This window comes from Spinacia oleracea, chromosome 6 (assembly GCF_020520425.1).
Source record: "Spinacia oleracea cultivar Varoflay chromosome 6, BTI_SOV_V1, whole genome shotgun sequence".
NCBI classification, from domain to species: Eukaryota; Viridiplantae; Streptophyta; class Magnoliopsida; order Caryophyllales; family Amaranthaceae; genus Spinacia; species Spinacia oleracea.
In genome coordinates, this window is record NC_079492.1 from 118,931,388 (window position 1) to 118,997,321 (window position 65,934).

Consider the following 65,934-nt stretch of genomic DNA (forward strand, 5'->3'; position numbering starts at 1 on the left):
CACTTAAGGTCAGTGTTGAGTACCCTTAGAGACAATCAGTTGTATGCCAAATTCTCGAAGTGTGAATTCTGGCTAGAAAGAGTTGCGTTCTTAGGACATTTTGTATCTAAGGAAGGAGTTGCAGTGGACCCTGCAAAGATAAAAGCTGTCAGTGAGTGGCCTACACCAAAGAGTGTCACCGATATTCGAAGTTTTCTTGGTTTAGCGGGTTATTATAGACGCTTTGTGCAAGACTTTTCTAGAATCGCCAAACCAATGACAACCTTGATGAAGAAAGAAGCGAAGTTTGAATGGTATAACCAGTGTGAGGAAGCGTTCCAAGCCTTAAAGACGCGATTGACAACCGCGCCAGTATTAACTTTGCCAGATGAAAGCGGTACTTATGATGTGTATAGTGATGCCTCTAAGAATGGTTTAGGGTGTGTGTTGATGCAGAACGGGAAAGTGATTGCGTATGCATCGAGGCAGTTGAAGCCATATGAATCCAATTACCCTACCCATTATTTAGAGTTAGCCGCCATAGTGTTTGCATTGAAGATTTGGAGACACTATCTGTATGGTGTGAAATGTAGGATATTTACGGACCATAAGAGTTTGAAGTACATTTTCACACAGAAGGACTTAGATATGCGCCAACGAAGGTGGTTGGAATTGGTCAAGGAATATGATCTGGATATTCAGTACCATGAGGGAAAAGGCAATGTAGTTGCAGATGCCTTGAGTAGGAAATCAAGTCATGGTGTGAATACGTTAGTAGTTGCTAACGAGCTGTGTAAGGACATGCAGCGATTGAATCTAGAAATAGTGAGTGGAGAATGCCTTGAGGGTATGATGAATGCCTTAACCATCCAGTCGTCAGTATTTGATGAAATCAGGGAGAATCAGGCTGGTGATGTTAAGCTAGAGCGGATCAAGGAGAAGATTTCGCAAGGAAAGGAGGTTGATTTTAAGATCCACAAAGATGGAAGTTTGAGGTATAAAGGACGATGGTGCGTACCTCAAAAGTGTGATGAACTAAAGGAGAAGTTGGTGAGAGAAGGTCACAATACGCCATATTCTGTTCACCCGGGAGGTGACAAGCTGTATAAGGATCTGAAAAAGGTCTATTGGTGGCCAAGGATGAAGAACGAAGTGGCTGAATTCGTGGCAAGGTGTTTGACTTGTCAGAGGGTTAAAATTAAGCATAGGAGACCTCAGGGAAAGGTCCAACCTTTAGAAATTCCGAGTTGGAAGTGGGACTGTATCTCAATGGACTTTGTCACTTGTTTACCCAAGTCGAAAAGTGGAAATGACACCATTTGGGTAGTGGTCGATAGGTTGACTAAGTCAGCAGTGTTCAAACCAATGAAAGAAACCTGGAAAATGGAACAACTTGCCAAAGCTTACATCAAACATGTAGTGAGATTACATGGAGTTCCTAAGGACATCGTATCAGATAGAGATTCTAGGTTCCTTTCGAATTTCTGGAAAAGTGTGCAGAAGAACTTTGGTACCACATTGAAAATGAGTACAGCATTCCACCCAGCCACGGATGGAAAAACCGAAAGGACTATTCAAACCCTAGAAGATATGCTAAGGGCTTGTGTAATTGATTTCCAAGGAGGATGGGAAGATAGCCTAGATCTAATTGAGTTTTCATACAACAATAGCTATCATGCCAGTATTGGAATGACACCATTCGAAGCCCTGTATGGACGAAAATGTAGAAGTCCACTATGTTGGAGTGACATTAGTGAAACCGTTGTACTAGGTCCCCAATTGATAGAGGACACTATGAATCAAGTTAGGACTATTCAATCCAAAATCCAAGCCGCGCAAGATCGCCAAAAGAGCTACGCAGATTTAAAGCGTAGGGATGAAGAGTTCCAAGTAGGTGACAAAGTGTTGTTAAAGGTTTCACCAATGAAAGGAGTGATGAGATTTGGGAAGAAGGGAAAGCTTAGCCCAAAATATATAGGCCCATATGAGATCTTAGAACAGATAGGGAAGGTAGCGTATAGACTAGCCTTGCCCATGGATTTGCATAGAGTGCATAATGTGCTTCATGTGTCCCAATTGAGGAAGTATGTCCCGGATAAGTCTCATTGTAATACCTCGTATTTTTATAATATTTATAAATATATTTTATTATATTTATAAAGCATTTTACGATTTATTATCGTTTAAATAATATTTAAATGCATTTATTTAATGTATTTTAATTAATTAGAATATTTATTATTTTAATTAATTACGAAACGAATTTAATTCTTGAGTCGGGAAATTAAATGAGTTGCAAATGATTTTTAAAGGCTTCGGGTTTTAAATGAAAAGTCCAATTCGTTTTATTAAACGAGCCCAATCAAAAATATTTAATTCAAGTCCTAAGCTAGCCCAATTCATTTAATTCCTAAGCCCAACTCAAATATCCTAAGCCTAGCCCATCAAGGGATTATGGAGCCTATAAATAGACTCCCCCATCATTAAATGAACCCCTAAAATTTCATAAAGCCCCTTTTTGCTTTGCTTGCCCCTCACTCCATCTCTCCTCTCTCTTTTGCTCGGCACCCGCACGCCCTCAAGGCCTCGTGCCCTCGTGCTGCACCCGCACGCCCGCACGGCCTCGTGCCCTCGTGCCTGCCCTCGACCACACACTCGCCCTCGCCTCTCCTCTCTTGCCCGCAGCCATCGAGCCTCGTGCGCTGCTGCTGTCCCTTGCTCATGCACTTGTGCACACCTGCTGCCTCTCTCTCCCGCTCGTGCCCTCGCGCACAGCACTGCACCGCTCGCCCTCTCTCTCTCGCTCGTGCCCTCGCGTACAGCGCTGCCCGCTCGCCCTGTAGCTCTCCTTTGCGCCCCCTCTCCCCGCTCGCGCTCGTCGCCCTTGCTGCGCACACACACGTTCGTGTGTGTGTGAGTGTGTGTTCGTATTCGATTTCTTTTTCGCCCAATCACATTAATTCGTGGTTGTTCCGTGCTATAGGCCGGATTGGTATAATTCTCTTCTTCCTTACCTATTCTATTTAAATTCCGTATTTTAAATTATTATATTAATATTGTTTTGAGTAATTAAAGTGCTGGGAACCGGTTATGAATACCGTGGTTTGAGGATTTGTGTGTTGTGATTCATTAGGTTTGTTTTAATTATTAAAGGATGAATTTTCAGATTTGTTTATTTAATAAAGCATTGATTTTTATGATATTAAACTAGTGTTATTGGGATTTTCAAGTTAGGGTTTTAACCTAGACCTAATGAGTCAATTGATTAGCATAATTAGGTGATGATTTTAATTATGATAATCAATTATATTTTCAGATTTGAATAAAGGTTTAAAGTGTCGATTTTTATTGATTTTAAAGGCGGAAAAAGTATGTTTTCGTACTAGGGATTGATTTTGCAAATTGAGACGATTTTATTATTGAAAAACGATTGAATTCTAAAGTCTAAAGGAGGTTTTAATTTTTATAAAGTTGCTGGAAATTTAATGAACATGGAAATAATTTAAGTTTCATTATTTTGATGATAGGGGGTGATTTCTAGTTGAGTGCTCGTTATTGCAAAGTGGCCCCTACGCTTAGGTATTCAAGGTACGTACAAGTCTAGGGAGACCACACCTTGTTGTCAATGACATTACATGATTGTTGATGATGTGAATTACATTATGTGGAATCATGTTTATTTTGGTGAACGAGCATGTGTTTTGTGATGTTGGATTTATTGGATTAATTGTTGAACAAGCATGTTGAAATTATTATGAGTATGGATTTCATTGTCAATCATGTTGTTCAATATTTATGCATGTATGGTTTATTTCACATGCAAGGGATGGATTAATTATTTGTATGCTATTGTACGGGATGTCTAGCATACTTTGAGCCATTTATTTGTACCTCGTCGTACTATTTATTTTACCACATGTGAAGGGTTAGCTCACGTAAGCCACCGCACATGTAGGGTTCAGTTGGGAATATTATGTATGAAATTAATTAGGATTTGTCATGCAAGGGCACAAACCTCATGTTAATATGCATGATGTGGAGTCTCACTTTGGTGAGGAAGAACATGGTAGTAATTTCACAAGTGTCTTGCTTGGTTGATCACAAGTCTTAAAGCATTAAAATAAGATTGTTTTGATTGTTGTTTATTAATGGTGTGTATGCATGTTGTCGAGTCTTGAGTTCGCCTTTAATAAAATATTAATAAACGTAAAGTGCAACCGGAACAAGCTTCAAAACTCTTGGAACGTATATACCTTGAGTATGAACAATGGGGGGAGTCTTGCCGGAAAGCTCGTACTCCTACTAATGATACAAGACGTTGTTTCATTTATATTATGCGCAGGAATTCCGTCGGTATGGCCCGACACTCGGTATGGCCCGATTTTATTATTATATTTGGTGTATGGTTGACTCCCATCACCTTTTCCCTTTGTGGATTATTCTTTTGGCCCGTTCGAAGCTTATTCTAATTAAATTGTGAGTCAAGAGTCGAGTCAAGAGTCGAGTCTTGTGTCTCATGATTGTTTGTTAAGTATTATATGGCTTTTGCATGTTGATTAGTACTTAGTGAGTGATGCATGTTTTAGTTTCATTTACTCTATGCTTGTAAGTACTCAGCTTTTGCTGACTACGTGCTTTGTGTGTTTCTGGTCATGGCCTTTGCCTTAATGACCCTATGATGATCCATCATTTGCACTTGCATTGTTGGGGAGTAGATTAATATAGAAGGTTGGTAGATCAAGTACGATCGAAATCATGTGGCTTGGGATGATTGAGAGAGTTGCATGCTTTCGTTCTTTGAAACTATTTTATTTAATATTTTAATTACGTTTGAAGTGTTTGAATTATTTATATTTTGGGTTTTGGGCCATTATGGTTCCAATTTGTAGGAGGCCTCAATATTTCATTAATTATGGTTTTTAAAAGTTAGTTGACATTTAATTTCGCTGCGTAATTCTGGTAATAGCCTTAACCGTTATCACGGTGGCGGTAATACTTTAGTAATTCCTTTATTTTAAGTTGGAAAATGATTTTATAAAAGCAAGGAATTATTAGGGTGTTACACTCATGTACTGCAACCGGAGACCATAGAGTTAGACCAAAGTTTGACCTTCGAGTAAAGACCTGTCAAGATACTTGATAGCAAAGTGCGTAGCACTTGAACTAAGGATGTTAAGATCGTAAAAGTGTTGTGGTCTAACCAAGAGTCTGAGGAAGCTACCTGGGAACGGAGGAGGAAATGAGAAAGAAATATCCCGAGCTTTTCCCGAGGTTAGTTGAGTTACGGGGCCGTAAGTCGTTTTCTTTCAGGGGGTAGAGCGCGGTAGAATTTCGGGCTTTTTTTACCTTATTTACCCAATTTACCCTTAAGGATAGGCTTGAATCGTTGTTTCCAGTGAAGTTTCACTGTTTATTGTCATGTTGAATTACTTAAAGAGTACAACAACTAAAACTTTTTGCAAATAAAACGCACTAAAGTATCAAAATAGTCTCAAGTTTAGTTTTAAAATTGTGATTTCGTGCCCAAGTTTCGGGACGAAACTTCTTTTAAGGAGGGTAGACTGTAATACCTCGTATTTTTCTATTATTATAAATATATTTTTATTGTATTTATAAAGAATTTCGTTGTATTTTTACAAATTAATTTCATTTAATGAGAATTAAATGCACTTTTATTTTTAATTAATTTAAATATTAATTATTTCAAAAACCGTATTTTTATTAAATAAGTTCAAGGAATTTATTTAATCGGGAATTGTTGGGTCGTATTTCAAAAACGAATTTAATAAAATTAAAGCCCGGTCGTTTTGTTTTAATTAAACCCAACAAAGCTTGCAAGGAAATTAATGAACTAAGCCCGAAAGCAAGCCCAACTCAAAATTACCCTAACCTAGCCCACAAGGGAGAGAAAACCTATAAATAGACCCTCTCATTAAACCCTCACAAAATTTTCAGCACTCCCTCTCTCTCCTCACTTTCTCTCTCCTTGCGGCACCCTTCCCTCTCCTCTCGTCCGACCCCTTTGCTTGCAGCGCAAGGCACGCTGCCGTGCCGTGTGTACGTGCTCTCCCAGCATCACGCGACGTGCCTCGTCCCCCAGCCCGCAGTGCCCCGTGTTGCTGCTGCCTTGTCCCTCACCCAGCACTTCGCGTGCCCCCCTCTCTCTCGTCGCCTCGCCCTACAGCGCAGCGCCCTCGCTGCTGCTGTGTGTTGCGTGCGCGTCGTCCCGCGCAGCATCCACGCGAGCTCGTGCCCGCTCGTCGCTGTGTTGCGCGCCCAGCGCTTGCCTGACCCTCTCGCCCTCGTCGAGTGCTCGTGCGCACTACTGCTGCGGTGCGTGCGTGTGTTGTGTTGTTGCGTTGATTGTTCGACGCACACGCACACAACACAATTAATTGTTGTGTGCATGTGTGTTGTTGAATTGGGACAATCAAATTATGTTTTCAAAAATATTAATTTTCAGTTTTAAATTGATTTAATTATTGTGGTTGAGTTAATTATTGGATTGTTTAGATTAATTAAAACGGTTATGAACACCGTATTGGGTTAGCATTGTGTTTTAAATTAAAGAGATTGGTTTTGATGATTTAAATTATGATTTTCAGATTTTATATGTTATAAAGTGTGGATTTTTGAAGTCAAAACATGTTTTCGGATTAAACTATTGTTAGGGTTTTGGTTCCAAATTGATTAAGCAATTGATTTACATAATTTAATGTCAATTTAAATTATGGGAATCAATCAAAATTTTCAGAATGTTTATGAGCTTTAAAAAGTTGGTTTTTGAGGGTTTTAAAGCGAAAAAGTCAATGTTTTTATACTAGGACTTGAGTTGACTATTTGAGACTATTAAATTACCAATTAATGAATGAATTTTAATTAAACTAAGGGTTTTGGTTTCTTAAATAGTTGCTGGAAATTTAGTAAACATGGATAATAATTTAGTTCTCCTATTTTGTTTTATAGGAGTTGATTTCTAGTGAGTCGTGATTCGCACAGTGGCCCCCGTACTTAGGTATTCCAGGTACGTACAAGAGTAGGGGGACCACCCATCCCTTGAGGACTTTGTGAAGTGAATTGAATGCGAATCATGTGAACTTACATGTTATTATGAATTCATGTTTGATGATTGAAATGAATATGTTATTATGAATTCATGTTTAATGTTGAGAACGAGCATGTTATTTTATTGTTGAATCTATGTGAACGAGCATGTGATGAATTGAGTTATGCTTTTTTATATTCTATTGAACTATCATGTTATAGACTTTTATAATCGTTGAATTATGTCAAGCATGTTGTTCAAGTTGGTTTGCATGTATGAGTATTGCGCATGCAAGTTGTTATTATTATTATGCTATAGTACAGGATGTCTAGCATAATTATTGAGCCAGTCGAATATTGCCAGTGAGCAATATATATTCTACCAAAGGGGTAGAATATGTTAGAGAGTCTATGTGAATTGAATTAAGGACAATTCGTGCTAAGGGCACACCCCGCTTGTTAATAGGCAATGTCGGGTTATCTCAAACAGTGTTTTTGAGAAGGAACAATGTGAGTAATTTCACTTGAGTCTTGTTTGATCACAAGTCCTAAAGAATTAAAATAATGAAGTGTCATTGTTGAATTGTTTAATTGTTCAATTGTGAGTATGTTGTGTCTTGAGTCGCCTTGAACATAATATACTAATTAACGTAAAGTGTAACCCAAAGAGCTTCAAAACTCTTGGAACGTATATACCTTGAGTATGAACAATGGGGAGAGTCTTGCCGGAAAACTTGTACTCCTAGAATGATACAAGACGTTGTTTCATTCTCTTTTATGCCGTTGTGCATTGGAATTCCTGTCGGTATGGCCCGACTGTCGGTAGTAGCCCGACTTATTTTGGTGTATGGTTGGCTCCCATCACCCTTTCTTTCCTTTTGAGGATACTTTACTTTACCCGTTCGAAGCTACTTTTTATTAATCTGTGAGTCAAGAGTCGTGTCTCGTGCCGAGTCTTGTCTCCATGTTACTTGTTTATTTTATGGATTTTGCATGTGGATTATTTAATTGTCGAGTGAAGCATGTTAGGATAGAATGTTATTCTAGCTTGTCCGTACTCAGCTTTTGCTGACTTCGTGCTTCATGTCTTCTGGTCATGGCCTTCGCCTTAATGACCCTATGATGATCAATCAATTGCATTTGCGTTGTTGGGGAGTAGATTTTCAATAAAGCAGGTTTGTAGAGATAACTTGCGGGAGAAGTTATCATGGGATTCGAGTTGAGAGTTTTATGCTTCCGTAATTTATAAACTCTATTTCTATTTATAGTCATGACTAATACTACTATTTTCAGTTAATGGATTTCAAACGGTTTGTTTTAGTTTGGGCCTCAACGGTTCCAACTTGATTTAATGACCATTAACTATTTATTTAATGTGTTTTGAAAGTTAGTTATTTCCGCTGCGTAATTCTGGTAAATAGCCTTAGCCGTTATCACGGTGGCGGTAATATCTTGGTAATTCCTGTGTTATAAGTTGGAAAATGTTTTATAAAAAGCAAGGGCTTATTAGGGTGTTACAACACCTATCCCGAACAGCCCCGTAGTTTCCGTATTTTTGTTTTAGTTTTCTAAAAAACAAAAAACAAAAAACGATACCAAATGGGCATATAGAATTTCGATTTCCAATGCAAACATAAATTGCATTTAGATTCAATAAAAAAAATATGGTCACTTCCTATACCCACATTTAAACAAAAAACAATACCAAATTGTTTGTTGGTTCAGTGGTGATTGGGGCTAAACTTGATAGGGAGAACCCGTGTTTGATCCCCACAACAAAAATTGGGAGGGGACTGGAACCTATACACCCAGAACTCGCCCCAAATTCGGATTAACCTAAGGGTAAACCGGGTGCTAACACCAAAAAAAAAAAACAAATAAATATTTATAATTTTTTTATTTCTAAAAAGAATTTATTATACAACTCAGCTTAAAAAACAAAAAACAAAAAAACACATGTAAAGTTTTGGAAGAAAAATACAATTGTGCTTTAATTGTGCTTTAGTATAATATATAGATTTATTTTCCTTTGTATGTGGTGGTATAATAAACGAGAAGATATTCATGGAACGGAGGGAGTAATATTTAGAGATTTTTCCAAATTTAGTATTGATATATGCGAAGTACATATGTAAATCTGACTATTTTTCGAGATACCTCTATTTAAAATTACTCTTAATAGAAAGTTACGGATGCATTTCTATTCAATAAGGAAAGTCTGAGGTATTTGACTTATTTTATTTCTTTCATGTGAAATACCTATTACCATTAAAAGGATTTGTATCTTTAATGATAACCTAATAACAATGGTTAAAAATTCCGTCGTAAAATTCTTTTGCGACGGGGCTAACAACCAAACAAAGATGGGAATAACAGTCGCAAAATGTCTTTTACGACGGGTTAACTACGAGATTTTTCATTAATGACGACCCCATTTTATGACGGGTTCGCGACAGAAAATTACGTCGTTAATAAATAATTACTGGCTTTTAGCGACGGGATTTCCTATCGTTAATGGTACAATTTCTTATAGTGTACGTACCCTTAATGACTTTGGTATTCCCTCAATGACCAAACTTTAGGGTTTGTGTTTTGAGTTTAATAACTCTCCATAAATCCGTGTAAGATAACTAACATGAAGAGAACGAAGAGGTATTTATATGTTTCACAAGAAAAGAAAATAATTAATAAATTAACTTCAAATCCTACCAGTTTACAATGGCATCTAGCCCGATGAGCCGGTCAACTAGTCCCAATACTAAAACCTCCGAATGCATAACTATCTCAACATAGACAAACAACTTTATTAATGCGGAGAATAATAATACGTACCAAATTTAATGAATACGGAGTACTCCGGACTTCACAATAGGCATTGAAACAACCAAGCAAGACTTGGCCTAGTGGTAAAGTTTTGGCCTCGTAATCTCAAGGTTATGAGATCAAATCCCACTAGGGGCTCTTTAGGAGTGATGATTTCCCGTATAATCCCCCTTCACTTCCAATGAGTCTGACCTGCAAAGCTGGCTACTCCTTATTAATCAGATATGTTATGCTTGATATTAGTTTAAATATTAACTTGCGTAATCGAGCTGACTAGCTAATCTAAGATGGACGCTCGTTCAATATTGTTAGATTGTGTTTAAATGTTTTCCTTCTTAATTATCTACTGTACTCAACAAAATGTCAATGCGTAGAAACTTTAAACATGCATGGCCGCATTGTTTGGGAAGCTGATCGTTGACGAACATATTATAGAACATTTTATATATCCACGAAACATGCAAGCTGTCTAATTTGATTATCGTTAGAATACTGTTAATCCAAACACCACAACCACCTTCAATTATCTTCGACCTTCGTATATCATATTTAGTTATTTTTCACGACAAGAGAATCATAACGAGCTGAACTTATTCTAGTATCAAAACGGTACATGCACTTGGGTGAATCGTTCAATACATACGCCGTGTGAATGTATGAAAGATGAATATATAATCGTGCAAAATAATACGAGCACAAAAACATAGCATACCAATGGACATTTTTCTCATTTTAAACCTAAGATATCTCTTTCATTTCTTAGTCGTCTTATTTGATTCAAAGTGTATTTATTTTTTGTTTTCCTGTAAGGATTTATAGAGAAAAGGTCGAAATTAATAGGCAAAAGTCATGGTTAGTGAGTTATTCCGTGTGCTTGTCTCGATCACAAGCGGAAATCAAGCACAAGTTAGACAAATTAAGAACACAATCATAAATCATTCAAAACAAAATTATCATCACCTTAATTAATACAATCGCTTTCTCTTATATAGAGTGCGTACAAGAAATGAATTAACATATTAATAATCATAACTTTTATAGAAATCAAACCATTTCTCTATAATTTTTATAGAAATCAAATCAAGAAATGAAGTAACAAACATTAATTTAATTTACACTTAACTTGATGGTACGTACGTGAAGATAAACAAAACAACTCATCAAGCTCTAAATTTAATCAAACCATTTCTCTATAATTTTTATTTTATTTTTTTAATTTCTTTTCCTACAATTCTTCCTAATTTCTCCTCCAGTTCCTGGAAGATTCCCCATTTTAATCAAAGCATTTACAAAGCTTTGTCTAAAAAGGTTATTATTCGCGGCAAGGTTCGACACCATTGGAGCACTTAACGGGTCAAGTGCTAGCTCTTGATCAATTTGCAAGATTCCACGATTCTTTCTAAGTTGGTTATAGATCTCATTATCTAACACAAACGACGTGTTTTGGTCTAGAAAGGTACTCGGATTTGCGTTCCCACAAAGTCCCTGAAGCCTCGTAAGCAAAGCCCTATCCATTGTACTATCCGGAGCTCCGGTTCCTTGAAAGTTGGATAACCTATCTTGAAAGAAATTGCAATGGGCAACCCCAATAGAATGACCGCCACCCACTAAGAGAACCATATCGTTGAGGGTCATCCCTCGGGTTCTAAAGGCTTGGTTGATCTGTGAAACAGTAGAGGACGGGCCGGGTAGGTTTACTTCAGCAGCCCGAGAAATGAGCCCGTCGAGCCTCCCGGTTGGTACATTGTACCTTGGCCCTCCAGATAGGGAAACTGCTTCACGAGTAGCGAGTGTTATGATATCTGCACATGAAACTGTTTGATTGCATGATCGTTCTAGAGCGGCCTTGATTTGGTCTATGAGTGCATATTCTCTTACAGTTCCGTTTGCTCCTGCATCCTTTTCTGCTTGGTTGTTGCTTGTTGTGTCAATCAATATTGATGCATCGCAACCCTGCAAACAATAACCACCGTTAGGTAATTAAACTACGTAGCTTAATGGTGTACGTATTTCTAAGTTATCCAAAAAAAATTAATTTTTGTCTTCTTCATAAGAGTGACATTTAAAGTTATTGATTGGTGATTGATTTCAAAGGACCAATTCAACCAAAAGCTTAAGCTGATGGTTGAAGTTCCAATATTAGTTTTATATTTTATCACGCCCCCTTACATAAAAGCCCTTGGACTTGAAGTGTGGATGCAACATAGGCTTTCTTATACAAAATGCGAAATATTCCACTTTGAAAGGAGGGGTGGATGAGATCTGAAACCGTGACATTTGCGTCACGTTGGCTCTAATACCATGTCAAAGGACCAACTCAACCAAAAGGTTAAGCTGATGGTTGAAGCCCCAAGATTAGTTTTATACTCTATCAATTGGTGTCATGTAATACTCCTTTTGTTCTTATTGATCATCCTGTTTAAAATCTTGCAACTATTTAGGATTTGAGGGAATTTACTAATTTGTGCCCAATATATAAGAAAAAAAACATATTTATGTGAAGGTCTTGTTTGATTCGTCTTATTGAGTGATTTAAGAATACCAAAATTTTATAATTTTTAATAATATAAAATCAAATATAATAATGATAAAAGGTATGCATTGACAAATCAACAAATGAGAAGAACCACAACAGGAAGATCAATAAGAAACGTATTGCATAAAGGGGAAGATGAAAATGTAACGTACCCTAATAAAGCAATCATGAAAATGCATGCGGAGCAAGGCAGCAGCAACCGATCTATCAGCATTGAAGCGTTGTTGAACCATTTGTGGAACGATGTTTTCGGCGTTGGGACAAGAAGAACTATAGAAACCAACTTGAAGGGCTAAATTGAGAGGAAGGGCAAAGAAAATTAACATGAAAGAAACAATGTTGAGATGCTTAAGAAAACTCCCCATCTTTTTTTTATTTTTATTTGTTTAGATGTTTTAGTGTTATGTTTTTGAGTATGTGAAATAGAAGACATAGAGTTGAGTATATATACAAAATGGAAGGTGATCGAGCTCACAAAAAAAGTGGGGCGGTAGTTAATTAGTAGAAGAAAGTCAAGGATGGGGACGACGCGTACTGTTTTGTATATAGGGACTGATTTGGAGGCATGCATCAACACGTTATATTCAGCCAAATTTACCCGATTTATTTTGATTTTATTGCTTTTTATAACCTATATATATTCATACATATATGGCGGCTTTGGGTGATTATAAATTATAATCTCATGAATTTACGACTACTATTTTATCACCCATTTGCTTTGCCGTTCTGTCATTTTAACTAAGACAAATTTATTAGGTGACTACTTTATTATATTTTAATTATGATGTTTAATTACCTATTAGTTAAAATCTTATATTTTTTTTACTTTTGAATGTATGTTAAGACGAATCTAATAAAATCTTACATGACCGGCCATTTAAAGAGATCATGTAGTGAATATAGTACGTGTAAAAGTCCTGGTTCAAGTAGTAAAGGAGTATGTACAAGGAAAAATAAATTCTTATTATATATAATTTCATTTGTCTAACTATTCTTAGAAATGACCAACTTACCATTAAGGAGACAAATCTAATAAAATCTTGGAAATTTTGTCAGAAAGGACCTTTTATAATCCAAAAATTGTGACAAAGGACCTTTTAAAAAAAAAGTTGTGAGACAGGACCCAAACCAGATTTTTTGTTGTGAATAGGGACCAAAACCCATTTTCCGGCAGTCAAACTCAATTCTCCGGCGTTGACCGGCGCGTGCACTGCACGTGACCCTTCAAAAATGGATTCCCCCACCCCCAAATTCCCCCCTAACTACCTAAAGAAAACCTAAAAAAACCCTCTATTTCTCACTCCTCATTGCTTCTCCTTCCTCAACAGTTCGATAACACCACTACATTCATCCTGCAAAAACATGAAAAGCTACCTAAAAAAACCTTCACCTGAATATTCTATAAGCACAAGAGAATTAAGTGTCGTATATTTTAACTTTTATCGATGCACTTATGTAGTTCCTTCATCTCCTTGATCTCTCACAGTGGTGAGAAGCCTGCGGGCTGCTGTATTGGTCTCTTGCCTCTGGATTCTTACAACAGCAGCATGAACTAGTTCATCATGTTGGCCCTGCTTGTGGGATTTCAAGGTAAGTACCGAGAGAGCATATTCATCTGGGGTTTCCTTTTTACCATTACCAATTTTCCTAATTTGAATCCTCTTAAAAGAATGTGACCCGTAGAGTTGATGAATTTGCGCAGCAACTTCGGTGGCATTGCAAACAGCTGTTAACGAGTCCTTTAATGAAATTCCATCAAGATTAACTCCATTGTAGACCGGGGTAGCAATCCGTTATGAGGCCGTTAATACAAAATGCCCTTCCAGGTGGCTCTAATTTAACTTATGAACCCTAATTTCGACAGTTCAGAAATTGGAGGAATTGGATCAAAAAAATTAGGGCTTTTACTCTTACCTAGTACGAATTACAACGAAAATCAAGGGGGAAGTTATGAATTATTATTTTTTTAACAGGAGGCAACGAATTGATGAAGAAGCTTGGAGCAGGTCATGGAAACAGAGCAACGACGAGAGAGAAAAGGGGAATTTTTTTGGTTAAGGTTTTCTTTAGGTAGTTAAAGGGGAAATTGGAGGGAAAAAGTATGTTTTTTAAGGGTCACGTGCAGTGCACGCGCCGGTCAACGCCGGAGAATTGAGTTGACTGCCGGAAAATGGGTTATGGTCCCTATTCACAATAAAAAATCTAATTTGGGTCCTATCTCACAACTTTTTTTTAAAAGGTCCTTTGTCACAATTTTTGGAATATAAAAGGTCCTTTCTGACAAAATTTCCTAAAATCTTACATGAATATCTAATTAAGGAGATCATCTAGTGAATATAGTACATGTAAAAGTCAAAACGCACGGTTTGAGTAGTAAAGGAGTATATATGTACAAGGAAAACAATTCTTATTGTAAATAATTTCATTTGTCTAACTATTCTTGGAAATGACCAACTTACAATTATTGATATTAATTCAAGTTTACAATTTGCATGCTTTTGTGCAAATAACTAAATATTGAATGAATACGGCTCTTCCCTAAACGGGAATCCTTGACGGTTGAAAAGCCTATTATGTTTAACTCACACCAACTCATTTTAGGGTCTCGATGTTTACATTACAAGTAGTAGTAAGAGTTAAGATTATGATTATGATTTATGAAATGGCTCACAATTAAAACTATCACAAAGGCAGTTTGTTGTGACTCATCCTGTATTCCTATGATCTACAAAAAGATTGTAGTTTATGCATTATTTAAGATTTTAAGTCTTCATACTCCGCACTTTTTTGGGTTAACTTCAAGGCTATGTTGTTCATTTCATTTTCACTTATTAAAGAAAAATAAGTACGGGAAACAAGGGTACTCAGATACTGTAGACACCTACTTTTGTCTTCCATTCCCGAAAGGGAAAGGTTCGATGATGAAAACGTAAATCTCCACTTGACAACGCATCTCCTATAAAATAAACGAATCTCAATTCCCCTTTTCATTTCACCCGAAACCTGCTATTTATGGAAACCTGCTAAAAATAGTAACTGCCGTAAAGGGTAGCTTCTAAAAGTGGCAAGTCATAAAAGATAGAAACCTGTCAGAATTAGGTGTTGCACTCCAACGTAAATCCTAAATGAGATAGAAAACTGCGAGAATCCTATTCCTAATATGATTCGGAAATAAGAGTTACGTTTTGATTAAAATCCTAACGAGCCTAGAGTTCGTAACGGGCCCAGACGCATTCCGTCATGAAATTAATACGCACTAAAAGACTCGATTAAGTCTCAAACACTACGGATTTCAGGAATCCGAATCTGACTAAGAAAACAGCCCAGACCCTATTTTCAACGCCTGGCTCTGGGCGCCGAAATCTTCGGCGCCCAGGCCTGGGCGCTGAAAATACCTGGGTACGTCTCTTTTCCTAATTCTTTGTGGATTAGAACTCTGCAATTCTATCTTTCCACGAACTCTCCCCTATAAATACAGCCCAAATTCGACGTGAAAAGAACACACAACACACAATTGATATTCTGAGTATTGACTCCAACCCGTAGCCTAAGCCTCACGCTGCGAAATTGTTCACACGTTCTGTCGCAATCGATCCATAAATCGAACAGAACGTATCCTGTCCCATAATTTGAGATTAGTTAAATAAAAAGGAGAAATAGCAAAGTCAAAGTGGTTAGTTTTCTGAGAACCGTGACGCACCTCTCAAGGGTGCGTCGTAATGTGCCCCTTCTCGATGATTTAATTGCTTTCCTCGCCCTTTTTATGAACCGTTAAACTAACTAAATCTGATTGTTCTACCACGCCTAACAAATATAATATTTTTGGGAAATTGGATTATCATGCTAGGTCCCTTAATACTATTTAAATCAGATAATCACGATCGATCTAGTATTATATGTTGCATATTGCTAAAATCAACTCAGATTAGTTTAATAGTTAATGCATGTCCCTTCAATTATTTATGCTGAGCTAGTAAGGATATCCTGCCTCTGGAGTTATCGACGAGCGAAGTACTCCTCTCGGTAGTTACTGTCCCCCGAACCCTCAATCTCTACCTTGCGGGTGTATGTTGAGAGATCCCCACACCAGGGATCACAAGGGAACCTACGGCCGTCGTGGTCAAACATAATTGCACTCCCTTTATGTCACGATAACCAGGTTTTGTTAGTTTTTCTCATTGTTGTTAAAAACTGAATGGCGACTCCTATATTACTAGTCAATTGGGTGTATACTCACAGGAAATCCAATTACACTTGATTGAATAAAAAGAATCGTCACACCCACGAGGGGCGAGGTCACGCATTAGCCTCGTGCTTTTTCGACCCCCTCACAGTGGCGACTCCACTGGGGATAATGAAGGAAATACTCGTGCTTGTAGGTAATCAAAATAGCCGAAGGGTGAAACGATCCTACCCCGCGTTTATTTCCCCATCAAGTTGGGACGACCTGAAAATCAGCATATTAATGTGAACGGCAGAACCGCATAACGAATCTCGGCTCCCTCGGGAGTTGGGACTAAGGATACCTTTTTTCGCCAATAGGGGGTGCATACGCCGCGCATGTTGCCCACTCGGTACTTGTGCAGGTAGTACACCTACCCTGAACCCAATCGCTCGCTCATTAGGTCCCTCTCGCCTGCATGCCCCTTGGCTTGCACTTGCGGGTTGGCCTCTTGAGCGAAATTCGTCTGTTGAAGACACTACCTCGACCGGGGCATGTGTTGGATCTACGATAGAAGCGGTACCAAGCCAGGCGCAAATACTACCCATAGAAGCCTATCATAAACTACGTGACATATTTAATTTTCAAATCCACGTTTGTAATGTAGTTATGTGTAGCGAACTATGTGACTATGTTATGATTGTGCGTACAAATAATGCTAGACAAATAATGCTAGAAAACCAACGACCTTAAAAATTGCTCAAACATTCATAAACCAATTTGCCAAAGAGTTATACCGAAATACGCGTTCCGCAAACCCGAACGATCGCCACAAAAATAAGCGACGCTTGGGATGGCCCATAACGAATCCCACAAACGTTGTACAACGCGTAAAGGACGTTATAAGGCAAGCGCGCAAAATCAAGTCGCATAAACAAAAATATACGCAAACAGAAATCGAGCACCAGTCAGGGACGCATTTTCAGCGCCCCTGGCTGGGCGCCAGAATTTCTCACGCCCCTCGCTGGGCGCTGAAGTTGCTGCTTGGCCTTCTGGTCAGGCGCAGCAGCCTCGGTGCCCGCGCAAAAGGAAAATACGTAGCACAAAAAAAATGTCCGTAAAAAGAATTGCTACGAGAGCGTAAGAAAAGCACTCGATTTCAAAAAGCGACTCGTAAAAAATTAATAACTCTTTGCGTCGTTGTTAGGCCTCCTACGACGACAATGCTCGGCACTAAAAAACCGAACATGCTAACAACTATGAATGTCACACGGGTAAGTGTTTCGAAAATCCAAAGAATGACCAAAAGAAAAGAAAAAAAACCAAAAAGTGTACCAACAAAAGAAAGAGTGAAAAACCAATAGAGAGAGTCGAAGTCTAGACTAAGTAATGCTTGAAATTTTGGGAACCTAAACTTAAGCTTATCTTATGCCTAGGACTGGTCCTGCCACTTGGTGCCGATCAGGGAATCAACGGTTAGTGCGTCTCGAAGATACATCGCCAACATCAGGTTTAGTGACTCCAAGCTCCGTCCGTCGTCCCTCAAGGATCTCCGCTTCCCCAACCTCGATTCGCACCTTCAAACATGTCCATCGAAGATTTGCGAGAACAGATGGTCCAAATGACCCAACTTATGGGCCAATTGAAAATGGAAAATGAAGCCTTAGCGACTGCGCAAGCCAAAAATGACCTCGATAACGAGAAGAGGATTGAATAAATGGTCCTACAGCAAACCATGGGGAGCAAATACTTCTCCCTCGATCCTGAACCTTTTCCTGGCAAACTACCAGAAAAGTTCAGTTCATCTGACTTACCAAAGTTCAAGGCCACGGACAACCCCCGTGATCATCTACTGAGCTTTGTGAATGCCATGAACTTGAAAGGCGTGGATAAGTCCATGTACTTACCTGCCTTTCCTTTGTCCTTGGAACCTGTGCCGCTCAAATGGTACTATCACCAGGACCCTAAGCTCTTCCCCACTTGGGAAGACTTTGTCAATGTCTTCATCAAGCAATACTCGTCGAACATGGATTTCCAAGTCACCATGCGCGAGCTGGAAGTTCTCTTCCAAAAGAAAAATGAGGGTTTCACGACCTACTTTGCTAGGTGGAGGGACCAGGCGGCCCAGCTAATCAACAGGCCTCCCGAAACAGAATTGGTCCAAAAATTCATTGACAACCTGGACCCGGCTTACAGACAACACCTTAGGTACCTGGGTCTTGACACTTTCAAAAGAGTTTATGATGTGGGAATAAAGATCGAGGACGACCTCGCCAAAACCATACAAAGAAAACCCACATATAAAAACAACACCTATAATCGGGGTAACACATCCCAAGCCCAAGAAGTCCATGCTGTAGAAGAGACTCCCGCCCGAAGAAGCCCTGGAAGATGGGTCCGAGACCGAAAGTTTGCCCCACTCGAGTCGACTTTGGTACAAGCCTTTGAAAGACTAACCAATCAAGGAAAGTTGAGACCTATAGGCCCCACCCGTGACCCTCCTGTCAAAAGCAAATATTGGGTCGAAGGTACTTACTGCAAATTCCATCAAGGAAATGGGCATGACACTGAAAACTGCTGGAATCTAAAACATACGATCCAGGACATGATAGAGGATGAAGTGATACCTCTCCCTAACGTTGGAAAACCCAACAACAACAAGAGCCCACTCGGATCTTGTCACATCTCTCTCGACCAACCAGAGAATTTCGACCCCACGGTGTACATCACGCCTCAAGGTGCACCACTCACTGTGGTCCCTATGGATCGAATCGAGAGAGAAGTGTGCGGTGTGTGGAATGATGATGCTGAAGATATTTACCTATCTCAAGTATAGGGCCAGGACCTCTTCACCGAAACTTGGCCCGGGTATGCTCTCATTGACACCACCCCTCAGGAGCCCGAGGTCGACAACCTCACCCGATCCGGAAGAATATACCAACCGGATATTCACCCACCTCCTATGGACGACATCCCGGTTAGGCAAACTCCTGAGAATGGACGGCACGCCACCGTCGCAGAAGTCATTGAAAATCCTCTCCTGAAACAACTAAAAAGAACCAAGGCCGAGATTACCATCTGGGATCTCATGTGTACTTCAAAGGAACATCGCGAAAAGCTTATTCGCTCACTCGACCTCATCTCGGTACCTACAGATATCACACCTGACTCATTGGTTAGCCATGTCACGAGAGATGCCGGAGAAAAAGCCATAGTTTTCACTGACAAAGACTTGCCCAAAGAGGGGGGTGCTCACAATAAAGCCCTTTACCTAGTGGTTGGATGCAAAGGACAAAACATCCCCCTGGCGCTCGTAGATAATGGTTCGGCGGTTAATGTCTGCCCATTGCGAACCGCCCATTGCTTGGGGCTAGGAAACGATGACTTCCAAACCTCCACGCAAGGGGTACGAGCTTATGATAACTCCCGAAGGCCTGTATTGGAAAAAATCAACCTTACCATACAAACCGGGCCTGTGGCACGCACCATGGAGTTTCAAATAATCAACATCAAGCCCACTTTCAACCTCCTCTTGGGGCGACCTTGGCTCCATGACTTAGGAGGTGTGGCTTCTACCTTGCACCAAATGGTTAAACTTAACCATAACGGGGTAATACTAGAAATCCGCGCCCCTCCTCTCGACGTCAGTTGCACTATGGTTGGAACGGCCGAAACTGCAGACGACCTTTACGGGTTTCAAATGGAAGAAACAATCCAGTTCATCGAAGATTATGATCCAGCATTCCTAGACCCGCATGCATCCCGAGTCATCCCTAGAATGCTGTTAGCTCAAGGTTATTTCCCAGGAACCCCATTGGGCATAAGGAAGAAGGAATACACATTCCATCCTTTTCCCAACAAATCTACTCCCTTTGGCTTAGGCTATGAACCAACGGAGGAAGATATTGCTGACCGCCTGTCTAGGCTACGCCTTAACAAAGCCAAACAAACCACCCTCCTTCCCCCGTATCAAAGGACCCTTAACGGGATGTTCGTTCGGGAAGGAGAAGAACACCCATGCTGTGATTTCCCTGAACCCTTCGTTCAGGATGGCCTGCTAAAACCCGGATTTGAAATTTTCCATGACTGTCACACCTTGGATGAGGCACCCCACCTCACCAAGACTAAAACAGCTGAAATATTGGACAATCAGGCTCTATGGACATTATTTAACGAATCGAGGCCTATGGAGAACGAGACTGTGATGACTACCCTAGCTTTACAAGATGAAGGTTTCGATCCAACCCGGTTAATCTCTCCTGCATCAACACTAGAAGAGGTCGAGAACGGATGGGTGAAGACATATCAGTGGGTCAATGCAAAAGGAATGGAATTCAAGATGAGTACCGGTGAAGGACCGAAGTTTTATGAGACTAAACCCCAGGCTTGAGCCACATAGAGCACCATTAGTAAAAAGCGCCTACTAGTTCTTTAGATTGATAGAAAAAAATAATAGATACTTTAGATGGTCCTAAGGCCCCTTAGAATATAGGTCAGTTTTATTTCAGTGTGTTTTCCTTACTTTCCGAATCAATAAAGGCGTAATATTTCTCCTAAATTTTTTTTCTAACACTAAATAAACACCAAATGTACTTGCAAAATACAAAAATAAAGAGGCGGCCCACTCTAGGCCCAACAAACAAAGCCCACTCGGTTTTGAAATAGTGCCATGGGAACCAATTCTCGAAACCCACAAAATAAACCACACTATCCCATTCATATCCCCAAAACCTAAAAAGCCAACCAGTGTCATCATAAGAGTCAATCCATGCAACCCAAAATCAAAGGAAATCAAAATCCAAAACAACGCAAATGTTACCAAAAAACAAATTCATAAAACATACCATCATACCCTTCACTAACAACACGCACTTCAACCCACCTCAGAAGCCTACACAAAGATCTTCATAACTTCGGCACCCTAACCCCATTTTAAAAACTGTTTCGAGTCTCGTATAGAAAAAATTAATCCGGACAAAAACGCTTTTCACGCTAACAGTAAAAAAAACCTCCGAAATAGCCTCAAAATTGACTTTGAATACGAGTAAAATATCAAGGCACAAAAAAAAAAAATGCAAGAACATGTGAAGCAAAGCGTCCAAAATTGACCGCCCAAGTCATTTTCAGCGCCCAGGGCTGGGCGCCGAAATTTCTGACGCCCCAGCCTGGGCGTTGAAACTCTCTGCCTCCCAAAAATTTTCTTTTCAAAAGTGCTCGTCATTTTATCCGCACACAACGGAAAAATAACGAACACTTGGGGGGTACAGTACGTATCCAAATAGGCTTACCAAAATATAGCCATACAAAACATAGTCGAATTCCATTTTTTACGCGACTTACGGCAAAAAAACGGCAGACGAAAATAATGATAATACTTCACTCATTTGACCGGTTAAGTAATATGCTACCACCTCAGGGCATATCTATTAAAATCTGGCATCCTAGAACTTATCTAGCTAGAACTACGCGCGACCTGATTCTGACAAGATACGTAGGCAATCCTTACCAAGGATTCGGTCCAATAAAAAAATCCCACATATTCTTTGTGCAAAAAGTGTTAGATATATAAAAAAAATGATAATAACGCCTAAAAAAGAGGAGAAACAAAAATGAATGAAAATGAAAAATAAAAATACTCCTTTATTGAAAAATAATAAGAAGGAAAACAAAGTGCTAAGAATAAAAACAAACACAACTGAAATAAATAAAGGGCACCTACATCCTAGCAAGAACTACACTACTCTAGTTCTTCCGGATCATCAAATAAAGTCTTGTAGAAGGCAATGTTTGCAGGATCCACCCCCACAGTCTTCTGCGCTGCCCCAATATCAATCTCCATAAGAACCGGCTCCTGGACACTAACTTCCAAAGATGCCAAGGCTTCAGAAACATTCTCAGTTATAGCCCACTCAGCCTCAAGGGCACAGGCAATGGTGGGAGAAGGATTATTATCAACTAGACTAGCCACTGTTTCTACAGGCGGCTGAGCCTTCCTAACCCATACATTGTTCCGGCGACGATCTCCGCGAGAGCCTGCATTTCTTTTAACAACAGCAGACCCCTTCATGTTAGGCATCTTTTTAGGCCCGAAACTGGAACGGGGAGGAACTTCCTTTCGCTTTCGATTAGGACGAGCTTTCACAGTCTTAATACTATAGGTACGAGGTTTGGTAGAATCAGGACCCTCATACTTAACACGAATACGAGGTATCAAAAGCTCAGCCGGCTCCCCATTACGAGCCTCGGCCCTCACATCTTTATCATCGGAGCTCATCCACAACTTGTAGTTTTCAGAAAGACCCACAAAGCCATTTGTAGCTACGGCCCAACGCGAGAGACCATCATAATACTTAGCCCACGCTAGAACCCGTGTTTGTGAAAAGGCCGTTACCTTAGGTGGTACCGTATCAAGAAAAGGGGATAGTCTGCTTTAACCCATATTGACGCATGACTCGGTAAGGGAAAATATAAATGGGACGAGATAGCCCCAACAAGGAAACATAAACCGATACATCAGAACCCCCTGTCATAGTAGTCAAACCCCACCATGGTACCACCCACTTAATGGAACAAATGCCATAAGTAAAAAAGGAGGTCCATTCGGCCTCGTCCTGGCCTTGGTGCAAGTATTTTCGGTTACCCAAGGCTATAGGGCGATAATGTTTAGGATCAGCAGGAGCTTCCAAAAGTCTAAGCCGTTCCGCAAGCCAAATCTGCAAAAACAGGATACGATCGAATCAAAAGAATGAAAAGAAAAAAAAACGGTCCCTGGGGCGCAGTTTCAATGCCCAGGACCAGGCGCCGAAAACTCCAGCGCCCAGCCCTGGGCGCTGAAACTCAGCCCCAGGAAAAATAAATATATGCAAAAGGGGCGTATGCGTGCGCAAAGAAGAAAATCGATTACCTGCAGTAATAGGGGGCTTCCCTTAAAATGTTCAGATTTGGCATCCTTCTTCAGCTCATCCGCACTCAGCAAAGTCTCGGCAACAACCAACGGCATAATAGAATAGCAACTTTCCATCTGGCTAATCAAGGGGATAAACCTTATGTCACCGAACTCACCATTGTTATTCGACAGCAAATAGTGATTCAACAAGCAAAATACAAGGGCTCGAATATTCAATTTCTGTTCGGTCATATTCTTACTATGCCTAAAGTGATGTTTTACAAGTTTTGCCAAGTTAACCTCGTCACCTACAACAATTTCAGCAAACATGTTATCATCTAGTCCTAGGAAAGTCCCTATGGTTGTTTTACCCTCTTCAATAGTGCCAGGGGTAACAGGAGTAGCATTAGTAGGATAACCAAGGATCGCAGCAAACTCATCTGGAAAAGGATATATTTCGTTGCCCCGAAAGGCAAAAACATGATGATCGGAGTCCCAAAAGCTTAGGGCAGCATGCAGAAAGTTATAATCAATATTAATTTGTTGTAAGCCTAAAAGCGCCTCTAAGTGGTATTCTTTTAACAAAACCTTTTCTGTGGGAGTAAGGGCCCGTAGCCAATGCCTAACAGTCCGTTGGAGTGAGAAAGTAGGGATCGACATGGCAAAAGCAATGAGTAATTAAAACGCAGCAAAAAAGAGAGAAAGAAATTGAGAGTGGTGGAAAATAGGGACGTATCTAGCCCCTATATATAGCTGGACACACCCAGTGACATCCTGATCCCATTCGGAAACGTGTTAGGAAATCCGAAAGTCAAATATCACCAGGAAAAGACTTTCAGCGCCCATTGCTGGGCGCCGAAATGTTTAACGCCTAGCCTTGGGCGCTGAAAATGCAGCCCAAGGCCACGAAACGCGGAACAGGAAAGGACTTAAAACCGTGTTGCTAAACACGAGGCCCTATCGCAAGTAGGATCAAGCCCAAAGCACCTTTAGCTCCCAAATAAGCAAAAAATAATAAACATTAAAACTTGGTCGAAAGTTAGACTCGTCTCAGAAAATGCTTATGTACGCTTTTCAAAAAAAAACAACAAGTTAAATATCATGGTCATTCTTCGAAACACCAAAAATGTGTATCGTTAAGTCGTTGGTTTTCCAAATAAAAAATGTTTGTCTGTCAAAGGATTAATCCGGGCCAAGCTAAAACCGGATGTCGCCTGAAAACTAAAGTCGCACTCCACGGCTTCGCTAAAGTAGCACACTACTATAAAAGGTCGCTCGCACATACGAGCATGACCCCAAACATGATTACAAGATGCGAAAAATGGCCGACGAGCCCCAGTGCTTGGGGATCGCGAAAAATAGACTCCAACAAGGAGCGCCCGATCAAGATCACATTCCCGGACTGTGCCATACACCATATCATGTTTGGATATCTAAAAAAAAAACAGGTTCGACCTCAGGGAAAGGTCGTCATTGACACTTGTGCACGGTCCTCTGATCGAAGACCAAGTCGAGCCGTAAAGACTAGCTCAAAATCACGAAAGCAGACGGTCGCAAGACAAAGGTCCGTCTGAACACGTTGTCAGCCCACGTTCAGGTTACAACTAAATTCGAGCATCCCTCGAAAGAATTCGCTCTTGCAAGAATGAATAAAAAGAAATTCTCAAAAGAAATCACAAAGAACCAAAGAAATAGGAACTTGCCCATCTTCAGTTGGCAAGATCGCGTCACAAACCGCGCGAGTTCCCAAATCGAAAAAACGAATTCAGGGACGTCCACCCTTAGCGGACAGGGCTCGCCCACCTTCAGCGGGCGGGGTCTGCGTCACTACCCGCGCAGGTCCTCAGTTTTCGAAAAATAAAGTCTTCAAATTTAAAATAGGCTCGCCATCTTCAGCCGACGGGGTCTACGTCACAAACCGCGTAGGTCCTTATTTTCAAAAAGCACAAACAAATTTTAAAATAGATTCGTCCACTTCTATCGGACGGGGTGTCCACCCTTCGCGGACAGGCTCGCCATCTTTAGCCGGCGGGGTCTACGTCACAAACCGCGTAGGTCCTTATTTTCAAATTTCAAAAACAGATTCGTCCACTTCTATCGGACGGGGTGTCCACCCTTAGCGGACAGGCTCGCCATCTTTAGCCGGCGGGGTCTGCTCACTAACCGCGCAGGTCCTTAGTCGCTGCAGCGATAACTTTTTCCGGTTTTCCCTTTTTCCAAAAAATTAAAGGATTGGTTTTCCGTTTTTCCAAAAAAGAACGATGTGCTGGATTTTCCTTCGTTTTACGTCCCATAAAAACAAGGGGGTTTTCTCGTTTAGCTAGCCCTGAAAATGAGAATCTTTAAAAACATTTTTACCTCGTGGTTGGGCTTGGCCAGGCCCAATTACACTTTATAGCTTTGATTTCGAAAACATCTGTAGCTACTCCCAATGACAAAGTGAGGGAGTTTCTATGCCTCTTTAGATACTTCCAATGACAAAGTGAGGGAGTATTCTATACTATTCGTTGAAAAATCCCAATGACACGTGAGGGGTATGTCGACATTTCAAGTGATGACCCTTAAGTCAAATGTTATCACTCGGGGGCTCGTGAGACCCTCGCAAAACAGGTCACATACACCATGGCTTGTGTGACGCACTCCGTCTAATACTTTGACCACCGTCTCATCCCGAGACTCAGTCAAAGTGGGGGCTAACTGTAGACATCTACTTTTGTCCCCATTCCCGAAAGGGAAAGGTTCGATGATGAAAGCGTAAATCTCCACTTGACAACGCATCTCCTATAAAATAAACTAATCTCAATTCCCCTTTTCATTTCACCCGAAACCTGCTATTTATGGAAACCTTCTAAAAATAGTAACTGCCGTAAAGGGTAGCTTCTAAAAGTGGCAAGTCATAAAAGATAGAAACCTGTCAGAATTAGGTGTTGCACTCCAACGTAAATCCTAAATGAGATAGAAAACTGCGAGAATCCTATTCCTAATATGATTCAGAAATAAGAGTTACGTATTGATTAAAATCCTAACGACCCTAGAGCTCGTAACGGGCCCAGACGCATTCCGTCATGAAATTAATACGCACTAAAAGACTCGATTAAGTCTCAAACACTACGGATTTCAGGAATCCGAATCTGACTAAGAAAACAGCCCAGACCCTATTTTCAACGCCTGGCTCTGGGCGCCGAAATCTTCGGCGCCCAGGCCTGGGCGCTGAAAATACCTAGGTACGTGTTTTTTCCTAATTCTTTGTGGATTAGAACTCTGCAATTCTATCTTTTCACGAACTTTCCCCTATAAATACAGCCCAAATTCGACGTGAAAAGAACACACAACACACAATTGATATTCTGAGTATTGACTCCAACCCTTAGCCTAAGCCTCACGCTGCGAAATTGTTCACGCGTTCTGTCGCAATCGATCCATAAATCGAACAGAACGTATCCTGTCCCATAATTTGAGATTCGTTAAATAAAAAGGAGAAATAGCAACGTCAAAGTGGTTAGTTTTCTGAGAACCGTGACGCACCTCTCAAGGGTGCGTCGTAATGTGCCCCTTCTCGATGATTTAATTGCTTTCCTCGCCCTTTTTATGAACCGTTAAACTAACTAAATCTGATTGTTCTACCACGCCTAACAAATATAATATTTTTGGGAAATTGGATTATCATGCTAGGTCCCTTAATACTATTTAAATCAGATAATCACGATCGATCTAGTATTATATGTTGCATATTGCTAAAATCAACTCAGATTAGTTTAATAGTTAACGCATGTCCCTTCAATTATTTATGTTGAGCTAGTAAGGATATCCTGCCTCTGGAGTTATCGACGAGCGAAGTACTCCTCTCGGTAGTTGCAGTCCCCCGAACCCTCAATCTCTACCTTGCGGGTGTATGTTGAGAGATCCCCACACCAGGGATCACAAGGGAACCTACGGCCGTCGTGGTCAAACATAATTGCACTCCCTTTATGTCACGATAACCGGGTTTTGTCAGTTTTTCTCATTGTTGTTAAAAACTGAATGGCGACTCCTATATTACTAGTCAATTGGGTGTATACTCACAGGAAATCCAATTACACTTGATTGAATAAAAAGAATCGTCACACCCACGAGGGGCGAGGTCACGCATTAGCCTCGTGCTTTTTCGACCCCCTAACAGATACAATTTATAATTAAAATAAATTTTGTTAAGTTTGACAAAATTAAGAGAAAATGAGTTAAATATAACACACATTAAATCTCCCTTCCTTCTTTATTATTCTGGAATGAAAATAAAATAAAAAAATTTATGAAGAAAAAAGGGGTTGTTTTAAGAATGATTTGAAAGAGGAGTTATATATGAAAGCACATTTGCATGCTGTTATTGGCTAATGGGTAGAATTAGGCTGCTTAATTGATCATATCAATTTTTAAAAATAACAAATACGGAGTAGTCAAAGTTAATGAACATATATTTAAACTTAATTTTATCGATATGAATGGATTTAGAGCTGGCATGGACCTCTCCTCCGCTTAAATAACTCGATCATTGTTAAATACGGGCATGGCCACGTCCGTCACCCAAAAAGACACTTAACAAGACGGTAGGAGGTTCCACCTTAAAATCATATGGCAATAAGGGGAGTAGTCCCTTGATCTTATTAAGTGTTTAACTCCCTTCTCTTTTATCAACGTGGGACTCTTACACGTGATGTTTCATGGGTCAGATCTTAACAATCATCCATCCCGGCCTTTTCGAAGATCTCGTGCATATATGGCGGTTGTGAATAAGGGGATGATTTCTGTCTATTTTGACCTTTATTTCTGTTGCAGTCGCGATGACAATTTTCATTCCCGGACAATATTTTACTTTTTCCGTTCGTTAAATATTACACCATGTTCACTTCACACTCTTAACTTTGACTCGTTATTTCTTGAATTATGCATAAATTTTTTTATAAAAAATTAATATTTAGCAAGTGCATATTGATACGAACACTATAAGAAATTGTATCATTAATAACGGGAAATCTCGTCGCTAAAGGCCAATAATCGTTGATTAATGACGAGATTCCTGTCGCGAACACGTCATAAAAGAAGGCGTTATTAATGGAAAATCACATCGTTAACCCGTCGTAAAAGATCTTTGCGACGCTTGTTCTCGTCTTTGTTTGATTGTTATCCCCGCCGTAAAAGACTTTTACGACGTGATTTTTGACCCGTCGTAATTAGGTTGTCATTAAAGATACAATTTCTTATAGTGGAATATCATACTCCAGATGATAACTTATTTTTTTACGTATATATTATAAAATATAGTCAAAGACACAACATAAATAGTGTAAAGTCAACATGTGCGATATGATATTTGTGAAACGGAAGAAGTACTTAATTCGAAACACCAAACTAAAAAAATCCCATCAACAAAGTGTAATGAGGCTATAAGATTGGTTATTTAAGCTAGGTCCACCGTCAATGTGGTCGACTTGTTGGCTAAAAGTGCTAGAAAGAATTGTAATATGGGCAATGAGATTATGAGAGTAGTATTTTTCATTCCCCTCCTCTGGTCTGTATTAATGATTACTTTAATGATGCTAATTTTGCACATTCTGATCAATATTCTTGGTCAGTGTAATGAGGCTATGGCCACGAACACAGACTCTGCTGTAAACATAAGAGAAAGACAGTAGCTTTACTGATTCCTGGTTTTAGTCTATCTGCTCTATTACATAAAAAAACTAGAAAAATCCCACACTAAAGAAATTCACTACAAATATAAGTTAGATCAAGTATATAATACCTAAATGTCTACTCAGAGATATTTTAATTCGCAATTAACCTTGTATAAGCTGCATGGCCCAGAAGGCCATAGAGAAAAGAGAAGAGGAGACCCGCTATTTAATTTTTGGATAAATTGTTAACCACCTACAAAAAAATCAAAAAAATATTTTTTACCACCTAAAAAATTAAAACTTGTAATTTATCATCTATAAAAAAATTAAAACTTGTTTTTTACCACCTGAAAGCGGAAAAAAATAGTTAAACTTGTTTTCTACCACCTGAAAGCGGAAAAAAATAGTGAAATCTTTATGTATGGCTACCTAATACAATTTCTCTCCAATTTTTTACACTCCTTGTGTGATTTTCTTTATCTCTTTCACCCTTCTCTCTTTAGTTCCATTAAATTTTTCAATTTTGTCAATTAATGTTGGTGAAAAATTATGTAAATTCATGGAACATAAGGAAGTTTGGAAAGAGAAGAGAGTTAAATACATGAAATCTTGGAAGAATAGAACATATAAAAAGTATTATCATTATTGTCGCCCCCTACATAAGGTTTTCATATATTTTTCCATTTTTCAGGTGGTAAAAAACAAGTTTTAAATTTTTATTTAGGCAGTAAAATACAAATTTTAGTTTTTTAGGTGGTAAAAAATAATTTTTAAAATTTTTTTTTGATAATAAAAAACAATTTATCCTTAAGTTTTTAAGTTTTTTTTCCCTCTCGTTACCCTGTGTTATTTGATTTTCTAAGTTGTACGACTTGTATATATTGTTTTTAAAAGTTACAGGTTGTTGCCCTTGACTCCTTAACTACATTAATTGAACAAATAATACCCTATGTAATGATCCGATAATGACGAAAGTTTAAATAAAGTTAATCCTAGCACCGATATCACGGTATGGTGGCTCTTAAATAAACCATGTTGGCACTCCACTGCCTTTGAGTTGCAAATTTGCAATAAAAGGGAGATGATGACGAATATTAACTAACTAAAACAATTACTAAACGTCGATTTGATGGAAAGGTTATGAATTTATGATGCATAAATAATTGCACGTCATTGATATAACGTGTAAATTTTCAAATCAATGGATACAAAGAATATATATACTTAACTTAGTTACTCCGTACTAGCATATTTCTCTTATTCTATTTTTCTTTAAAAAAAAAACTCTTGGACAAAAAGATATACTCCTAAACTAATAATATATTTTGTGGTCTTGTGAGAGCTCATAATATATTCCTTCAAAGTAATGCTTTTACCCAATACATCTTGAAAATTTTAGTTTTCTACATACTATAAAAAGTTTTAGTGAATTAATATACATTTATACCTTTATCGTTTTGGTATGTAAAATTACCACTTTTTTAAATTGAGTTTCCTAAAATATAGCCCGTGCGTAGAACGGGCCAAAAGCTAGTTATACTTCATATATGTTGACGCTATACGCGAACAAGCAATAACACTTTATATTGTAGGGCGATAAAGGTGCCTAGGGGTATTTGCTTAAAGGACGGTCAACCTTTTTATGTAGAGGTCTCATTCTTGAACGAGTAATTTCGTAAGAAATCACCCAATTGCAACCTTTTCTCTAACATAGTTAGTGCGAAATGAAATGCTTAAGATAACAACATATAAGGTAAGTAAATATCATTGATTGATATGTAAGAAAAACTAGAAAAACATTAAATCGTGAAGAAATGTACCTCCATGGTTGAATGCTTGAAAACTACACTAACGTAACTGCTTGAAGTTCTACAATACATGGGGAAAACTATGAACTACTGCTACGCTACTACTAGGCTATTAAGCGTAGGGCTAAACTTAGTGCTAAGGCTAAGGCTAAGGAAAGCTACGAAAATATGAAATACTTTGTTTGTGTGTTGATATTGTCCTTCTAATTGTCGATTTCCGTTGTATATATACCCCCCTGAAAAGAAGCGGTTGAAAAGCGGTAATGGGAGAGTGAGAGTTATTCCCCATAACTTCTTGAACATGAGAGAAGGATTGGTTGATCGTGGCCACGTCAGCCTTTGACATGTTCCACGCTTCTAACTCCTTCGTATCTGGTGTTGGGTTTTAGCCTTCCTGGGTTCACGCTCCTTTTGGGCTTTTCCTTCGATGGGGCAGCTCTGTCTCCTCTTTCCGGGCCTATGACTCGGTTGGCCTGACTTTATTATTGGACTCCTACTGATTTAGGGCAATTAATCTATTATATACTTTATTACGGGTAGGTTTTAAAATATGTATAACACTATCATACAAAAGTACTATTACAACTATTCTCTTAAACACCCTCTACAACTAAAAAGATAGAGAAACATAAAAGTGGGCAAAAGAATCAACGACATAGCTAATAGTGAGTAGACATTCTAAAACATGGTCGTTGACCGTTGACGGACATACTCACATACTAGAATTGAACGTTGATGCATGAAACAAACATGCCCAGCTGTCAGATTAGATTAATTCCCTCTAATAAAATGATTAATCTAAACAACTTCGTTGTCTCGTCTATGAATTTGTATTTGTCCGGGTTTGTTGTCAAAATCCTACCAAGTTGCTAATATTTTTGATCCCAATTACAACAGCCCAACCTTCAATTATTTTAATTTGTCTTCTTATCTTTGTCTTCGGTTATCCGGTTAAGTATTCTTCAAAACTTACAAAATCAAAATTTGTCGGCTAATACTGCTTTATATGGTTAAGGGTCATATTAAGTGGATTATGTACTTGGATAGTCGGATGGATCGTACTAACAACACACAATTTATAATTATATAATTTATATATGTATGTTGTATGTGGAAATACGCACGTTGAATTTATAGAATTATAGTCCTTTACCTATCCACAAGACCACAACCCTGGTCTACGATCGAAATTACATGAAGGGGTTATATTGCTATAAACAGTGCCTTTCATTTAGACTCGGTGTTAAACTAACATAAGTTGGGTGAATTAGTGGGAAACTCACATTTGGAACTTGAGGGTAACAGGGTCAATTAGCATCAACTACACGAATGCTTGGGATTGGCTCAACCTTAGGCTTGCGCCGCCGGCTGGCTAATATGTGATAGGTACGTGTTAGTTTAGTAGCTCTTTTTTCTTACCTAGTAAAAAAAATTAGACCAATGATTACAGGTGTAGGTCTAATTTTGTAGATCCAATGAATTTGGGTTGGATTTGGATTCACCTTCAAAAGGCGGGTTTGGGTTTGGATATTGTCAAACAGATTTGATCCATTATCATCCTTATAAAACATGCATCCAAGTGTATTTGTAACGTCACTTGGCGCCTTTTACATTTTCTCCTCATACAATATGCATGAGAGAGTGCACTTCAGATGTATTGATAAAACATGACCTTTGTTAGTTTTAGTACATTCTTTGTAGAACTTTATTTCACTACAAGAATTTGTATCTTTAACGACAACCTTATTTCGACGGGTCAAAAATCCCGTCGTAAAAGTCTTTAATTTGCGACGGGGCTAGCAACCAAACAAAGACGGGAACAACCGTCGCAAATGTCTTTTACGACAAGTTAACGACGGGATTTTCCATTAACGACGGCCCCCTTTTATGACAGGTTCGCGACAGGAAATCCCGTCATTAATCAACGATTATTGGTCTTTAGCGACGGGATTTCCCTTCATTAATGGTACAATTTTTTGTACTGTTTTCACATATTTTATTGAGAGATTCACAATCAACATGGTCATTAATTATAGGCATGACTAATTTTAAGTAAAATCATAATTCTTTCTGTATCAATCACATGTATGAATTTCTAATATATAAAACTGAAAAATAGGAAATTGGCAGTGAAAACAAACACGTTATACTAAGTACAGTGGCGGATGTACATTGTAAATTGGGTAGACAAATATCTACCCAATTTTTTAACGGAAAAATCATTTTAATAGGCTGAGTATTTTAAAAAAAAAAAAAAAACACAAATTTGTTGAACATAGTAGTCGAACACATGACCACAGGTGACAATCATGACTAGATTTCCTCACTAACCACTCTAGCATCTTGCCTTTATGGTTGTTTGTTGCAGATTAAATATATAAACCTCATGTTTAGATCGCCAAGTATTTAAAATTCCAGTTTTTTTTTTCTTTATTTTTCGGGTGGCACGTCATATTCTCAACTGATTTTTAATTTCTACTTCGTATGTTTTTAAAATTTTGTTGTTATTTGCTTATATAACACGGAGTATTGCGTATTCATATTTATCTTGTATAATCTTTAAAATCTTAGAATTTATAAAATAACGGTGAACGGTGAAATTGTAATTAGTACTCCGCAAATTGTCATTTTCATTGTATCTTTTTTAAAAAATATTGTAGTTTTTGTTTCTTTTAAAAGTGTCTACCATGTTTCAAAATCCTGGATACGCCACTGACTAAGTACGCAGTACTTCGTAATAAACTTTATAGTAACATCATAAGAAAACGACAATTGTTTTAGGACCAAAAGTTTTGAATAATTCTAAAGACATACTCCGTATATATTTCCCTTACATTAAAAAAACGGAAATTTCATGAAATACCCTCGAGTTTTACCATAATTCATCAAACGCCCATCAAGTTTCAATAATTCACAAAATACCCCTCACAAATGACTTAATACCTCAGATACCCCTTCATGACGTCATCATCCCTAATTAAATCAATTAATATCTAATTAACCCACCCATTTACCCATTTTTCCTAATTAACTCATGTTCGATCTTCCTCTCCCTTCTTCTTCACCGCCTCTTCTTTCTCTCCCTTCTTCCACCACCACCTCGCCATTGTCTTCGTTGTAATTCCCGTTGAACCAGACCCCCGTCGGACGTCGAGTCAACCTGCCGCAACGTTGAATTGCTTCACGCGAACACTAATCGCAGTTCAACAATGGCGGCAAAGAAACCTCCACCACCATTAAAGCTAATCTCATCAATTCAAAGAATGCTCCAACACTGAATTGAGAGTACCCCAAATTCGCCAAATTGCAAGAAATTCAAATTCGCCAAATTGCAAGACACTCACTGAATTGGGAGTACGCCAAATTGCAAATAACACCCCAGAAATTTAATTTTCAGATTAACTCACTGAATTGAGAGTACCAAAGTGCGAGAAAGTGGAGGGGAAGCGTTCAACTCCAACACCCAGCGATTTGCTTCAAAAAATCAGCGAATTGTAACATCATAATCGAAACCCTAATTCGAGTCTCCATAATTTCAATCAAAAATTCCAGCTAAATCTTCTTCCTCATTTTTTGTTTTGAATTCTGTTTGAAGAGTTCATTCGTTCGATTCTCGTAGATCTTTGTAATGGCCAAGCTTACTGCAAGAATTCAAAACTTAGTAATGGAATTGAGGAGCTGCCGAGGGTGATGATGGAGTTTTGAGGGAGATGTCGGAGTTGTTGATGGAGATGGACAGGTGAGAAAGAGACGAGAATGGCAGTGAGCAAGGGGGACAGCCATGAAAAAAGCCCTATCCGTCGCCGGAAAATCAAACTCCGGTGGAATCCTTGAGGTGGGTGGTGGGTTAATGGATGAAGGAAGGGGAGAGAGAAAAGAAAAAGAAATGGGTGGGTTAATAGGTGGGTTAATGGGTCAATGGGTGGGTTAATGGGAAATTAGGGATTAGGGGGGTTAATTGGAGATTAGGTAGGTAATTAGATCATAATTGGTCGATTATGAGGATGATGACGTCATGAAGGGGTATTTGGGGTATTAAGTCATTCGTGAGGTGTATTTTATGAATTATTGAAACTTGATGGGCGTTTGGTGAATTATGGCAAAACTCGAGGGTATTTCATGAAATATCCGTTAAAAAAAATATCAATGGCTTGTGTGACTGTGTTCATTTTGAATACAAGTCATGTAATATATTTTTTTCTTGGTATAACATAATGAGTAATTAGTTGATAACTAGATAAGTACCGATACACTTTTTATTGGTACCAATTAAAAATGGCCTTTACTTTGTATCTATTAAAGATCAACAAGTATTTAAGTGTAAGCTACCGACCGTTCAAGTTGCCCGTGAAAAGATGGTGATATTACATGAACAACCTAGAATTTGCAGGTGTGCTGCTCAGTGTTCAATTGAATTGAGAGAAGGAGCCATGGCTCAAAAGTTAAAATTCAGAATTAAGATTAGCTAGTGTGGGTTGTGCACTTTTAGGCTATTGATGCACGCTGCCTGCACCTCTAGTGTATTCGTGTCAGTTTTCATGTACTAACATGAAGTTCTGTTGAGAGAATACTCAATTAAAGTAATTGAGAGAGAAAGAGAAACGAATTTGAATTGTACTAAATTATTGAATAATATTACAGCAGACTATACTATATATACAGTTGATTAGATGATGTGTTCTAACCAATAGAAAGAGAGTTAAAGGCTAAGATCCAATCAGAATCATCTGGTTGTACACCTAATCATTCTAAGCTGATTTTTACAAGGTGGATCAAGTAACTAACTCTCTAACAAACTGCCGTGAATATAGGGAAGTTTGTTGAGCATGCTTGCTTCAAAAATCACCCAAAGTGAGTACTGCATTGCTGGCTGCATGGTCATGCAATGTGTGACTTTAGCTGAAGTTTGTAGAGTCTGCAGGGAGTTGTAAACCAACATCCCCCCCCCCCTCAAACTAGGAATGGGATAGACATTAATTAACCATACCTAGTTTGGATGAGAGATTTTTGTGTTGAGCACTAGGGAGAATTTTTGTAAAAATGTCAGCTAGCTGATGTTGAGTTGGAAAATAACTTAGTGTAAGCAGGTCCTCTAGGACCTTGTCCCTAGTAAAGTGGCAATCCACTTCTATATGCTTAGTACGTTCATGGAAGATGGAATTTTTAGCAATGTGAATGGCAGATTGGTTGTGACAATTAAGCTCTACTGGTTGCAAAGAAGTGACACCCAATTCTTCCAAAAGCCTAACTACCCAAGTAACCTCACTTGCTGCTTGGGACATAGCCCTATACTCAGCATCTGAAGAGCTTCTGGAAATTGTAGATTGTTTCTTCGATTTCCAGCTAATAGGAGAGTTGCCTAAGAAACAATTGAGGACCAGAGGACTGACAAAATCTATCTTCTAAATCAAGCCATATCTCCCTTGATGTTTTCAAATACAGAACACTTCTTTCAATTGAAGGCTCAAGAGAAGCTAGCATCCAAGAAATAACCAGATCATTGCATCTGGTCCAAATTCTATGATTTGGTTTGTTGTTGGTTGATTTAGTAAACCATCAACAAAACAAAGTTTATTCCTAGCTGATAATGCAATAAACATGGAATGTTTCCAATCATTGAAACACTTTCCATCAAAAACTATGCTCACTAGTTTGAAGCATTAACATCATTGTTGCTAAGAACATATGCATAATTTGGATTAAGAGAAGGATTTTTTGCTTGATCAACATGCATTTTGATTGAAATTTAACTAAAACAAATCGAGAAAATTGAAATGATTACCAAGAATTTGCTGAAAAAGAAACAAAAGTGTAGCCTGCAGCAAGAAATCAAGTCAGAAATTGAAGAATTTCAGCAAGATCAGTTGATCTGCTCTGTACCATGTCAGTTTTCATGTATTAACATGAAGTTCTGTTGAGAGAATACTCAAGTAATTGAGAGAGAAAGAGAAACGAGTTTGAATTGTATTGAATTAATGAATAATATTACAATAGACTATACTATATATACAGCTGATTAGATGATGTGTTCTAACCAATAGGAAGAGAGCTAAAGGCTAAGATCCAATCAGAATCATCTGCTTGTACACCTAAGCATTCTAAGCTGATTATTACAAGGTGGATCAAGTAACTAACTCTCTAACAAACTGCCGCGAATTTAGGAAAGCTTGTTGAGCATGCTTGCTTCTAGAATCACCCAACGTGAGTACTGCATTGCTGGTTGCATGGTCATGCAATGTGTGACTTGAGCTGAAGTTTGTAGAGTCTGCAGGGAGTTGTAAACCAACAATTCGGTATGGAATGAAGCTGTTTGGTCTCAAAACGTAGAATTTGATGTAAAGCAGATCGATTAAATGTATAGTGAAAACTCGACACTAGTGGAAAAAACCCCTGTTGTAGCCCCCTTGTTGAGGGGGGCATATATAAGTGGGCCTCAACAACCACTTAGTCAACACGGGTCAAAAAATTTACTAACAGGTTGGGGCGGGCTTTTTTAGAGTTCGCTTCAATAGAACTTGTTGGAGGGGGCTTTATATTGCCCGCCTCAATAGATACTAGTCTAAAGGGGCGGGCTTTGTTTTGTTCGCTTCAACCGATATTCACGAAATTTAAAACAATAAAAACATAGCTTCTCATCGCCAAACCGATAAAACAATCCCTTCAAATCTCTATATTCAAACAAAGCAAGCACGCTTCCAATGCAATCTGCAGGCGAGTTCGCACCGCTCCTCACCGCGCGGCTCCACCACCACCACCACCTTCCTCGCCTCCTCTTCCATAGTAGTCGCCCCCGACCGTCGTCTTCCCTATCTCGGTTGACTCTGTTTCACACAGTGACGCAATCTGTCAAGGTGAGCTTTTAATTGATTCTTGTTTTGCTTGGTCTTAAAATTCAGTTTCCCTTCAATAAGTTGAGCATAATGAGTTGATTATGCAGAAAGTTTAAGCTAATGTTCCAATATTGGATGAATTTACAAATTAGGGTTTGATATTTGTGGTTTTCTAGTTCAATTGTTAGTTTATAATTGATTCTTTTTTGTTTTTGTTCTAGCCGGGGATGGGGATTGGGTGGATGGGGTCTTCTTTTATTACTGCTTTTTTTGTATGATGAGATGATGGTAGTTGTGGGATTGACTTATCTTACTTTCATTGGCCAACTCGGTTGGGTTCTTGATACTATCGTCTCCCTTTGGGTAACACTCCTCAAACTACTCTACTTGTTTCAATCTTCTATTTCAAACTTTGTTTGTCCATTATTTTGGGTTTAGGATTGTTGTTTTGATGTTAATCTGTCTGATGAGTATTTGATAGTTTGTGTCAGCGAGTTAGCGGTTTTATTGTTCGTTTGCGTGAGATTGATCATTATCGGATATGAATTTCACTTGCGTGACCCGCGTTGACAAACAAAGTCATTCTTAGTGGTTATGAACTTATGTGCTTGTATATGTTCAGAATAAGGTGATCATTGACTAGAACTGATGCTGCCCGGAAAGTTTTGTAATCCTACCAGTCTAGAGTATATTAGATTTCATACAGAAAAGAGAAGGTTTTGACTTTTCATTGATTTTGTTCCTTAACCACTTATGTACACTTTAAGATGGTTGTTATGGTCCATTCGGGATATTAGGTATGCTGTATTGCTGGATTGAGGTTGATTGCATGTGCAACACAGTTATCCTTTTTAAGGCACTAAACTAAAGTTCTGTGCCTTGCTATATGAAGTTTTTGGCTATGAGCCTCATTCGGTGTTGCCAATTGGTGTTGTTTCTCTTGCTGATCTTACAGTTTTTCTGCCTTTCTCGAAAATTAACGTCTTTGCTAGTTACTGTTGTTAGTCCTACATGCCTAAGTCCTAATTTTTCTGACCTCCTATTTTTCTCTCTTATCATTAGTCTTACCTCTTTCTGATGGCTAGATATTCTACACTCCTTTTTTGAGGCATATATGGACATGGTTGGGTCTATCTCCAGCAACTAGAAAGAATTTTAAATCTCGTCTGGCTTCAGGTTACAGTTGTATCATAGTGCCTGGTGGAGTACAAGAGACGTTCCATATGGAGCATGGCTCTGAGGTATATTATGTAGATTATCTAATTGTTTTTTGTAATCCTGGTTGTGGAGTTGTCAACTTGTGTGAGATTAGACTTTTGTTGTTCGTGTGTGTGACATTGATCAATATTGGATATTAACTTGGAATTTCTTGTCGACTTGCCCATTTTGAAATTTGAATCCATGGTTTTATCTTGTTTTTTTTATTTTTGTCCGTTTTAACTTTTTGTTACAAATTGCGAGTTTGTTCCTTATATATTTGGTGGTCTGTTGAGTGTTTTACTAGCCTATTTTTCTAGCAATACATATTTTGTTGCTTTCACGTTTGAACTTATAGTTGCTCCAATGCATCAAGTTCTAGTTGGCACATATGATAAGTTACTCTTTTGAACAGATTTGACCAGAAGTTGTTGTTGATTGGTATAGGCTTCAATCCCGAATTTCAAGTTAGTCCTTTTCATAGCCATTACTGCTTTTTAGAGATTCATGTATGTTGCAGCTTTCATAGCCATTACTAGGTTGTTCTATTTGTCGTGCTCACATTGAGTATTATACTATTATGGGTTGTCTGGTCGTTGAGTCCTTTTTCTATTTGGTTCAGGCGGGGAGGGTATCACCGATGGTTGTGAAGATCTTCAAAATTGCCTCTATGTTTGCATTCTTGTGTTTGGTTAAGGATATTCTTTAATCTTCTAATTAACATGCTTCTTCTAGATGGAATTATATGTTTACACTGGCCTTATTTTGTTGATTTAAGGTTTCTGATTTAGACTTGATAGGCTGAGGAGTGAGGACGAGATACTGCAAGGTCTAGCCTTTTGCTATTGTTTACAAATCAGAGTCGTGTCTCTGGCCAAATGAACAATTTAATAAAATCTTAATATTACTACAGTACTATTCCTACTAATATACTACTAGAGACTAGAGACCTATATACTACTACAGTACTACTCCTACTAATATATATTCACAGGAACTAAATGTAACAATTTAATGAAATCTTAATGTCACCAATAATAATATTATCCCATGTTTTATTTTTATTTATTTTTCTTTAGAATTTCACTTTTTCTCAGTTGAATTCCAATAAGTTCAGTTTAACTTAACACTACTATAACCCATTTTTCGATAAGTTCAGATTGAGCAGTGATGTATAAACGTGCTCTTTCATTTTGCCTTATTTATATTCCTGAATAGCATTATTTATCAAGGTTCTGCCTTAATAATGCTGGTATTGAAGTCTGAATGGTGTATGATGTGGAAAGACGTCAAGGGGTTTCTTTGGGATGGTATATGATGATGTGTTGCTGTTGTTTCGATCTGATAAAATCGAAGTAGTTTCTTCTTCGATCCGTTTTCTAGGTTTTGTTAAAACTTTGGACGTATTGCAGAAAGCAGATCGTTATTTGTATGATGTGATTGAGTGTATTCATGTTGGACTTGTGTATTTCAGAGCGCTAGTGTTTTCTGCTGCTTGAGAACTATAGCGCAGAAAATGGGTTTGCTCTTACATTTATTGAAGGAAATTATTCTGTGTGTTTGTTGAAGTTTCCTTTGCAGTAAACAGCTAGTTCTTTCTAATTGGAACCTGTGATTTAGGACATTAATGTTGTCTATTGTGAGTGAGGTTATGTTGCCTCAGCTGATCTTAAGATATACTGCCGGTGATGCCCACGTATTCTGGTGCTAAGTATAGCAGATTGGTAAACTATAGCAGCAAAGCAAGGAAAAAAAAATATTATCATTTTGTGTGCTAACTGTTTCCTTCGTACTTGCTTGGTCCGTCATTGTGTTGAATTGTTTTATCTGTTTGAATTTGCAAAATTGTAGAAATCAAATTATATGGCAGTCTCCTCCTGTTTTCTTTCTTTTTCTCATTTATTTCTTTGTTTAAATTGAGGTGCTTAAAACATGGCAATTTTTGTTGTTTTTACAGCTTGTTTTGAGTACTGGAAGCGGTGTTAATGGTTTCACTCTAGATCCATCTCTTGGAGTGTATATTTTAACTCATCCAGACATCAAGGTAAGGACACTTTAGCTTCCTGATTAGAACTAGCTAGAACATATTGTTGTTACAGTGGGGAATCTATTTACTTAGCTCGTTATTGTCTTGGATAAATTGTTTTTTACCACCTAAAAAACTAAAACTTGTATTTTACCACCTAATTTTTTTTAAAAAATTATTTTTTACCACCTGGAAAATAGGAAAATAGATGAAAATGTTATGTGGGGGGCACAATAACGGTAATATTTTATATATGTTCTTTTCTTCCACTATTTCATGTAGTTAACTCTCTTCTCTTCCTCGCTTTCCTATTTTCCATGAATTCACATAATCTTTCAGCTGATGCTATAGCATGCACTCTTAGGTCATAAATCTCATTGAAATTGCTGTCATTTTCCATGCTTAACAGTAGAACACGTACACGTATCTGATGTCGAACTATTGGACATTGGTCTGCAGGATTACTGTATTCAGCTAGCTAAGTGCAGAATCCATCTAGAGTAGTTTATTAGACTAGAAACTAATGTTGGAACTTATCTATGAAAACAACATTCTCCTAACAGTACACTCTGATTAGTTGTTTAATACAAATTAGTATTCTGATTAGCTGTCAGTACACTCTCACTTTGTAATCAAATATACATTTATATAAAGATTAGTATTCTCATACTCTTCCAATAATTTGGATTAGGTATGAAGACAGTTTCCGCCAAAATCATTGATCTACTGATCATGTATGTTTCGGAATAACTAATAGTGTTCAGATTTTTTATCTAATACTGACAGCGATTTCACAGCACAGTCAGTCCAAGGAAGTATGAGAAACTTCGGGTTTCATATATATCATCATCAAATTTTGGTTGATAGATTATCTGTTAGTCACTTTAAGTTTTCTGAATGTACGAACCTCGAATGAATGAGACCTTTAAACGTAATAGTATCAGGAAGCTAGCAGTATTATTTGTTTGCCGTCTACGTTAAGGAAGGGCTTCACTCGGGGGCCCTAGATTTAAAAACCACGACATATTCAAATTAACCAACTAATCATGGTTTGACAGGCATCAACTTTCGTGGACACTTTAATGCTCACAGAGCAATTAGAAGTACAGTTTAGCTGCATGGTTTTCAACAATTTAATTATCTCTATAGTCTGCAACTATATCTTTTTATGATCCAATGGAATGTAAAGATAATATCGTGAGTGTAAACTTTGGTACTCATATATTTTCCTTCCATCTTGCAGGGATCGAGTCGATTGGAAGAAAGTCAACACGGCCTTAATTAAGGTTTGTAATGGATGATCTAAAGGGAGCTAAGTGGCCGGATTAGAGAAATTTGTTAGACTAGCTCTCTAGCCTTTTGTCTTTATTTGTTAATATTAGTTTTAATTTGTTAGACTAGCTAGCTAGGTGTTTAAAAATTGTAAACGTACGTACTATACGCTTTTCTCTATTAGGTTAATATAAATGAAGTTAATTTAATGATTTATTAATAAAAAATAAGCAGATTCATACCTCTGCTATTCTGGTGTTGATTGGTGTACAGGTTTCAATACTCAATGGTGTATTTATATAGATTTGGTTATTGCCACCTATTTTATATTTTAAAAGAATTTGGAAAAAAAATTAATGTTGTTGAAGGGGGCTTTTAATGTACGCCTCAACAACATATGAATTTATGGCGCCAATGTACAGGTATTGGCGCAAAAATACAGGTCTGTTGTGGGGGGCATTTAAGAAGTGAGCTTCAACAGAGGTGTCTGTTGAGGCGAGCTTTTGGTAATGCCCCCCGCAACAGGTCCTTATTTTTCCCTTTGGTTTTGAGCTGTTGAGGCGGGCTTTTGAAAGCCCCCCCCCCCCCCCCAACAGATGACCTGTTGAGGCGAACAAAGCCCGCCTCAACAGCTAAGTGAGCTGTTGAAGCCACGTCTGTCGAAGCGGGCTATGTTCGCCTCAATAAGCCCAAAATGCCCCCCTCAACAGGTATTTTTCCACTAGTGCGAGTTTTTATTCTCTAATTAGTATTACTCCTAGGAAGATTAGTGCATAATTAAGATAGTCAGTTTTTGACTCAACAACTCTCATAAGTGGCATGTGTCAATTTTCACAACTCTCACACGTGGCATGTGTCGTCCATTTTGGACACAAGCTCCCTAATTTGATGATTGATGAATATATACTTTACATAGAGTGAGTTTATCCCTTATACTCAACCGCAATCTCCATAATCTGCCACATCAACTTTTCATTAATTTTTATCTACTTTTTCGTTATCCGATCTCAAACAACAACATTCTTCCTGTTTTTATACAGACTCATTTAAACTCTTAAAAAAAATAATTAAGTAGGATAAAATATTATGATGTGACCTAATTTGATTTGGATGGAGAAATTAATAGAGTCTTAAATGAATATTGAATTTTCAAACTCAGAGTCTAACTCCACACTCCCTTAAAAATTAGGGATCAACTCATTAGTCAGCTTTTCAAGCATATAGTGAGTCATTGTTTTAGATAAGTCGTGTATTGCATGTGTACTGTAAATGCTCGATCACTCCAAGTCAAACCAAGCACTGTATCATTTGGAACAATGCACACATCACACATGTGAAGAACCAAATATTTTAAGTTATCCTTTGTTTAATACTCTGTAATAATAATAAGAAACCAGTTAATTATATTATTATTTTTTGAGCCACAATAAATGAGTAGGGGATTTAAACCTGAGATATATGGTTCATATGTCCTCAATTTTAACCACTAAGTCAAAATATCATTGATTTGGAAACTAGTTAGTTGCATGTTATATAATGACTTTATAGTATATATATATATATGAAAGACAAATAAGGCCAGCAAATTACAAGGATAAAGTTATTAGATGTGACCTTATGCTACCAGACATATTGCTTTTTGACAACCCTAGCTAATGATATAATTAAGGCTTTACATATATCATATATGGCTTAGTTTGGAGTAATGTATACAGAGTAACTTAAAAGGTTGCTTTGATTGTTAATTAAATAATTAGATTTGATTCGCTAAAGAAAATTCATAGCTTTTAACTAATTAACCCATAGATTTTTGTATTCAAGTTGTTCATTGTCTTATCCACCTAATTAAGCTAGGAAGTAAGGGCGGCCTTCATAGATGGTTCCTTCACCAGGGCCGTCTCCGACAATTTAGAGGCCCTGTACTAAATACAGATATTGGGCCCCTAAAATTTTTTACAGACAATTATTTAATATAAAACACATAATTATTATATTAATATTATTTTTTTTTTACAAAATACAGAGCCAAATTAATAATATGATTTAACGTTTTATGGGGTTAATTTTAGAAATAGATGGAAAAAGTTTGACAGCCACGAAAAAAGCAACAAAAAAAAGAGAAACAGCAAGAGTTAAGAATCGAACTCTGGTATTCTGTACCCCTTACCAACTGGGACAAATATCATAGATTGTTTACTAGAGCAGCGGTTAAATATATAAAAAACAATTCTGGGAGTTTAACCAACATAAATTCGTTTGGGCCCAAAAAATTATGTGGACCGGTGCTACAGGTCCGATTGGACTGCCCTTTAGCCGGCCTTGTCCTTCACCCATGCAACTATGCAAGACTCGAAGAGATCCCAATTATATACAGAGTACTTATAAATTATTAGGTCAATTCAGGTACATTACTCCCTCCGTTCCTTAATATTCTATCATTTTTTACTTTTTGCACTATTCACATAATTCAATTTGACCCTATTTTATTTCTAGTATATGAAAACAAATGTTAATATATAATATATTGTTGACTTCATCTTAATATATATTTTTTAAGTTTTTATAATATGTAGTTAAAGAAATTGGTGATCAAAGTTGTGCATTGGCAAGCGTGTCTGGTCAAAACAGGTCGAGTATTAAGGGACGGAGGGGTAGATGATTTCCAAATACCACCATAAAAAATTATGGTTATAATCTGCAATTATTAAGGAAAGGTACGTATATCTAATCAATTAATCGCAAACACAATAATGGCAAGAAAATTTAACATTATAAAATACAAGCTCCACAAAAAAAAAAATTAAAAAAAAAAAAAAAAAAAAGGAAAAAAAAAGGTGTACTTACTTCTACAAATAAGATAGCAGGGAGCTGAGGGGTTCGTTTTTTCGCATATCTGATTGATATGTGTGTTTTATATAGAGTTTTTACCCCCGTCCCTTAGTACTTTTTGATCTCAAATGAGCTTTTCGGAGCGATTTTAGTACTAATGTGCTCCTTGTAGTGTGTTTGTAGTTTCAGGTTCATCATTGTAGGAATTAGCATATTTTTGTGCATTTCCTACTCATTTGAATCAATACAAGAGATTATGTACTTTCGAGAGCACAAACATTAAGTTTGAAGAGTTTTGAAGCAAAGCGAATAACGAAGGAAGTACAAAAATAGAGGATCGTGCAGTTTCAACACGCGCCCGATCGGGCGGGCTTCGCCCGATCCGGATCGGGCGGGCTTCGCCCGATCCGGATCGGGCGGTCATTCAGGGCGCTGTTCTGGACATTTTGCAACCGCCCGATCGGGCGGAATTTTGCCCGATCGGGCCGACTATCGAGCACATCGCCCGATCGGGCGAAGCCAACCTCCAGCGTATTTCGCGAGTTTTTATTTTCGATTTTGGGCTCTATTTTGGGCAAACTATAAATACTAGCCCCTTATATTTTTAGTGACATCTATTATTCTAGTTTTCAATACTTAGTTTATTTCTAGTTTTCTCTCCAATTATTCAAATACTTAGTTTTTAATTTCAAGTAAAGATCCAAGCTTTATTATTTTATTTGTTCTTCAATTCGGTATTATTTCCTACCTTAATTTATTTTGTTGCTTTAATCATGTTTTCCATTATGCTAATTGCTTTGTTATTTATTATCATGAGTGAGTAGTTTAATTTCTAGGGTTTAGGGGATCCATGAATGCATGATTGGGATTATATGTGGACTTGATTATTGATTGATTGATTATAATTTCTATAGCTTATTATTATTGCTCGTCAATTCTGTTCGGCCGGACTATTTTGATTTGAGTTTGATTAACCTTGAATTATGCGCCGAGAGTTATAAATCCGATGTTTTTGGTCTGTGGCTATTAGATATGAATTATTTCTAGTACGTAGCGAGAGCCCGCTAGTTGTTCTATCCTAAGGAATTCATAAGATTTGAGAGATGCATGTTTTCCTAGTTATGATTGTTAATTGATTGTCATTGTTCGTTGTCCAATCCCGGTCTGCATTTATGGTGAACCGCTGCCCTAGATTCCTTTAATATTGTTATTTTCTGATTTGATTATTTGCTTTAATTTAATACACAACCCAATCCAAACTCTTGTTACCAGTAGTCTAGATTAGTAATTTAATAGTAGAAAGAACGCATGTTTCCCTGTGGATACGATCCCTGCTTCCCTTGCTATATTTTTAGTTGGTGAACGTTAGGTTTATCTTTGATAGGAGTACGATTTAGCCTGTCAAATTTTGGCGCCGTTGCCGGGGAAACGGTTTTATTTTCTGTTATTAATTGTTTTTCTAGATTATTGTTTGTTACTTCTCAAGGGACTCCCGTTCCTTGAGACCGGATCTCACGACTGTTTTCTAGTTTTTGCTTGTTTATGCCCAAGACTGTCCATACCAGCGATCTGACTTCGTTCGATCCTGAACCAGAACGGACCTTTCGTAGACGGCGTAGATTCGTTAAACAGTTGAGAGACTATTCTGACTCTGAATCCGACTATCTGATTAGCAATCTATTCCATACAGATTCAGAGATGGGTGACCAAGCACCACCACCGCCACCCCCACTTGTGCCAAGGCTTACAGACTACTCTAAACCAAGTCTGTCTATGCTCCCCAAGGCAATCTTGCCTTCCATTGCGGTCGAGAATTTCAAGATCGAACCCCAGCTGATAAACATGATCGAGAGACACCAATTCGGTGGGGAAAAGGGTGAAGATCCTAATCTCCATATTCAGTCTTTCATTCAGTATTGTGCCACCATTAAGCAGAAGAATTTAACACCAGAGCAGACTATGGAGATACTCTTTCCATTTTCATTGAGTGGGAAGGCAAAGCTATGGATTAATAGTCTCAACCGCGCAACTATGAAAATCACCGATTGGAATTCTTTGGCCCTTGCATTCTATGTTAAATATTTCCCACCTGAGAAGACAGCTTGTCTAAGGGGACGGATATTAGGTATCTCTCAACAAGCAGATGAGAGTTTGTTCAAGGTTTGGGAAAGATTCAAGGACTTGCAAAGAGAGTGCCCACACCATGGTTTTGAGGACTGGTTCCTGGTTCAGCAGTTCTATAATGGTCTGGGTAATGAGTCTAGGTGTCTTTTGGATTCAGCTGCCAATGGGAGATTTATGCAACTGGAGGTGCCTATAGCTTTAGAGGTGATTGAGGAGATAGCCGTCCATAGTGCCCAATATGGGAATCCTAGAGGTTTTGCCGATCGTAGTGTTAAGCATGAGATGAACTCTATTGAACAGCTTACTGCTCAGCTAACTGCCCTACATCACAAGCTGGATAATATGAAAACGCATCTTCCCAAGCCACCCAACAAGCTAGTGTCGCCGCAATGAGTGCTCAGTTGGCCAATGTCTGTAATAGTTGTGGGATGCAAGGTCATTATGCACCGGAATGTAGGAGCTCTATTGAACAATGCAATGCATTCCAGGCCTACAAGAAGAACAATCCGTACTCCAACTCATACAATGAGGGGTATAAAAACAACCCCCTATTATCATATAGGAGTACTAATGTTCAGAACCCCTACCAGATTCAACACCCTCCATGTAATCCCCCGTAATTTTATACATTTTAGTTATATATTTTTACGAATATTTAATATATTTAATGTATATTTAAACATAGATTACGGATTTTAGAAACGAATATGTAATTGAAATGTAATTACTTTATTTCATTTGGAATACTTTTAAATGGTTTAAGAAATCAAAATGTATTTTCGAGTTTTACTTTAAAACGAGTTCGAATTGCAAAACCACGTTCTATTGAAATTAGAAAACAAGTCCTAACCCATGGTGGATTCATCAACCTAAATCCTACTCCTAGCCCAATTGGGCAAAGCCCAAACAAAAAAAATAAAACCCTTCTCTTCTCTATTCTTCACGTGAAAACCAAAAAAAAAAAAAAAGAGAGAAAGCCCTCACGCAACTCAGCTCTCCTTCCCTCCCGCTGCTCGCCGCCCAGCCGACCACCATCGACGGTAAATCCTCCTTCTCCTTCAAGCTCCTTCCTCCTTCCTCCTTCTTCTTTGTAATTCCCTATTTTCGTTCTTGCTCTCATGGCTTGACCCCTTCGTTTTCGCGCAGCAACCAGTGACTCAAGGCCGACCACCGCACGCGACCGTGCTCAGCCCTGCCGCGAGCCACCGCTGTCCGCCGGCCAGCCCCCCCTTAAACTCTTGAATTGGTTACTTTCTTAAATCCTAAGTGACTAATTATCTTAAATTAAAGTTTGTTAATTAGATTATGTTCTTGATATGAAATTCATGATTTTTATGGCTTGAACATGATTTTCAGTTTTGGGTTGCTAATTATAAACGAATTGTTTCAGTTTTGGGTAATTAAATATTGAGTTAGGGTTTATTCATGATGTATTAGTTTGAATTAAGTTTCTTGAATTAAAGTTAGGAGTTTTGTGATTTAAGTTATAAATTTCAGATTTTTGCAAATTATATAATAAAATTATTAATTTTCAGATTATCAAATTACTTTGAAATATTAATTTTGATTGTTTAAATTACGAAATTCAAGGTTTTTATGAGTTTTAATCATGATAGGTTGAGTATGAATTATCGAATTGGTTGTTGTGAGATACTAGGAACGTAGATTGACCTTGGGGAAGCTTTTCAAATGAATTAGTATTGCTGAAAATTTAAAGTACGATGTTTGCAAAAGTTTTCAACGAATTTCAATCACTAATTCAATAAGTATGATGCTAGGAAATCAAATGTTAAGTTTTGATATTGGGGAGAGCTCTAAATATGTTTAGGATGCATTTAGAATGCTTTATTATGGTTACCAATGATTAGAAATTGATTGGTATTACTTGTTGGTTGTTTTAGGCGGAGAATTCTCTCTAGGCGACTTTTGAAAGTGTTAAGGTGGCCTATCAGTTTGTTTACACAAGGTACGTACATACCTGTGTGCTTGGAATGTGTGCTAATTGTTGAAACCATGTTGAATTGTTGATGAACTTGGTTATGTTGAATCGTTGATGAACTTGGTTATGTTAATGTTGTTGATGAACTTAGTCAGGTTGATATCGCATGTTTGATACTGTTGGATGAACATATTAAACCTTTATTGCATTTTGAGGATTATAACATGTTAGTATGGAAGATTGATGCAAACATGTTTGATTGGGAACACTAGATTATTCAGTATATAATTCAGATCAATTAATTGTTGTTCCCTTTTTAGCTTTTCACTACTTTATGAGGGCGGAGGACCTTATTTAGTAAGTTGAAACCTTATACCCATATTCAGGGGTTGATCAGTATTAAAGAAAAGATTGGAGTTAATTGGAATGAGTCTTGTTTGATGCCTTGTGATCACTTACTCAATTCCAAGATAAAAACAGTTATAAATAAATGTGAGTTGTATGCCTTATGTGATTGTTGAGTCATAACAGGGTGTCAATTTGTAAATCATGTAAAGTGAAACTGAGTAGCAATAGCTTTAGACTGTGCACGTCTAAAGTGACGGACAAACAGGAGTTGGGGTTCATGGTGGTAGCCCATGGCCTTTCATTCGGACCGGATTGATCACCGCGTCCTATTTTTCAGTCAAACGTTCCTCGATATCGCAGGTCACTGAGGTTACGGAGTCGCGCCCGTACCTCGCCTAGCTAGAAAACTCGGTCCATTGCCTATTTCAATTAAAATAATATTATTGTTATAAAAGTCTAGTCCAGTCTAGCCTAGTCTAGTCAAGTATAATCGTCAAATTATTATGTTTTGTCTGTCCTTACTTATATTTATTAGTATCATGTTAGGGTTGTTGGTTTGATAGTATCATGCTAAGATTGTTGTTGTTTTAGTATGTAGTACTCAGCTTTGCTGATTACGTGCTTTGTTTGTGTGTGTTGATCATGGCTATGCCTTATTGATCCTGTAATGACCCATCTTTGGTGAGCAGTCTCTAAGGATCGATAAGCGTTGCCCATCTACAGGTTTGAAGATGATGCATCATTGGGATCGGGATTAGAGAGCTTGTAGTTCTATTCGTTTAATTAAGTGATTTAATTTGTTAACTTGGATTTGAAATTTGTCGTACTATTCGTATTTCCTTAATTCAGTTAATTGGTTTGGACCTAATATGTAATAGATTATTTATGAACCTAAAGGTTAGTTTTATGTTTTCCGCTGCAAAATTCTGAATAAGCCGTAACGTTTTCACACGGGCGATAATACTTTGATAATTCCCTACAGTTATATTTAAAAAGAGGTTATTTTAGAAAATGGGAATTGTTGGGGTGTTACAAAGTGGTATTTTTGAGCTAAAGGTTTTACTGACATTTCGTGTCTACCTTTTATATCTTAGGCGCCTAACCAACTAATTAGTTATGTAAAAGTAATTTCACACTAGTGAATAAATTTAAAGTTATTAGCTAGAAATGTTTGAATTTATTTTAATATTGACTCTTGAATCGTGCTTTGAAATACGTTTTTATGCGAATAAATGTATTTCGATTCTTTTGAAATTTAAATGAATATTTCAAAAAAAAAAATAAAAAATAAAAAAAATAAAAAAAAAAAAAAAAAAAATTATTTAATTATTTATCGTTTAATAATTATTCTTTTAATCAATCTAATTCTTATAAATCATTCTTGTTTATCCTTTTATGCTTCAATGTTTCATATACTATGATTATTTTGAGAGTTGGGTAGTATAGGAAAGGGCATATAGAATAGAAGCATTGTGCATGCATTATGTCAACATGATTGTAATTTCTCTACCTGCTAACTGTCGTGTCTTCCCTATGCATTGCGATTGATATATATTCTTACTTATTGTGTATTGTGGGATCATACGGTAAGTGAGAGTACTAATTACTAACATAGAAACTATGTTTAATTGTTATAGATCACTAATCATGTCTGGCATACAAGGAAATAGAATAGGGAGCAATTCTAACCCTATTGTTCTAAGCGATGATGAAAATGAAATGGATTACGAGTCTGACATTAACAGTTACACCAGCCATGAACTTGTTTTGCGTCGAGTTTTAAGAGCAGGAGAACCTGATAGTGATGATGAAGCCCTTCGTGAATTTGATCGTGCTAGAGGGCAAACTAGAGTCGATATTTATCAAGCTGTTTTGAGACCTGAAAGCGATTCGGAGCCTGAGTTTGAGCATGAATTTGGGTTTGAGTTCGAACAAGAATTTGAGTTTGAATTCGAACATGAATTGGAGGTTGAACCTGAGTTTGAGTTTGAGCCCGAACATGAACCTGAACCTGAGCCTGAGCCTGTGGAAGCTAATCATCAACTTCAAGGTCTACGAAGATCCTCTAGGCCAAGAAAAGAAGCTTATTATTTTGATATGGATGACGATGATGAACTTAAATATGAGTTATTCACCCTAGAAGGTTATAGCGAATCAAAGGACAAGTCTAATGACGTTTCCCTTTAGCTTTGCTTACATATTTAGTTGTGTGTGAGAAAAATGTTGGACAATCCGCCCAACCATAGTTTATGTTTATATCGTAGAACCTTTTTACTTTATTTTGAGAACAGGTGTGTGTTAATATTTAGGATTGTTATTGACATTCTTCTGAGGAATAAAAGCTAGATTATTGACTATCTAAAAGATCAGAGTTTTACGGGCACGCAAGGGGAATGTTTTCTTCTTTTATTCTAACTTATTATTCGTGATGATTGAAGTTATTCCTTGTCTCTCAGTTGAATGTTTTGCATGATTGTTCATTTCGTGTGCATTTTGAATGTTAATGTGATATTGCATTGCTAGAGGATAATGTAAGTAAAGTTTTGAACCTGAATTAGAGCATATAAATTTCAGGTCGCGCTCTAGGATGGCCAATAATAGTGACCTAGCTGCTGCTATTCGCCTCTTGGCGGAAAAACTAACCCAGGAAAGAACTGAGCGTCCCGATTCTGCAGGGGACATGTTTGAAAGGCTTGCGAAAGTTAAGCCACCATACTTTAAGGGGCAGGCAGACCCCACCTTCCTTGAAAACTGGATCAGGGAATTTGAGAAACTATTTGGGGCGGTAAACTGTCCTGAGCATATGAAAGTAGGCCAAGCTGTCCTCTACCTGAAAGATGAGGCCGACCTTTGGTGGAGGGAAAATGGGACTAGACTAAGCGCTGCTGAGGGATTCAATTGGGATTCTTTTATTGTTGCCTTGAGGGGGAAGTTCTATCCTCCTTTTATGAGGAAGCAGAAAGCCCAGGAATTTATCAACCTTAGGATGGGGAATATGGCCATTGCTGAATACTACAGTAAGTTTATAGCTTTGTCGAGGTTTGCACCTGAGGTGGTAGCTACTGAGGAACTAAAGGCTCAGAGGTTTGAGCAAGGGTTAACCGATGAGATCCAACTGGGATTAGGCGGGGAAACCTTTACGTCCTTAGACATTGTGTATGGAAGAGCTGCCCATATTTATGGCCTGCAGACCAGGAGGGACAAAAAGAACATTGTTGTTGGGGATAAAAGGAAAGAGTTTAATGCTGGGGGAAGTCAGGGGAACTTCAAAAGGAATAGAAATGGAAATGGGGATGGTAATGGAAATGGTAACTTTCAGGGAAGGAATAACCAGGGGAATAACTACACCAACAAAAACCAGCCTAACAGAGTGCATCACTGTAAGATGTGCAACAACAATCACCCTGGGAAGGACTGTAAGGGGGAATTGGTGACTTGCAACTACTGTCGTAAGAAGGGGCATAGAGAGTATGAGTGCTTTACAAAGCAGAAGAGAGAGCAGAATGGTAGTGGGAGTAGTAACCAAAGGAAACCAGGGTTTAACCATTCGGGGAACCAAGGTTCGAAGCCTGCTGGGGCACCAAACAACCAGGGAAACCAAAACAAACATGCCAATGGAAACAACAATAACATCAAGGCTCCCGGAAAGCTGTTCGTAATGAGTAGAAATGAAGCTGAACGTTCTGCAGACGTAGTTTCGGGTACTTTCTCTATCAACTCCTTACCTGTTAAAACATTGTTTGATTCAGGGGCAACATATTCTTTTATTTCGACCTCTATTGTTAAAAATTTGAAGTTAGTAGATTTTGAGGCAATTGATTCACCTGTTAGTATGCCTAATGGTGCAACAATAAGGTGTACGAAATTATTTAAGAACTTGCCTTTGAAAATAAAAGATTGCACTTTTCCATCTAATTTGATAGAATTTAGTTTGGGGGACCTAGATGTGATTCTGGGGATGGATTGGCTAAGCTTATACAAGGCCAGGATAGACTGCGAGATTCAGAAAGTAAGCCTAAAGAACCCTACTGGGAAATCAATATCATATAGACGTTTCGGGAAGTCTGGGAACTTTGGGGTGATCTCCGCATTTCAAGTGAGGAAACTGGTCAATAAAGGGTGTGAACTCTTTTTCTGTAGTGTCCAAGATGTGAGTAAGAAAGTTGGGGTAGAGATAGGGGATGTCCCAATCGTAAGAGAATTTGTAGATGTATTTCCGGATGAGATTCCGGGTATGCCACCGGCTAGAACCCTTGAATTTACCATAGAGTTAAATCCCGGAACTGCACCTATATCCAAAGCACCTTATAGGATGGCACCCCCAGAAATGAGTGAGTTAAAAACACAATTGCAGGACTTGTTCGACAAGGGGTACATTAGGCCTAGTGCATCACCGTGGGGAGCTCCAGTATTGTTCGTCAAAAAGAAAGATGGGAGTATGCGGCTATGTATTGATTATAGGGAGTTGAACAACGTAACAATCAAAAACAAATATCCTTTGCCTAGGATAGATGACCTGTTTGACCAGTTGAGCGGGGCAAGTGTATTCTCAAAGATTGATTTGCGTTCGGGATATCACCAATTGAGGGTAGCTGAAAAAGACATTCCTAAGACTGCATTTAGGACTCGTTATGGTCATTATGAGTTTACAGTAATGCCTTTTGGGTTAACGAATGCACCCGCCATCTTTATGGATCTGATGAATAGGATTTTCCATGAGTTCCTAGATAAGTTTGTGGTGGTATTCATTGATGATATTCTGATCTATTCGAGGAATGAAAAGGAACATGACGAACATTTGAGGGTTATCTTGGAGACGCTTAGGAAGAACCAGTTGTATGCAAAGTTCTCTAAGTGCGAGTTCCGTCTGGAAAAGGTAGCATTTTTGGGGCATTATGTGTCAAAGGAAGGAGTCTCTGTGGATCCTGCCAAGATTCAAGCTGTGAGTGAGTGGCCTACCCCGAAGAATGTGTCTGATATTCGGAGTTTCTTAGGTCTAGCTGGGTATTATAGGAGATTTGTGAGAGATTTCTCAAAAATAGCAAGACCCATGACCAACTTGATGAAGAAAGAATCAAAATTTGAGTGGAGCGAAAAATGTGAGGAAGCCTTCCAAATCCTCAAAGAACGTTTAACCTCAGCACCTGTTTTAACCTTGCCTGATGGGAATGAAGGGTTTGAGGTATATAGTGATGCGTCGAAGAATGGGTTGGGGTGTGTATTACAGCAAAATGGGAAGGTGATTGCGTATGCGTCGCGTCAATTAAAACCATATGAGGCTAATTACCCTACCCACGATCTAGAGCTAGCTGCGATTGTTTTCGCTTTGAAAATTTGGAGACATTACCTCTATGGGGCAACATGTAAGATCTTCACAGACCACAAAAGCCTAAAATACATTTTCACCCAGAAAGATCTCAACATGAGACAAAGAAGATGGTTAGAGTTGATCAAGGACTATGATTTGAACATCCAGTACCATGAGGGGAAAGCAAACGTAGTTGCCGATGCATTGAGTAGGAAATCTAGCCATAGTATGAATGTCTTGATAGTGCCTGAAGAGTTGTGTCGCGACATGCAGAGACTTAGCCTGGAAATAGTAAACCCTGGGGAAACCAAAGCAAAACTGAGTGCATTATCATTGGGGTTGTCTATATTCGAGGAGATTAGAGAAAGTCAAGCTGGGGATGAGTGCCTAGAGAGAATCAAAGAAAAGATGGGTCAAGGGAAAGAAGTGGATTTCAAGATTCATGAAGATGGTAGTTTGAGGTTCAAAGGGAGATGGTGCGTACCACAAAAGTGTGAAGAACTCAAGAGACGTCTTATGGATGAGGGGCATAATACTCCATATTCTGTGCACCCTGGGGGTGACAAGTTGTACAAAGACCTGAAACAAATCTATTGGTGGCCTAATATGAAACGGGAAGTTGCTGAGTTTGTGTCTAGATGCCTAACCTGTCAGAAAGTCAAAATAGACCACAAAAGACCCATGGGGAAAGTTCAACCTTTAGAAGTGCCTGGATGGAAGTGGGATTCCATTTCTATGGATTTTGTTACTGCCTTGCCTAGATCAAAGAACGGAAATGATACCATTTGGGTGATTGTGGATCGTCTAACAAAATCAGCCGTGTTTATTCCGATTAAAGAGACTTGGAAAAAGAAACAGCTTGCAAGGACATACATTAAGCATGTAGTGAGGTTGCATGGGGTCCCAACCGATATTATCTCAGACCGTGACTCAAGATTCCTCTCGAAATTTTGGCAAAAAGTCCAGTTGAACCTTGGGACAACTTTGAAAATGAGCACTGCTTTCCACCCTGCAACCGATGGTCAAACTGAGAGAACTAACCAGACTATGGAAGATATGTTGAGGGCTTGTGCAATTGACTTTAAGGGTAGTTGGGAAGACCATCTAGACTTGATCGAATTTTCATACAACAATAGCTACCACGCAAGCATTAAGATGGCACCTTTTGAGGCACTATATGGGAGAAAATGTAGAAGTCCCACCTGCTGGAATGATTTCAGTGAAAATATAGTCTTGGGAACGGAATTCATTGAAGAGACTGTCAGGAATGTGAAAATAATTCAGGCTAGAATTCAAGCTGCCCAGGATAGGCAAAAGAGTTATGCTGATTTGAAAAGAAGAGATGATGAATTTGCAGTAGGCGATAAAGTGTTCTTGAAAGTATCACCAACCAAGGGTGTGATGAGATTTGGGAAGAAGGGCAAGCTAAGTGCCAAGTATGTAGGCCCATATGAGATTCTGCAACGAATAGGGAAAGTAGCATACAAGTTAGCCTTGCCAATGGAGTTCGAAAAGATGCACGACGTGTTTCACATTTCCCAACTAAAGCGCTATATCCATGACGAGCGTCATATCTTAGAGCCTGAGAGAATCCAGATTGATAGTAGCCTCACATACGAAGAAAGGCCTGTGAAAATCCTTGATAGAAAAGTGCGTAGTACACGCAATAAGGACGTCAGCATAGTGAAAGTGCTTTGGTCGAACCACGAGTACGAAGAGGCAACGTGGGAAGCCGAAGATGACATGAAGACCAAGTATCCAGAGTTATTTTCTGAGGTGAGTTACGAGGGCGTAACTCGTTTTCTTTAAGGGGGGTAGAATGCGATAGAATTCGCGCTTTTTACCTATTTTTATGGTATTTTTATGCATTTTATGCTTAATTTTTAGCAACCTTTACATGTTGATGCAAGTAAATAGATTCTCCGCATAAGGAAATGTGTTCGTGAATATAATAAGTAACTCTTAGTGGCAAAAGAGTGCACAAGAGTGACACAAGGTACTTCTACAATCAGAATAAGTTGAGAAGTTCGGAAAAACATGTGAATTTTCGTGTCAAGTTTCGGGACGAAACTTCTTTTAAGAGGGGTAGATTGTAATCCCCCGTAATTTTATACATTTTAGTTATATATTTTTACGAATATTTAATATATTTAATGTATATTTAAACATAGATTACGGATTTTAGAAACGAATATGTAATTGAAATGTAATTACTTTATTTCATTTGGAATACTTTTAAATGGTTTAAGAAATCAAAATGTATTTTCGAGTTTTACTTTAAAACGAGTTCGAATTGCAAAACCACGTTCTATTGAAATTAGAAAACAAGTCCTAACCCATGGTGGATTCATCAACCTAAATCCTACTCCTAGCCCAATTGGGCAAAGCCCAAACAAAAAAAATAAAACCCTTCTCTTCTCTATTCTTCACGTGAAAACCAAAAAAAAAAAAAAAGAGAGAAAGCCCTCACGCAACTCAGCTCTCCTTCCCTCCCGCTGCTCGCCGCCCAGCCGACCACCATCGACGGTAAATCCTCCTTCTCCTTCAAGCTCCTTCCTCCTTCTTCTTTGTAATTCCCTATTTTCGTTCTTGCTCTCATGGCTTGACCCCTTCGTTTTCGCGCAGCAACCAGTGACTCAAGGCCGACCACCGCACGCGACCGTGCTCAGCCCTGCCGCGAGCCACCGCTGTCCGCCGGCCAGCCCCCCCTTAAACTCTTGAATTGGTTACTTTCTTAAATCCTAAGTGACTAATTATCTTAAATTAAAGTTTGTTAATTAGATTATGTTCTTGATATGAAATTCATGATTTTTATGGCTTGAACATGATTTTCAGTTTTGGGTTGCTAATTATAAACGAATTGTTTCAGTTTTGGGTAATTAAATATTGAGTTAGGGTTTATTCATGATGTATTAGTTTGAATTAAGTTTCTTGAATTAAATTTAGGAGTTTTGTGATTTAAGTTATAAATTTCAGATTTTTGCAAATTATATAATAAAATTATTAATTTTCAGATTATCAAATTACTTTGAAATATTAATTTTGATTGTTTAAATTACGAAATTCAAGGTTTTTATGAGTTTTAATCATGATAGGTTGAGTATGAATTATCGAATTGGTTGTTGTGAGATACTAGGAACGTAGATTGACCTTGGGGAAGCTTTTCAAATGAATTAGTATTGCTGAAAATTTAAAGTACGATGTTTGCAAAAGTTTTCAACGAATTTCAATCACTAATTCAATAAGTATGATGCTAGGAAATCAAATGTTAAGTTTTGATATTGGGGAGAGCTCTAAATATGTTTAGGATGCATTTAGAATGCTTTATTATGGTTACCAATGATTAGAAATTGATTGGTATTACTTGTTGGTTGTTTTAGGCGGAGAATTCTCTCTAGGCGACTTTTGAAAGTGTTAAGGTGGCCTATCAGTTTGTTTACACAAGGTACGTACATACCTGTGTGCTTGGAATGTGTGCTAATTGTTGAAACCATGTTGAATTGTTGATGAACTTGGTTATGTTGAATCGTTGATGAACTTGGTTATGTTAATGTTGTTGATGAACTTAGTCAGGTTGATATCGCATGTTTGATACTGTTGGATGAACATATTAAACCTTTATTGCATTTTGAGGATTATAACATGTTAGTATGGAAGATTGATGCAAACATGTTTGATTGGGAACACTAGATTATTCAGTATATAATTCAGATCAATTAATTGTTGTTCCCTTTTTAGCTTTTCACTACTTTATGAGGGCGGAGGACCTTATTTAGTAAGTAGAAACCTTATACCCATATTCAGGGGTTGATCAGTATTAAAGAAAAGATTGGAGTTAATTGGAATGAGTCTTGTTTGATGCCTTGTGATCACTTACTCAATTCCAAGATAAAAACAGTTATAAATAAATGTGAGTTGTATGCCTTATGTGATTGTTGAGTCATAACAGGGTGTCAATTTGTAAATCATGTAAAGTGAAACTGAGTAGCAATAGCTTTAGACTGTGCACGTCTAAAGTGACGGACAAACAGGAGTTGGGGTTCATGGTGGTAGCCCATGGCCTTTCATTCGGACCGGATTGATCACCGCGTCCTATTTTTCAGTCAAACGTTCCTCGATATCGCAGGTCACTGAGGTTACGGAGTCGCGCCCGTACCTCGCCTAGCTAGAAAACTCGGTCCATTGCCTATTTCAATTAAAATAATATTATTGTTATAAAAGTCTAGTCCAGTCTAGCCTAGTCTAGTCAAGTATAATCGTCAAATTATTATGTTTTGTCTGTCCTTACTTATATTTATTAGTATCATGTTAGGGTTGTTGGTTTGATAGTATCATGCTAGGATTGTTGTTGTTTTAGTATGTAGTACTCAGCTTTGCTGATTACGTGCTTTGTTTGTGTGTGTTGATCATGGCTATGCCTTATTGATCCTGTAATGACCCATCTTTGGTGAGCAGTCTCTAAGGATCGATAAGCGTTGCCCATCTACAGGTTTGAAGATGATGCATCATTGGGATCGGGATTAGAGAGCTTGTAGTTCTATTCGTTTAATTAAGTGATTTAATTTGTTAACTTGGATTTGAAATTTGTCGTACTATTCGTATTTCCTTAATTCAGTTAATTGGTTTGGACCTAATATGTAATAGATTATTTATGAACCTAAAGGTTAGTTTTATGTTTTCCGCTGCAAAATTCTGAATAAGCCGTAACGTTTTCACACGGGCGATAATACTTTGATAATTCCCTACAGTTATATTTAAAAAGAGGTTATTTTAGAAAATGGGAATTGTTGGGGTGTTACACTCCACCACCACAACAACCTTACCAACCACCACCACATCAGCCCTACCAACCGCGAAGTAACTACAACCCGCAGCCTAGTGGACCACCTGGCTTTCCTCCACAGCCTCAACCCACACAGCCTGATCCCATGCTTGTTGAGATGCGGAATATGATGTTAGAATTGCAGAAGTCTCTGAGCGAAAAGGATGCCAAAATCGATGCCCTCACTGCTCATAACAAGATCATGGATAAACAGTTGGCACAAATGGCTACTACTCTCACAGAGAGACCCAAGGGTCAACTCCCTTCACAGCCTGTGACCAGAGAGTCTGTAAATGTTGTCACTTTGCGGAGTGGATATGAGTATGATGGGCCACCTATGACTATAGAGGAAGGGGTTGAAGTATCTGTAAGTGGTGCTGTGCCAAGAGAAAGTGAGAAGGTGGTCAAAGAGAAGGAAGCTGACACAAGGGTTGAGAAGAAAGTTGAGATACAAGTTCCACCTATCAAACTTCCCTTCCCTCATCGCCAGCTAAAGAACAAGCTAGACAAGCAGTTTGGTAAGTTCTTAGAAGTGGTAAAGAATCTGCAGGTGTGAGGGGGTCGAAAAAGCACGAGGCTAATGCGTGACCTCGTCCCTCGTGGGTGTGACGATTCTTTTTATTCAATCAAGTGGAATTGGATTTCCTGTGAGTTTACTGAAGGAAATAATGCCCTTGGTCCAAGTATGCATTCTATGTTAAGTCTAATAAATGCGGTTCAGTATTAATTAACAAGTTAATAATTCAGTGAGATCAAGTGAGCTGAATGCCTAGCTAGAGGCCGCTTTAGTTCAAGTGGAATTAATGATATTAATCCACAGCTTACTCTTGACTGAACCCGTAGGGTCACACAAATAGTACGTAAACGGATCAAGTATTTAATGGCATTAAATACTCCATCTATGAATATTCGGAACCGACGGATCTTGGTTTCAGTGGGAGCTAAGATCGTCACAGGCAAGAAATGAATACTCCGGAAACGATGATATTGCCGGAAACGGAAATATGGATCGTATCGGAAATATAAATATTATCCAAGTCGTAGATGTTGCCGGAAACGGAAACATGGTACGTATCGGAAAATATTATCGGAAATGGAAATATTGCCAGAATCGGAAATATTGCCGGAAACGGAAATATTGTCAGAATCGGAAATATTACCGGAATCGGAAAATAATTCCGGAAACGGAAATATTAAATATTTGTTCGAAACGGAAATTAATTCCGGAATCGGAAATATTAAATATTGTTCGTATCGGAAATGAATTCCGGAATCGGAAAATTTAATCGGAAGCGCATCGTACGAATAAGCATCGGACGAGGCCTGCCGGACGAGGCCCAGCACGAAGCCAGGCCATCGCCCAGCAAGCCAAGCGCGCCGCACAAACAGCCACGCCAGGCCCAGCGCAAGGCCAGGCCCAGCAGGCTGCGCGCAGCGCGCAGCGCGCACAGCGCATACAGCACGCGCAGCGCACAGCGCGCACAGCGCGCACAGCACGCGCAGCGCGCGCAGCGCGCAGCGCGCGCGGGCGCTGAGTGGGCTGCTGCTCGCGCGCACGCATGGGGCCCATCGTGGCTGCCGTGCGTATGTGTGCAAGTGTTTGTGTTCGTGCACGTTTCCTAAAACATGCAGAGTTCGGTTAATGATTAAATTCCTAATTCTATTTGATAAATTAATTAAATTAGAGTTCTTGTAGGATTCTAGGTTTAATTAATTTGTATCTGAATAGGATTTCGATTCCCTTTCCATACCCCTATAAATATGAGGCTAGGGCTCACAATTTATAACGAGTTTTAAAAGTATTCAAAGTGAGTTTTTGAGAGAAAAATTCAGCCACACATCTTGCTCAAAAGTGCCGAAAATTCTAGTACCTTAAGGGCGATTCTAGTTGGTCAATCTTAAGGCAGATCCGGACGTGCTGTGGACTATCTACGGAGGGACGACACTTGGAGTCCTAAAGACTTGTTCTTGTTCGGTTCGGGCGCAGCTAGGGAAGGCACGCAACAAAGAGTATGCATCTAATCTATGCTAAATGATTATGTGTAAATAATATGTTTTCCTGGGTTTATGGTTTTTCCGCATGATTTATGAATTGTCATATGTATCATAACCTAACAGTGGTATCACGAGCCCCTTATTATTTTCATAATCTAAATTGCATGAACATGGTTAAATATTACAAATTTGCAAGAATTAAAAGGGGTGATTAATTTTCGTAATTGTTAATTAATTGCAAATTGCGTTTATTTAATTATACGTACGCAGTTTTTCGGCAGTTTCTTCGTTACTCATCAGAATTGAGTGATTTTTGTGTCAATTCCGCATGTAAAAGGCATTCTAAAATTTTGACAAAAATAGTATTTTTCTGCCGAACCCAGAATTCTCAAATTCGAAGCCTAACTATGACTTTTCGAAGGTTTTAGTTTTTCGAATGCAAAATTTCGTAAATTTAAGATGTTAAATTAAATATTTGCGATTCTTGTTGATAAATCTTGAATTTTTTATTGACCTACTGCATATGTTTAACAAGTTTGAATGCCTAGTCTTGTTAATTATGCAATCTAATTTGTAATTATGATTAATTTGTTGAAAATTAGAATAATTTAGAATTAATTTGATTTTCATAATTAATTGTAATTTAATTAGAAACCTATGATTAAAAACCACCATAAAAATTGTAAATTTACGATAAATTTTAAATTTTTATGACCTAGACTTGAATCCATAACAATCGGAAATCAATTGGATAATAAATTTTCGATTTTTTCGCCCTAAAATTATGAAATTAATATTATTTATTAATTTGTCATTAATTTTAAATATAAATTTTAAATTTTTATGCGATTCGTTCATATAACTTGCACGCACGAAGCAATGGACGCTTCGTGTTACCCTTAAGGGGTGTTGTATAATGCGGGCATGCGACGACGAGCAAGGGAGCTCGTCGCCCATGCGGCACGAATGCAATGAGCAAGGGCGTAGTGCACGAGCACAAGGCAGCAGCCCTGCCTTGTGTCGTGTGCCACGACCAATGGACGAATGGGCATGGGCGTAGGGCGAGCCAAGGCAGTCGCGTGTGGGCAGCAAGCGAGCTGCGCCACAACGCGCGCTGCCTCGCACAAGAGCGCGCAGCCTCGCGCGCAGCGAGCGCAAGCTCGCGTGCCACGAGCGTTGCGCCTAGCATTGCTCGCGCGCACAGCGAGCGATGTCGCCCGCCCAGCGAGCGATGTCGCGCGCCCAGCGAGCGATGTCGCGCGCCCAGCGAGCGATGTCGCGCGCCCAGCGAGCGATGTCGCGCGCGCACTGCGAGCGATAGCCCGCGTGCGATGAGCGCTGGCGCGCGCAGCGAGCACCAATGCGTGCGGAGGCTTGCGATAGGGATGCAGCAGCTATGCGACGAGCGCATGGGCTGCGCGCGCATGGCCAGCGATGGCTGTGTGCGTGCGGCCCATGGGCGTGCTACGCGTAGGGTGTTTGCGTTACGATTAGATCGTTTTGAATGTTTAATTTGAAAATTTCAGTTCACGTAATTTTAATTAATTTTAAAATTAATAATTTAAATTATTTTCTTGGATTTTAATTTTGAATATTATAATTATAATAAATGTTATTTATTCTAATTATTTTACTAAAATTAAAATCATGAATTAATTTAAATGCGACTGAAATTAAATTAAACTTTTTGGATTCAATTATAAATTTATATGAGCTTTAAATTATAATTAAATTTGTATGTTTCCGGTTAGACTAGAAATACATTTTTATGTTTAAAATTGGTAAAGCATATGAATTTATTGGTTTAAGTGGGAGCGCTTTTTAGTCATAAACTCTTGATTAGGTCTACAAATCCTTAAGGTTAAAACAACTTGATTAGAATTAATAAGGACTGAATAATTGGTAGATTATTGGTGCCCTTGATTAATTGCTGCAAATGTTTACGTGATGCATAATGTGTTTTACTAACCAGCTATGTGGGCCATTCATGATAATGAATGGGTGAATGGTATATATTATATATGTACTGTTTTGCAGGTTATGAAGTGACTAGTATGGCCAAATAGGATAGAAAATATGGTCTGCGTACCATTAATTTGAATGTAATTGGTCTAAAGTACCAAAGTTATTTTTCAATTCAAATATGGTCTGCGAACCATCAAATAGTTGTAATTAGTTATAGCTTATCCTATTTGAAGAAAATGGTGCCTCCCACGGAGATTTTCAAGACGGACTTTGAAGTCAAAGCTTCAAGATGAAGTCGGGCCATACTAGATCACAAATATCTTATGCATGTTTTAAGTTATTTATTGTTTTAAATATGTCTTAAAATGCATGAGATCAAAAGCTTGATTATGTTGCATGATTAAGGATTTTAGTTCACTTAAAATCTAACCAACATAGTAAGAGCCTTAAGTTCCAAACTTAAAAATTGAGTTAAAAGGTGCCATGCCAAAATATACACTTGCTTGGATATCCTTTACATCAATCTAGTAATAGTTTTCGCTCAGCGAGGTGTTACTTATTGGTCCTAAAGGGGCAAGGTACACAAATAATTGTGAGTACATGTTAGTTTTGGTGAAACTCAACGATATAAGTAAGGAGTCCTTTTATGTCGTGGCAAATTCGATAGGTTTACCTAATAAGTTCTTAGACGTACCTATCAACCAAGAATAGTTTCTAGACTATTAGCAAAAGGCTTTTGCTTACCTAAGATGTTCTAGGATTAAGTCGACAAACTGTGCTTAGTTCTTCAATGATTTTAGGATCTTGGAATCATTTTATTCACACCTGCCGGAACACATAATTTGAATAAAATGCTTAATAAACATTGAATTATGCATGTATGCTAGAATTTAAGTTTATTAAGAGAAACTGTGAATGGTTATTTATTTGTTTATTCTTTTCAATTGTAGTTTTTAATATGGCAAACAACAATTCATTCAACATTCGATCAATTCTCGAAAAGGAGAAGTTGAACGGGAAAAACTTCCTTGACTGGCAAAGGAACTTGCAAATAGTTCTTATGCAGGAAGAAAAGGAGTATGTCCTAGATGAGGCGATGCCCGAAGCTGCAGGCGACGGGGTCACTCAGGCAGCCCTCAATCGTTGGATTGATGCCAACAAGGATGTGAAATGTCTAATGCTCGCCACCATGAGTGCGGATCTGCAGAAAACGTTCATCAACTCAGATGCTTTCACAATCATCAGTGAGTTGAAGAACATGTTCCAAGATCTGGCTCGAGTCGAAAGATTCGAGACTCATAGGCAAATTCTTGAGACCAAGCTTAAGAAAGGCGAGCCCGTAAGTCCACATGTTCTCAAAATGATTGGACTCATTGAGAATATGAGTCGGCTGGATCAGCAATTTTCTCAGGAAATGGCTATAGACACCATCCTCCATTCTCTTCATAGCGGGTATGATCAGTTCAAACTGAACTACAGTATGAATAGTCTGGACAAAACGCTCACTGAGCTTCACGGTATGCTGAAGACCGCTGAAAAGACGCTCAAAAGTGATAAGCAGGATGTGCTTATGGTGCGTGGGGGCAAGTTCAAGAAATCTGGAAAGAAGAGGAATGCTAAGAAAGGTGGCAACAAAGCCAGCCCAACTAAGCAAATTGGCGCCAAATCTGCAAAGAGAAAGGTCAGTCAACCCACTTCTGAATCCGAATGCTTCTACTGCAAGAAGAAGGGGCATTGGAAGAGAGATTGCTTGAAGCTAAAGGAAGATCAGAAGAACGGAACAGTCGTTCTATCTTCAGGTATTTTCGTTATAGACTGTATACTTGCTAATTCAACTTCTTGGGTATTAGATACAGGTTGTGGCTCACACTTATGTTCCAATCCACAGGGACTAAGAAGAAGTAGAAAGTTAAGCAAGGGTGAAGTCGACCTACGAGTGGGAAATGGAGCACGGATTGCTGCATTAGCTGTAGGAACTTACTATTTGTCGTTGCCCTCCGGGCTAGTTTTGGAACTGGAAGAATGTTTCCATGTTCCAAGTCTTACTAAAAACATCATTTCAGTTTCTTGCTTAGATGCTAAGGGATTTTCCTTTATAATAAAAGACAATAGTTGTTCGTTTTATTTTAAAGAGATGTTTTATGGATCTGCTAGATTAGTCAATGGACTTTATTTATTAGATCACGACAAACAAGTATATAACATAAATACCAAAAAGGCCAAAAAGGATGATTCAGATCTCACCTATCTGTGGCATTGTCGATTAGGCCATATAAACTTGAAACGCTTAGAAAGACTTCAAAGAGAAGGAATTCTAGAACCATTTGACTTAGAGGATTATGGTAAATGCGAATCATGTTTACTTGGCAAAATGACAAAGCAACCTT

The 65,934-nt window shown here is 38.4% G+C and overlaps 2 protein-coding genes, 2 long non-coding RNA genes and 1 other non-coding gene across 5 annotated transcripts; 3 read left to right on the forward strand and 2 right to left on the reverse strand.

Annotated features, from left to right (window-relative positions):
• Window positions 1-10,844: 10,844 nt before the first annotated feature.
• Window positions 10,845-12,806, reverse strand: LOC110792611 (peroxidase 44-like). Its single transcript, XM_021997437.2, has 2 exons — window positions 12,535-12,806; window positions 10,845-11,799 (listed from the first exon to the last, which is right to left on the reverse strand). Exons 1-2 carry the CDS (start codon window positions 12,745-12,747, stop codon window positions 11,059-11,061), a joined length of 954 nt encoding a protein of 317 aa, XP_021853129.2. The 5' UTR covers window positions 12,748-12,806; the 3' UTR covers window positions 10,845-11,058.
• Window positions 12,807-37,590: 24,784 nt separating this feature from the next.
• Window positions 37,591-42,267, forward strand: LOC130463532 (uncharacterized). The gene is made up of 4 exons (XM_056832691.1): window positions 37,591-37,743; window positions 38,808-38,963; window positions 40,877-40,963; window positions 42,189-42,267. Exons 1-4 carry the CDS (start codon window positions 37,591-37,593, stop codon window positions 42,228-42,230), a joined length of 438 nt encoding a protein of 145 aa, XP_056688669.1. The 3' UTR covers window positions 42,231-42,267.
• Window positions 42,268-47,149: 4,882 nt separating this feature from the next.
• On the reverse strand, window positions 47,150-47,256 carry LOC130464647 (small nucleolar RNA R71). The gene has a single exon (XR_008925015.1). It is a non-coding gene; the product is annotated as a small nucleolar RNA R71 (small nucleolar RNA).
• A 615-nt stretch (window positions 47,257-47,871) lies between these two features.
• On the forward strand, window positions 47,872-51,154 carry LOC130463870 (uncharacterized). The gene is made up of 4 exons (XR_008924064.1): window positions 47,872-48,210; window positions 48,317-48,416; window positions 49,072-49,136; window positions 50,147-51,154. It is a non-coding gene; the product is annotated as an uncharacterized lncRNA (long non-coding RNA).
• Window positions 51,155-56,707: 5,553 nt separating this feature from the next.
• Window positions 56,708-59,461, forward strand: LOC130464187 (uncharacterized). Its single transcript, XR_008924528.1, has 4 exons — window positions 56,708-57,291; window positions 57,391-57,490; window positions 58,146-58,210; window positions 59,221-59,461. It is a non-coding gene; the product is annotated as an uncharacterized lncRNA (long non-coding RNA).
• The last annotated feature ends 6,473 nt before the right edge of the window (window positions 59,462-65,934 follow it).

Coding starts and splice junctions, on each gene's coding strand:
- LOC110792611 (XM_021997437.2), bottom strand. CDS start 12,747: ATGGGGAGTTTTCTTAAGCATCTCAACATTGTTTCTTTCATGTTAATT. Junction 11,800..12,534: donor TTCATGATTGCTTTATTAGG/GTACGTTACATT, acceptor TATTGTTTGCAG/GGTTGCGATGCATCAATATT.
- LOC130463532 (XM_056832691.1), top strand. CDS start 37,591: ATGCAATCTGCAGGCGAGTTCGCACCGCTCCTCACCGCGCGGCTCCAC. Junction 38,964..40,876: donor ATATGGAGCATGGCTCTGAG/GTATATTATGTA, acceptor TTGTTTTTACAG/CTTGTTTTGAGTACTGGAAG. Junction 40,964..42,188: donor TAACTCATCCAGACATCAAG/GTAAGGACACTT, acceptor TCCATCTTGCAG/GGATCGAGTCGATTGGAAGA.